Here is a 66,154-nt window from a genome sequence, read left to right as displayed (position 1 = left end):
TGTACTGTACAATATCACGATATGTACTGTACAATATCACGACATGTACTGTACAATATCACGACATGTACTGTACAACATCACGGCATGTACTGTACAACATCACGGCCTGTACTGTACAACATCACGACATGTACTGTGCAATATCACGACATGTACTGTACAGTGTCAGCCAAGTGTGTTGTTAGGGAATGTGTTATTAGAGTATTTACGGTGTCAGTCAAGTGTGTTGTGTAGGGCATGTTATTTGAGGATTTACGGTGTTAGTCAAGTGTGCTGTGTAGGGAATGTTATTAGAGGACTTACGGTGTCGGCCAAGTGTGTTGTGTAGGGAATGTTATTAGAGCATTTACGGTGTCAGTCAAGTGCGTTGTGTAGGGCATGTTATTAGAGGATTTACGGTGTCAGTCAAGTGTGTTGTGTAGGGAATGTTATTAGAGGATTTACGGTGTCGGTCAAGTGTGTTGTGTAGGGCATGTTATCAGATGATTTACAGTGTCAGTCAAGTGTGTTGTTAGGGAATGTGTTATTAAAGTATTTACGGTGTCAGTCATGTGGGTTGTGTAGGGCATGTTATTAGAGGATTTACAGTACCAGTCAACCGTGTTATGTTAGGCGTGTTATTAGAGGACAGTCAGTCAAGTGTGTTGTGTAGGGCATGTTATTAGAGGATTTACGGTGTCGGTCAAGTGTGCTGTGTAGGGCATGTTATTAGAGGATTTACGGTGCCAGTCACATGTGTTGGGTAGGGCATGTTATTAGAGGATTTACGGTGTCAGTCAAGTGTGTTGAGTAGGGAATGTTATTAGAGGATTTATGGTGTCAGTTAAGTGTGCTGTGTAGGGCATGTTATTAGAGGATTTACGGTGTCAGTCAAGTGTGATGTGTAGGGCATGTTATTAGAGGATTTACGGTGTCAGTCGAGTGTGTTGTGTAGGGCGTATTATTAGAGAACTTACGGTGCCAGTCACATGTGTTGTACAGGGCATGTTATTAGAGGATTTATAGTGTCAGTCAAGTGTGCTGTGTAGGGCATATTATTATACGATTTACGGTGTCAGTCAAGTGTTCTGTCTAGGGCATGTTATTAGAGAACTTACGGTGCCAGTCACATGTGTTGTACAGGGCATGTTATTAGAGCACTTACGGTGCCAGTCACGTGTGTTGTGGAGGGCATGTTATTAGAGTATTTACGGTGTCAGTCACGTGTGATTAGAGGATTTACGGTGTCAATCACGGGTGTTGTGTAGTGCATGTTATTAGAGGATTTACGGTGTCAGTTTAGTGTGCTGTGTAGGGCATGTTATTAGAGGATTTACGGTGTCGGTCAAGTGTGTTGTGTAGGGCATGTTATTAGAGTATTTACGGTGTCAGACAAGTGTGTTGCTTTAGGGAATGTGTTATTAGAGGATTTACGGTGCCAGTCACATGTGTTGGGTAGGGCATGTTATTAGGGGATTTACAGTACCAGTCAACCGTGTTATGTTAGGCGTGTTATTAGAGGACAGTCAGTCAGGTGTGTTGTGTAGGGCATGTTATTAGAGGATTTACAGTACCAGTCAACCGTGTTATGTTAGGCGTGTTATTAGAGGACAGTCAGTCAGGTGTGTTGTGAAGGGCATGTTATTAGGGGATTTACAGTACCAGTCAACCGTGTTATGTTAGGCGTGTTATTAGAGGACAGTCAGTCAGGTGTGTTGTGTAGGGCATGTTATTAGGGGATTTACAGTACCAGTCAACCGTGTTATGTTAGGCGTGTTATTAGAGGACAGTCAGTCAGGTGTGTTGTGTAGGGCATGTTATTAGGGGATTTACAGTACCAGTCAACCGTGTTATGTTAGGCGTGTTATTAGAGGACAGTCAGTCAGGTGTGTTGTGTAGGGCATGTTATTAGGGGATTTACAGTACCAGTCAACAGTGTTATGTTAGGCGTGTTATTAGAGGACAGTCAGTCAGGTGTGTTGTGTAGGGCATGCTATTGGGACATTTACGGTACCGTCGGCAGGTACCTGCGTCACAGTGCCTCCATGACGTCAGTACGGATCTTTAGGCAGCCTGTCGTGGCGGCAGTCAAGATATAGACAAATAAACACGAGTGCGTGTAATATATTTGCACATACCTCGGCTATAGGCGGCAGTGCCCGGGGGTCGTCTCAAAAGTACTCAATACATTTCTGTCTGTCTCTATTCACCTCGTGATTGACCTGGGTGACTGTGACTCATTGCAGCTGACAGAAGATCGATACTTGTACTTATCTCGATTAATTAAAAGCCACACAGCTGGATAACTGCCGACACCTGCGTAAAACAACATTCAGTCACACGCCATATAAATAGACGAGTGAGTAAGTATTTTGTTTACGCCGCTTTTAGCAATTTTCCAGCAATATCACGGCGGGGGACCCCAGAAATGGGCTTCACACATTGTACCAATGTCGGGAATCGAACCTGGATCTTCGGCGTGACGAGCGAACGCTTTAACCACTAGGCTACCCGACCGCCCCTATATATATATGGACGAATGATGTTGATTAAGTCTTGCTTACCTGGTGTGAAACCTTACCCCCGCAACGTAAAGAGTCGACTTACACGATGTGAGGCGTCTTTGGTTAAAATAAGTGAGTGAGTATGGTTTTACGCCGCTTTTAGGAATATTTGAGCAATATCACGGCGGGGGATACCAGAAATGGTTAGTTGAAATATGCATGAGAGTATCGGACAGAGGTATCAGCACCATTTATGCTTTAAACAAATCATAGTTCTATAAAACATAGCACTAAATTTTTGATGTATCTAAAAGAAAATTAAAACATTTGCAACCCAGTGGGGCTGAGTGGTGTATGTCTTCTCAGTGGGGTGAATACGAGGCTTCCGTGTGTCCTTCCCGTCAGTATCCTGCACGAGCTTCCTATGACGTCATCAGGGTCAATGGCCCGTATAATATGCATGCACGCGCCCATCAAGGTCACGGCGGTTGACCTGCTCGATAAGCCATGTATATATGTATTAAAATACAGAGAGAGAGAGAGAGAGAGAGAGAGAGAGAGAGAGAGAGAGAGTTCTAACTCTCAAGCGCAATATAGCAAAACAATTACTGAGTGGAGTAAGTTTAATTGGCTACCACGTCCGAGTCTTCTCAGGCCATAACTGATTAACGTGACGTCATATTTATTTATTTATTTACATAGTCCAGTCATGTTAGGGGCATGGGTGGCCCAGTTATCTAAGGCGCCGCAATTCGTTGTAACGCGCCTTCTGATGTAAAATGTATAAATTAAACATGAGTTGAAGAACTATGTTAATGATACCAGCCCAAAACATGTGTATTTAATGACTTCATGCATGATGATGTGTGATGGAGACGGACGGATTTTGACTCCGTGGTCCCGGGTGTGCCTTGAACATGGTGCACAAGACGTCAATAATTGATCAATAATCTTTCACTTGAACAATTCTTTTCTTAGTCTGTTCTATATATTCTCATCTGCGTCTGTGATCCCACTGATGTCTTGTCTTTTTTTGCTTTCAACATCTTCGTCAATAAATTACGAACTTTTAAGTAGATCTAGTTGCTTAAAGCCTATAGATGAAACCCAGGGCGCGTTGCATGCTGGGAGAGATGAATGTGCCTTTGAGAAGAATGGAAGGGAGTGGATAGAGTCTTACGCCGTCTTTAGCAATATGTCATCTATTTCACGGCAAGGCACCAGGAATGTACATATGGTACCAAAGTCGGAGTGGTTTTACGCCGATTTAGAAATATTGCAGCCATATCTTTGCACATTGTACCCTTGAAGGGAATCGAACCCGGGTCTTCTGTGTGACAAGCGAACGCTTCAACTACTAGACCCCCTCCCCCACTCCCCGCTCCCCCCTCCCCTCGCCCCACACAGACACTCCGAACAAGACGATGAAACTGATGAATGAGTGAGTGAGTGAGTGAGTGAGTATGGGTTTACGTCGTATTTTGCAACATTCCTGCAATATCACGGCGGGGGACACCAGAAATGGGCTTCACACATTGTACCAATGTGGGGAATAGAACCATGGTCTTCAGCGTGACGAACGAACGCTTTAACCACCAGGCTACCAGACAGCCCCTCATGATGATGATGATGATGATGATGATGTTGTTGTTGTTGTTGATGATGATGATGATGATTATTATTATTATTGATGATGATGATGATGATTATTATTATTATTATTATTGATGATGATGATGATTGATTATTATTATTATTATTATTATTATTATTATTGATGATGATGATGATGATGATGATGATGATGATGATGATGATGATGATGATGATGATTGCAAGTTAGCGGTGTATTGGATAGCTAAATGTGTCTCAGTTAAAGTTAAATATAACTCCGCCAACTGGAATGTGTACCATATCGTTAATTAGCAAAATCCAACTTCTATATAGTCCTTGCCAATATCAATTTTGGATAAAATTACTATTCAGCATGAGAACGCCATCTATTATTACCATATCAAACAGAAAATACGCATAAATAAAAACAGTCGCGTATCTCGGCCCTCGTACTCCACCCACGTGTGATGAGCGGTAGGTTTGATACATATCCTCAGTAAGGGCTTGTATGCATCTACGCAGGTCCAACATCGAGCTCTGTATCGGCGTAGGATATCATGTGTCAGGAGCGTAGATGATACGACACAGTGACTGCAGGCGGCGAGTCTCGCCTCCCCCGCATTGATGTGAAGTCTTAGTGTGTGCCGGTCCTGTAGACTAGACTCCCGTCTTCTGCAGCTGCAGTAAGAACCTCTTCTGCATATCACGTGCGAAATATTGGACGTGCGTTACTTATAATTGACAATATTAATAGTAATAAGGATAATTATTTGTCATCAACTATTAGGATTCCTTTGTCTATCTGCATCTTCCGCATTTATCGCCGTTATCCTCCTCCTCCTCCTCCTCATCATCATCATCATCATCACGGCGGTCCGTAAATAATCGAGTCTGCACCAGACAATCCAGTGATTGGTATAATGAGCATCGATCTGGGCAATTGGGATATGATGACATGCATCAACCAAGTCAGCGAGTCTGACCATCCGATCCCGTTAGTCGCCTTTTACGGCAAGTATGAGTTGCTGAAGATCTCTTCTAACCCGAATCTTCACGGGTCTTTTTTTGCGACGTGGTGGCACGGTTGGCCCAGTCGTCTAGGTTTGTCAGCACCATACCCGTGCTCGTGGGTTTCACCGAAGTGGTAAACGTCTGAGACCTGCATCGCTTCGGGCTTTCCTCACACATTAAGCTGACACGCCGCGGTATAACTGGAATAGTGTTAAAAGTGACGTTAAACCCAACTCACTCACTCACTCACTCACTAAACATCGACGTGCATCCACGTGTGTGTGTGTGTGTGTGTGTGTGTGTGTGTGTGTGTGTCTCTCTCTCTCTCTCTCTCTGCGTGTATCTGTATGTCTGCTTGTACTAGTCCGGACTAATGCCGATTTATATTGCTAGCCCACTGTGATACCATGCCGCAGTTTAACATACATACTCCACTCAGACACATTAAACTTGAAGAATCAGAGAGGTTGATAATCAAGGGACAGAACGCACACCACGACTAAGTGGTCAATCTTCCTGGTGTAGAGACCCGTTCTGCCACGTACACACAAGCAGGAATTCGGACGACGATTCGTCAATCATCGTCGACGTAGTCGTTTGTGATGCGGTGGCATAGACGACGCCACGACTAGTCCTGTCCATGAACTGGGCCGGTCTCCGTGTCCGGCAGTGGTCAAGCTGTAGAGGCCGGTATTACATAACTCGGGGTTAGGCCAGTGACCCGCTAAACACCAGCGACATCTTGTGGTATTAACTGATGGCCTGGGTTCTGACGGATTAGGAAGAAGAAGAAGAAGAAGAAGAAGAAGATATTTTATTAAAGTGTCACACACATATAAACGTGTCTTGCCAGATTTGGCCCATGGGACACTAAAATTCAATAAATATCTGTTAAAATATAGTTTAAGATATTGGTTTAAAATATATAAAGGTAACAATAAAAATTATGCTGAAAGGGTGTGGACTTATTAATAAAGAAGTTAGTAATGTACATAATTATATGTAAGCAAGTGTCATTAGGCTTTTCATTGGAGCCATACGGCAAATGTTTAGTTACAATTAGTTGCTTTGGACACATGTACATTTATAGAAAACAACGGTGCGGTGTCGACTCTGACATTAGGAACAAATGATTTGTGATCGTTTTGTTCATACCTTAAATTCTGCACATCCCGTGAGCCCGCCCATACCATGGCGTGGCATGTAAGACATTCAGTGAAATAGATACATACCATATTGACCATAGGGCCCCGCAGTGTTTAATGTCCTTCCTGATCAACTTTACCCCGGCTCACTCACTCACTCACTCCGTCCCAACTCACTCATTCAGTCAGTCACTCACTCAAACCCCACTCACTCGCTATAAAACACAAATAAAACCGTGCGGTGTGTCATTTGTTGACAGTGGTAGATAGTGCCAGATAGTGGTTATAAAGTGGTAGATAGTGGTTATACAGTGGTAGATAGGAGTAGATAGTGGTTATACAATGGTAGATAGTGGTTATACAGTGGTAGGTAGTGGTTATACAGTGGTAGATAGTGCCAGATAGTGGTTATACAGTGGAAGATAGTGGTTATACAGTGGTAGATAGTGCCAGGTAGTGGTTATAAAGTGGTAGATAGTGGTTATACAGTGGTAGATAGGAGTTGGTAGTGGGTTATACAGTGGTAGATAGTGGTTATACAGTGGTAGGTAGTGGTTATACAGTGGTAGATAGTGATTATACAGTGGAAGATAGTGGCAGATAGTGGTTATACAGTGGTAGATAGTGATTATACAGTGGAAGATAGTGGCAGATAGTGGTTATACAGTGGTAGATAACAGTTATACAGTGGAAGATAGTGGTAGATAGCGGTTATACAGTGGTAGATAGTTTGTTGTAGACAGCGGTTATATAATGGTAGATAGTTGTCGGTAGTGCTTATATAGTAGATAGGTGTAGATAGGTGTAGATAGTGGTAGATAGATGTAGATAGATGTAGATAGTGGTAGATAGATGCAGATAGTGGTAGATAGGTGTAGATAGTGGTAGATAGGTGTAGATAGTGGTAGATAGGTGTAGATAGGTGTAGTGGTAGTTATGGTAGATAGTAGAAGATAGTGGTATGTATATATGGGAGTTCGGGGTAGATAGGTGTAGATAGTGGTAGATAGTAGTAGATATGGGTAGATAGGTGTAGTGGTAGTTAGTGGTAGATAGTAGAAGATAGTGGTATGTATATATGGGAGTTCGGGGTAGATGAATATAAAGAAGGCGAGATGCAGCAGCAGGTAGACACCTGAATACCAGGAATTGTCCAAAGCAGGACAGGTGTGTGTTGATGAAGCAGCCCGTGAATATCCAGGGGTAGAAAAGGTCTTCAGCAACCCATGCAGCCTTAAAAGGCAACTAACGGGATCGGGTGGTCAGGCTCTCTGACTTAATTGATGCTTGTCATCGATCCCAAATGCGTGGATCGATGTTCATGATATCAATCACTGGATTGTCTGGTCCAGACTCGATTATATACAGACCGCCGTCATATAGCTGGAATATTGCTGAGTGCGGCGTAAAACAACAAACAAACAACCAAAGCATTACAAACGTTATCAAAACGTTATCAGGCTGAAAACAGTTGCTGAACTAACAACGTCTACAGCGTCAATACTGAATCATCCCTACAATAGGTAAAAATATATGATCTGACAATTTTCTATAAAAGAGAATAATTATTTAGTATTGTATATCTATATTTCCCCAAATAAGCCCTCAGTTTTAAACATCACGTATTCCGCCAGTCAGTCAACATCCCAGAACTGACGCAACACAGGTGTCGCAAAATAACCTCAGGAACAAATACCCTTGCACGCCCCCTCCCTCAACAACAGACGCTTCATCGACCTTCCTGAAACACCTAACGACCTCGCCACACACGACAACTATCACTACAACCCTCCTGGTTGCTATACCAACAGATCTTAATTAAAAATATTCCTTTACCTCCAAAAATGGAATACGTCGATAACAGTCGAGGAACAAGTACTCCATGACGTCACATTGAAGCTAACTTTGGCCGATCTTTAAATGCTGAGCCATTGTGACGTCATGCTGACGTGACGTCACAATGGGTCGATATATCGGGACACGCTCTAGTCGCAGGAGCTATTCATAGACAAGTCCAATAACAATATACTCACAACAAACACGCATTTACAAGAAAGGGTAGAATAATGATTATTTCATCACATCCTCCGTTATTCAACCCCTCCCTCCTCAACCCCTCAAAAACCCCACCCCCATCTCCCCAGCCCCAACCTCTACCTTTACCTATACGTATATGCATTCCGTTGACAGATGCTCTGATCGTGCCTTCTCGCTGTAGCTGTAACATCTTGAGTTTATTTTTAACCTGCCACCAAGTCGCACTGATTCAATCGAAGAACTATGCACAGACCCCAAACGAAGTCTGGTCTGGTTAGCGTTCTGTCCAGCGCATGGTGTTTGGTGACGTCACTCTAGTTAATTCTGTTGTCAGTGAGGTGCCGTCTTGCACCCCCGACTATAGGCACGTAACTCGATGTAATAACAAATCTGTTTTCCACTATCAAATTGTCATAGATCGCGTGAAGTATTGAGTCGGAAAGTGAGGGTGATGTGGAGAATAGGGTTTGTAATTTAATTTTTGGGGAAAAGTTCAGAACTGGTATGTGACGTTTTCATGGTGAATTCGATTAAATCTTGAATGAAATTTAGGTGTATGCTGGTTGCTTAATTGATATTTTAAAGTAATGTAAACAATAATGATTTAATTAAAAAGCAATATATTATCCTTCTTTATTGTTATGTGTATAAAAGCAAAAACATGTTATTTATGTAAAAAGATAATTTTATTTATGTAACATTTTAAAAATATATAATAGTTTTTAATCATTAAAACCGAAATTACATTTTTTACATTGACCGATAAATGCATATTCGCATTAGGTGTCTTACAATGTTGAAAAGCCTGCGTGCTTGTTTCACGATGTAATTCGCCTGTGGATAAGTCTAATGTTTATACATATGCGAACTCTGACACATATCTGCCAGTGGCGACAATACTGCACAAAGACGAAATATGCAATTCATGCGCCCCCATTAAGTCCTTATTTTAAAGAATAAACACACGCTCATGTATTGACACACAGTCTTGTTTTGACAGTAAATTTGCGTGGCCTGGAATTACCTCAACATAGCAACCAGCAAATACGAAACTCGGCCTGCGAATTCGATATTGAGTTGTTTTGACGTCACAGCTACGTCACAGAGGATTTAGGCTGCTAGCGCCATGCAAGTTGTGATTGAGTGAAAGATGTCGGCTTGTAAAGGTAGAACAGTTCTTCACACTCGCTTTAAAACTATGTGGAGTAAAGAAATATGCAGCTTTATCCTCTGACACGGAGATATGGTCATGGCCGACAGAGCCAAGGGACAGATCCGGGTAGGATTTTACGATATCGAACGCACGATCGGAAAAGGCAATTTCGCTGTTGTAAAACTAGCGAAACACCGAATCACCAAAACTGAGGTTTGTGCTGTTTTGTTGAAAAAAAGTGAAATTATTAAGTGTTGTGTTGTGTCCAGGGGTATGTGTTACCGAGCAGTGTGGGCAGGTGCTTGTTGAGATTACACTAACCAGATGGCAAACTTCCTTCCTTCGTCTTTATGGATACAAAGAAGAAAAAAGGATAGAAGGAAGGGGAAAATGTAGGGGGGACAGGTTGGTGAATACCGGTGTCAAAACAGGCCTTACCTAACTCAACATTCTAGATGTTTACAACTTCTCATGGTATACTTGAAATGTTTGTTTATGTTTTTGAATACACAGCATTTAGTGTGAGACCAGGTCTTCCTGGTGTCCAGTTATCGTGTGCCACAAGGAGTGACAAGTTTATTCCTTTATGCAAACATTTTTGGCATGTTTGATTTTCCAGTGTCTGTTGAGGAACATGTTTTGGTTGTTTGTTTGACAATTTGGTTTCTTAGACCCAAGGTATTTGTTCTCGGAGTCGGTGTAAATATTAGAATAATTAAGGGTTTGGAGTTTGGAGTTTTCACTGCTTTTTGTGTGTTAATTTTTTACATATAAATAAGTGAATAACACTACCCACCAACACAGTCCGAAACCCCTTTTCTCGTATCCCCCTTACCCCACTGGTGTCATTTGTGTATTTGTGGTGTTTAAAGGGAGTATTCACTGACTATGCAGTATATTAACTGACCCTAACCATCCCCCAGCGACAGTCCTAAACCACTGTCCTCGTATTCCCCATCCCACACTGGTGTCATTTCTTTGTTTGATACTTTTGGTGTATTAAGGCAGTATTCACTGACGATGCAGTATATTAAATAACTCTAACCATCCCCCAGCGAAAGTTCTCAACTACCACCGTCATATCCCCCTTCCGATTACACGAGAGTAATTTGTGTGTATGATACTTGTGTATCAAGGCAGTATTCACTGACTATAGGGCTGGGACGGGTAACTCGGGTACTCGGCTCGGGTAGGTACTGAGTAGACCCGGGTACCCACTGGACTACCCGGACCCGTGGTTAGTCACGTGATTTTATTGTTTAATGACAAAAATTATCTAGAAGTCTATGGTTACACTATAAGCGACAAATGTTCACATTTCTTTCCGACTATGCACACTTTCCTTCTGACTTGATGTGTTTGCATAAAGATAAAACTTCAGTCAACTTCAGTGTATGCATGACCAGATCATTTTATACCTGTATCGTAATACATTTTGACAGAAGTATGGTCAAACGTTTCCCAATCGGACATTTTGTACCTTCCTCTTGAGACCCACAGCGGGTACCCGGGTAGGGTCGGGTAATCAGCTGGTAATAGGGGGGTGGGTACCCGGGTTGTAAATTTGGACTCGTCCCACCTCTAACTGACTATACTGTATAGTAACTAGCACAATCATGTGTGTGTTTGTATCAGAGCTATAGATAAGCAGAGTATTTGCATAAAATACCCCCAAAAATATTCAAACCCAAATGCTTTCAATTAACTTGCGTACAGAAGCGCATGCATTAAATGAAAAACTGAAATCTATAAAAACAACATGCGTAAATACCCGATGAAGATTTTTCAGCATGCGTACAAAGGAACTAACTTCCGAAGCAGAAATATGAGCTAATTTACTCTCTGAGTCACGCCTATGTATTTAGAACATTATCATGGTTATATACATCTAAAACATTATTTCATTTTTTTTAAATCTTAAAATGTTCACTCTTTGGGGGAAAAACCCAAAAGAGTTATGAAAAGATGAGTGAAAAAATATTGGTTACCCAATGAAAAATGTAATAACCCAATTAATAGAAACCTTAGAATGAAAACTCATTTGCTCAAAAAGTTATCTGGAGCTCTGTTGTATGCAGCATTAATTAACTATACAAAACATGGGTAATTATTCAGAATATACAATTTGCCATGCTGATTAAGGTGTGTGTATTGTGTATGGTTGGTTTGTTGTTTAATGCAGCGCTCAGCAATATTCCAGCTATCTGACGGTGTTCTGTAAATAATCGAGTCTGGACCAGACAATACAGTGATTGACATCATGAGCATCGATCGACACGTTGGGATTGATGACATGCATCAACCAAGTCAGCAAGCCTGACCACCCGATCCCGTTAGTCGCCTCTTACGGCAAGCATGGGTTGCTGAAGACCTATTCTACCCCGGGTCTTCACGGGCCGAGTGTATTGGGTAGGGGGGTCCTCTCCTCCCAGCAACCTGTCACTCATCAACTATAGTAGAACATTGACGTGTGTGATAAAGCCCTATCAACTAACCACTTATGCTCTACTGGTTGTGCATACTTTGTTGCCATAACGCAGTGCAAGACTTTCATACTTGTTTAACGCCGCACTCAGCAATATTCCAGCTATAGGACGGCGGTCTGTAACTAATCAAGTCTGGACCAGACAGTCCAGTGATTGACGTCATGAGCATCGATCCACGCAATTGGGATACGATGACATACATGTACCATCTCGGAGAGCCTGACCAGCCGATCCTGTTAGTCGCCTCTTACGACAAGCATTGTCACCATTTATGGCAAGCATGGGTTGCTGAAGACCTATTCTCACCCGGATCTTCACGGGTCTCATCTTTTCTCTTTGGATCTATTGGCAGTATACTGTAACCATGATGTAGATTCATCTATTCTTTGTTTGTTTGTTTGTTGTTTAACACCACAGTCAGCTATATGACGGCGGGCGGTCTGTAAATATGTAAATAATCAAGTCTGGACCAGACAATCCAGTGTGACTGACATCATGAGCATTGATCCACACAATTGGACATGCATCAACCAATTCAGCAAGCCTGACCACCAGATCCCATTATGTATGTGTTACCGTCACCCTGTGTAAGAGATTCATCTATACTGTCTGGATGCATTGGTTGTATATTGTTACCATCACCCCGTGTCAGAGATTCATCTATACTGTCTGGATGTATTGGTTGTATATTGTTACCATCACCCTGAGTAAGAGATTCATCTATACTGTCTGGATCTATTGGTTGTATATTGTTACCATCACCCTGTGCAAGAGATTAATCTATACTGTCTGGATGTATTGGTTGTATATTGTTACCATCACCCTGTGTGAGAGATCCATCTATACTGTCTGGATGTATTGGTTGTATATTGTTACCATCACCCTGTGTAAGAAATCACCTATACTGTCTGGATGTATTGGCTGTATATTGTTACCATCACCCAGTGTAAGAGATTCATCTATACTGTCTGGATGTATTGGTTGTATATTGTTACCATCACCCTGTGTAAGAGATTCATCTATACTTTCTGGATGTATTGGTTGTATATTGTTACCATCACCCTGTGTAAGAGATTCATCTATACTGTCTGGATGTATTGGTCGTATATTGTTACCATCACCCTGTGTAAGAGATTCATCTATACTGTCTGGATGTATTGGTGGTATATTGTTACCATCACCCAGTGTAAGAGATTCATCTATACTGTCTGGATGTATTGGTCGTATATTGTTACCATCACCCTGTGTAAGAGATTCATCTATACTGTCTGGATGTATTGGTTGTATATTGTTACCATCACCCTGTGTAAGAGATTCATCTATACTCTTTGGATGCTTTGGTTGTATATTGTTACCATTACCCTGTGTAAGAGATTCATGTATACTCTCTGGATGTATTGGTGGTATATTGTTACCATCACCCTGTGTAAGAGATTCATCTATACTGTCTGGATGTATTGGTGGTATGTTGTTACCATCACCAAGTGTAAGAGATTCATCTATACTGTCTGGATGTATTGGTCGTATATTGTTACCATCACCCTGTGTAAGAGATTCATCTATACTGTCTGGATGTATTGGTGGTATATTGTTACCATCACCCAGTGTAAGAGATTCATCTATACTGTCTGGATGTATTGTTTGTATATTGTTACCATCACCCTGTGTAAGAGATTCATCTATACTGTCTGGATCTATTGTTTGTATATTGTTACCATCACCCTGTGTAAGAGATTCATCTATACTGTCTGGATGCTTTGGTTGTATATTGTTACCATTACCCTGTGTAAGAGATTCATGTATACTCTCTGGATGTATTGGTTGTATATTGTTACCATCACCCCGTGTAAGAGATTCATCTATACTGTCTGGATGTATTGGTGGTATATTGTTACCATCACCCTGTGTAAGAGATTCATCTATACTCTCTGGATGTATTGGTGGTATATTGTTACCATCACCCTGTGTAAGGGATTCATCTATACTGTCTGGATGTATTGGTGGTATATTGTTACCATCACCAAGTGTAAGAGGTTCATCTATACTGTCTGGATGTATTGGTTGTATACTGTTACCATCACCCTGTGTAAGAGATTCATCTATACTGTCTGGATGTATTAGTGGTATATTGTTACCATCACCCTGTGTAAGAAATCATCTATACTGTCTGGATGTATTGGTTGTATATTGTTACCATCACCCTGTGTAAGAGATTCATCTATACTGTCTGGATGTATTGGTTGCATATTGTCTAAGGGGTCAGTGTATATATGTCAATCCAAGGATTGTCTACATGATTGTCTGAGGGGTCAATGTATATGTCGATGCAAGGATTGTCTTCATGATTGTCTAAGGGGTCAGTGTATATGTCGATGGCATGATTGTCTACATGATTGTCTAAGGGGTCAGTGTATATGTTGATGCCATGATTGTCTACATGATTGTCTAGGGGGTCAGTGTATATGTCATTTGTATGTCGATGGCATGATTGTCTACATGATTGTCTAAAGGGTCAGTGTATATGTCAATGCCATGATTGTCTACATGATTGTCTAGGGGCTCAGTGTATATGTCATTTGTATATAGATGCCATGATTGTCTAACGGGTCAGTGTATATGTCGATACCATGATTGTCTACATGATTGTCTAGGGGGTCAGTGTATATGTCATTTGTATGTCGATGCCATGATTGTCTACATGATTGTCTGAGGGGTCAGTGTATATGTCGATGCCATGATTGTCTACATGATTGTCTGAGGGGTCAGTGTATATGTCGATGGCATGATTGTCTACATGATTGTCTAAGGGTTAAGTGTATATGTCATTTGTATGTCGATGGCATGATTGTCTACATGATTGTCTAAGGGGTCAGTGTATATGTCGATGCCATGATTGTCTACATGATTGTCTGAGGGGTCAGTGTATATGTCGATGCAAGGATTGTCTACATGATTGTCTAAGGGATCTGTGTATATGTCGATGCAAGGATTGTCGGAGGGGTCACAGTATTTGTGTTGATGCAAAGATTGTTTAGGGTGTCAATGTGTATGTCGATGCAAGGATAGTTTTGTAACTAATGTGCATCTGCTGACACAAGATGTTCGGTTCACACTCTCAGCAGGAGCTGATAACAAGGACTATAAATAGCAAAATATGTTGATCCTTATCATATCTGATATTTATAGATGCACTGCATTGTCTGCCTTCGACCTCATATCAACCATGTAGCCTCTTACAACGGAATTACGAGCCATATCACCCTGGAGAATAGATAGCACGGGTATAAATAGCTAGCAGATAACAGGCAGATGTGTTTGTGTTAATAATAATAATAATAATAATAATAATAATAATAATAATAATAATAATAATAACAATAATAATAATAATAACAATATTAATAACATTATTTTTTTTTTTATTAATAATAGATGCACTGCATTGTCACCCTGGAGAATAGATTGCAGGGATATAAATAGCTAGCAGATAACAGGCAGATGTGTTTGTGTTGATGATATGTAGAGGTGTCGTGGCAAATGTAAATATTAAATTCTTTGGAATAGGCCTGTATACAGCCTCAGACCTATCCAGGCCAACAAACCCTGACCTTGTCCTTTTTGATAAATCCAGTGGAATCTGATATATCATTGAATTCTCTGTCCATTTTGACACTAACGTGATTGACAAGATTGATGAAAACAATGGCAAATATGCAGGCCTCGCTTTCGAAATGTCACGCTTGCATCCCAAGTACCATGTTGTCGGACTCCCCATTGTTGTCGGTGCCTTAGGTTTGGTACCTCCCAAATTTGTTGACTGACATTGGGAGAGTACCCGGGTTTGCTGCCAGGAATGCAGCACAATCTGAAAAATCTTTGGTTGGTTCGACTAGACAGCGCTTCCTGGGAGAAGTCCCATTCACTGTCTGGGCTCCGTTTAGAGGGGGCAAGGGCTAGGCTACTTACTCTACATCTCTAATCACTACTACTTATGGTTGCTAGGCTACTAAAATTACTATTTGTGGTTCCTAGGATATTCTACAACACTACTGCTTATGGTTGCTAGGCTACTTAACACTACTACTTGTGGCTGCTAGGCTACTCGACCCTACTACTTATGGTTGCTAGGCTACTCAACACTTCTACTTATGGTTGCTAGGCTATGCACACTACTACTTAAGGTTGCTAGGCTACTCTACACCATGACTACTTATGGTTGCTAGGCTACTCAACACTACTTCTGATGACTGCTCGACTACGCACACTACTACTTGTGGTTGCTAGGCTACTCAACACTACTACTTATGGTTGCTAGGCTACTCAGCACTACTACTTATGGTTGCTAGGCTACTCAACACTACTACTTATGGTTGCCAGGCTACTCAACACTACTACTTATGGTTGCTAGGCTAACAACATTACTACTTGTGGTTGCTAGGCTGAAATGTTCAATCTTTTCCTTTATGTTCAATGTTTTTGGCCTGGGATATATGTATGTTCTTGTCAATTAAATAAAATGTAAATAAAATTATGACCTAGTTGAAATGTTGAAGCATGTTATTCTACATCTTGTTCATCGTAACCTGTCATTTTAAGCCTGAACTGAAAATGTGTTGGTATTAGAAACAAGACAAACAATTGATTGATATTATGGGAACTATCCACGTTTGCCGGGTACGCTGACTCACTTTCAGAGCTCCAGATAAGCTTTTGGTGTTGTGGGTATTTTACCCATGCATTTTAAAATCATTGGGTATCAGTAATTCTATCTGGGTATTCAAATTTCTGTTACCCACTAGTTTTTACACATGTGGGTATTTAAGTTAAATATTTAAAACCACTGTATATCTAGTCCCTGCAAACTGGTGTCGTGTGGGTTCGAAAGCTTTATACCACGATACTTCCACAAGAAAGTGTGATGGCAAATGATCATGATGTAACTGTCATCTTGGAGTTTGGCAAGGTTGACGGAATACCCGTTTATAATTTCAAAATAAGTTGCTGATTTGCTAATCGAATACGCAGGGTTACTTCACAATATTTTGATGATACGCACAAGTTATATTTTTGTAGCGTACCTGTAATGTTCGTTGCGTATTTGATACGCTTGGATTTTATTTTACTGCATATTTCTGCATTTCTGATGCGTATTTTACGCAGATACGCAGCTTATCTGGAGCTCTGACTTTAAACCAAGTAAGCGGGGTTGCAGTGAGGCCTGATACAGGAATCTGTCTGTATTGTGATATGTATTGCGATATGTTGGGAGAAAAAGTGTTTGAGAGGTTTGACACAGAGTGTACATCCTATTTTCTACATACTGAGACCAATCAAATAAAAATGTGGTTCCGATTACAGCAATATCAAAATTAGGGGAGGTAAGTGGGGATTGTTTATTTATCTTTTTACGATGTATACATGGTATAGCTCATTACGACAACAAAGATTGTAGAGCTGAATGCTATGCTCTGTGTCGTCCTAAATCATGCAATATATCATTTCATGACATGTTCTGTATCTTCTGGGAAGTTAAGGTTTATTTGAAAACCCAAACAAAAAAATCATTTTAGGAGTGACAGGTAAATGTCTTCATTTGTATTGTGTCTTAAAGCTTCAACAACTCCTAATAAATTTGCGTTTGAAAAAATGTATTTCAAATTTATATTTTATGATTTTATTTTTGTAAATTTAAAATTATTATGACATTAGTTTATAATAATGCATTTTATTTTGTGCATACACTACTTCTCACCTTTTTTTAAAAATCTTTTGAAATGTAGGCCTCAAACATTAATGTTTAACCAAGTAGCACAAATTCTTTTTTCCAATTATCCCTTGGATTAAGAATTAAATTAATTCAAGCCAATATATAATTTGAAATTTGAAATTGTGTCTAAACCATTTTTTAAGTACTTTTAAGACATTCCTTTAAGGGAGTCCTACATATGTTACTTGGACATCAAGCGCTGGATGATCCAGTCTGCAGTCCTACATTTAGGAGATGAACATACTGTGTTTTCAATGTAGAGCTAGGTTACCTGTAGATTTAACCCCGCTAAACTGAATTTGGAACCGAACGCGCATCGTGAGGTTTCAAATGTGAAATTTAGTGCGGTTAAAACACAGTATGTTTATCTCCATTCTACCATGACAAAATAAGATGCGAAGTCTTTGGTGTTAGCAAATATACTGAGTGAAGCGGCATGGGTTGAGTTCAGTGTTTTGAGTGGGTTATCAATCTGAATTATGGAATCACCGAACAAAATATGGCGCTGTATATACTCAAGCAGTTTGTTTACGCTGTAATACTTCACTCGAACTTGTATATGACAGGCATTGAAAGCATATAAGCACGGCAACTTGGTTACCTAACATGAGGTGGGCATCCCTAAAGAAAACAAAGCAAGCTTTGCAAGGCTTTCGCTCTACATTGCATGTCACCATTATGACGTCATATCGCTCATTGTGAGGCAAAAGATATGACGTCACAGTCGTATATAGAAAAGCGCCAAAATTTCAAGCTGTCTGTTGTCTCCAAAACGTAAATACATTCCCTTTGTTGATTTCTGTCGTGTTTTTCTGCACGAAATGTATTGCCACACATCCTTTGAATATTGTAGTAACCGCATCTGTGCATTTTGTAACCTGTAATTGCAGATATAGTTATTGAAATATGCCTTCCGACAATGACTGAAAAGAGTAATATTCTAGGAATATTAGCTTCCGCGTTGATGCGGCCGTCAAACCAGCTGTTTCAATCAGAGGGGTTTATTGTGATGTAATAGCCTCTGATTGACCAATCAGAATCGAGTAAATTCCAAATTCATGGTAGAATGTATTGTTAAACACTGTTCATGCCCACACAGTAGTTGAATTACCCGTGAAGATCCGTTATCATCATCATCATCAGCATCAGCATCACTTTCATGCACCTTTGTTGTCGACCCGTGAAGATCAGGTGTAGAACTTCAGCAACCCAAGCTTGCCGTAAAAGGCTACTGTGCTTGTTGGGATCAGGTTAGTCTGACTTGGTTGATGCATGTCGTGTATCCCAGTTGCTTGGACCGATGCTCATGATGTCAATCACTGGATTGTCTGGTCCAGACTCGGTTATTTACAGGCCGCCGTCAAACAGCTGGAATATTGCTGAGTGCGGCGTTAAACAACAAACAAAACAAGAAACTGTGGTTGAATAGTGTCCAGGTATTTGCGTGACACCTTGTGGTTATGTAGTTTATTCAAAACCTTGTAGCTGTGTATGTGAATGATGCCATGGTTGACGACACAGTTAACGCGTTTTCTTACAGGGGCCTTGATAATGGAAGATGGTTTATGTTTTGATATGCCCCCTTTATGTTATCATGTGTAGAGTCAACAAAGCTGATAATGTCTTGGGTGGAGTTTTCCCCATCAGTTATACCTATGCCACTGTTATTTTCAGGTGGCCATTAAGATTATTGATAAGACCCAGCTGGATGAGGCGAACTTGAAGAAGGTCTACCGTGAAGTTCAGATCATGAAACTCCTGTCACATCCCCACATCATCAAGCTCTACCAGGTGAGCGCTGTGTGCTGTCACTCTGTCCTACAGCTGTGTGCTGTCACTCTGTCCTACAGCTGTGTGCTGTCACTCTCTCCTACAGCTATGTGCTGTCACTCTGTCCTACAGTTGTGTGCTGTCACTCTCTCCTACAGCTGTGTGCTGTCACTCTGTCCCTCAGCTGTGTGCTGTCACTCTCTCCTACAGCTGTGTGCTGTCACACTGTCCTACAGCTGTGTACTGTCACTCTGTCCCTCAGCTGTGTGCTGTCACTCTGTCCTACAGCTGTGTGCTGTCACTCTGTCCTACAGCTGTGTGCTGTCACTCTGTCCCTCAGCTGTGTGCTGTCACTCTGTCCTACAGCTGTGTGCTGTCACTCTGTCCTACAGCTGTGTGCTGTCACTCTCTCCTACAGCTGTGTGCTGTCACTCTGTCCTACAGCTGTGTGCTGCCACTCTGTCCTACAGCTGTGTGCTGTCACTCTGTCCTACAGCCGTGTGCTGTCACTCTGTCCTACAGCTGTGTGCTGTCACTCTGTCCTACAGCTGTGTGCTGTCACTCTCTCCTACAGCTGTGTGCTGTCACTCTGTCCTACAGCTGTGTTCTGTCACTCTGTCCTACAGCTGTGTGCTGTCACTCTGTCCTACAGCTATGTGCTGTCACTCTGTCCTACAGCTGTGTGCTGTCACTCTGTCCTACAGCTGTGTAGTACAACTGTGTGATACAACTGTTTGATACAACTGTGTGATATAATTGTGTGATACAGCTGTGTGATACAACTGTGTAGTGCCACTGTTATACAACTGTGTGATACAACTGTGTGATACAACTGTGTAGTACAACTGTGCGATGCAACTGTGATAGAACTGTGTGATACAACTGAGTAGTACGACTGTAATGCGACTGTGATACAACTGTGTAATACAACTGTGTGATGCAACTGTGATACAACTGTGTAATACAACTGTGTAGTACAACTATTATACAACTGTTTGATACAACTGTATGATACAACTGTGTAGTACAAATGTGTGATACAACTGTAATACAACTGTGTAGTAGAACTGTGTGATACAACTGTGGAGTACAACTGTTAAACAACTGTGTGATACAACTGTGTAGTACAACTGTTGGATACAACTGTGCAGTAGAACTTTGGGATGCAACTGTAGGATATACATGTGGTATATTCCTCTATGAAACCTCTATCATACCTTTATTTGGTATGCCTTTGTGATACACCTGTGTGATACACCTTTGTGATATGCCTTTGTGATAAATCTCCTGTGATATGCCTCGGTGATATGCCTTAATGATACACCTGCGTGATAAATCTCTGTGATATGACTGTTATACACCTGTGTGACACACCTGTGTGACACACCTGTGTGATATGCCTGTGTGATACACCTGTGTGATATGCCTGTGTGATACACCTGTGTGATACGCGTGTGTGAGATACACCTGTGTGATACGCCTGTGTGTGATACACCTGTGTGAGATACACCTGTGTGATACGCCTGTGTGATACACCTGTGTGATACGCCTGTGTGATACGCCTGTGTGATACACCTGTGTGACATGCTTGTGAGATACACCTGTGTGAGATACGCCTGTGTGATACACCTGTGTGACATGCCTGTGTGATACACCCGTGTGATACGCCTGTGAGATACACCTGTGTGATACACCTGTGTGACATGCCTGTGTGGAATATGTAATACTAAGACAGTATCAGGAGACGTGTAAGGGGCGGGTGGAGTAAGTCCAAGCACCCTGACTCACCAGCTGACTACACTGTCTGAACTACTTTCAGGTGATGGAGACTAAGAACATGCTGTACTTGGTGTCGGAGTACGCACCCAATGGGGAGATTTTTGGTGAGTAGAACTGTAGTAGTGCTCGTACAGAGGAGATGGTGTTGAAATATGGATTGTTTCCACATGGTCTTATTGGATGCAACTAATTTACATTGTGGTCCAATGGGTGCCAAGTCTTTGCTAAAACTAATTTAGTTACTGCCATGGAAAGTAGCATGCATGTTCGCATTGACATTCCGTGTCAGTTTTTCTAACTCTGTCGATGTGTTTCTTGTCAAAGAAGAAAAGTTCCATCTATACTCAGGGCCATCTTCCCGAGGCAAGGGAGTTAACTGACTTTAAAAGTCCAGCTTCCACCCTTGCCAAACTAGGCTGGAATTCCTGGGCTTGATGGTAGCGCCACCAGGGGTTATGACGAGTTACGTCCCTTCTATGTCCCTCCTACTGACCAATCAGATTCCATCTCTCATATCATTTGCATTTGCTGCAAACAAAACGGTGGCGCCCAGTAGAGCATTCTGATCGATAATCAAAATATACATTGTGATTCGCGAAGTGCATCAAATCACGTGAGCACTTTGACTAAAAACATGAAAAGATTTGGAAAGTATCTGTTGCGGTCGAGGTGGCTTAACACATGCTTTGCAAATCCTGTAATCGACCAAAATATGCATGGTAGTTAACGATTTCGTAACACGATTTTGATTGAACTATGCATAGACTCGTAAGTCCAGCCAAATTATAACTAATTATAAATTATAAGGGTGGAAACTGGACTTTCATTGTCAGTTATGTCCCTTGCCTCACGCAGATGACTCAGGGCCTGGTTTCGCAATGTGTGATTGAAAATGAAATTTGAGCGCACACTGATCCTAACACCAGGGTAATATATATAAACTTAGTACCATGAACTATGCTTTGTGATCATTGCTCACGATCTTTGTTTTGGGTATAGGTGAGCTTCATTGATCACAATCTTCATTGATCATGATCTTTGTTTCGGTTATAGGTGAGCTTCATTGATCACGATCTTTGTTTTGGGTATAGGTGAGCTTCATTGATCACAATCTTCATTGATCACGATCTTTGTGTTGGGTATAGGTGAGCTTCATTGATCACAATCTTCATTGATCACGATCTTTGTGTTGGGTATAGGTGAGCTTCATTGATCACAATCTTCATTGATCACGATCGTTGTTGTGGGTATAGGTGAGCTTCAGTGCTCTTTGTTGTATATGCTGCACTCTCTGAAAGATGTTGATGTTAAAGGGAGCCTGTGTAGATGTTTAGGGGTTGAAATTGATGAGAACATCGGACACCATGTTGAAACTTTGACACTGTTGAAACCTTTGACGCCATGAGGGGCGGTCGGATAGCGTTAGTGGTTAAAGCGTTCCCTCGTCACGCCAAAGACCCGGGTTTGATTCCCGACATGGGTACATTGTGTGAAGCCCATTTCAGGTGTACCCCACAATGCTGGAATATTGCTTAAAGCGGCGTGAAACCATACTCACTCACTCACTCACTTTGACGCCATGTTGAAACCTTTGACACTGTGTTTAAAACTTTGACACCATGATTAAACCTTTGACACCATCCGGGTAGAGAATAGATCTTCAGCAACCCATGCTTGTTGTAAGGCGACTAACAGGCTTGCTGTTTGATGCATGTCATCATATCCCATTTGCATGGATGGATGCTCATGATGTCAATCACTGGATTGTCTGTCCAGACTCATATTTACGAACTGCCATATAGCTGGAATATTGCTGAGTGCTGTGTTAAACAACAAACAAACAAGCAATCAAAGAAAGTGGAATGTTGCTGAGTGCAGTGTTAAACAACAAACAAGCCATCAAAGAAGGTGGAATGTTGCTGAGTGCAGTGTTAAACAACAAGCAAGCAATCAAAGAAAGTGAAATGTTGCTGAATGCAGTGTTAAACAACAAACAAGCAATCAAAGAAGGTGGAATGTTGCTGAGTGCAGTGATAAACAACAAACAAGCAATCAAAGAAAGTGGAATGTTGCTGAGTGCAGTGTTAAACAACAAACAAACAAACAATCAAAGAAAGTGGAATGTTGCTGAGTGCAGTGTTAAACAACAAACAAACAAGCAATCAAAGAAAGTGGAATGTTGCTGAGTGCTGTGTTAAACAGCAAACAAGCAATCAAAGAAAGTGGAATGTTGCTGAGTGCTGTGTTAAACAACAAACAAACAAGCAATCAAAGAAGGTGAAATGTTGCTGAGTGCAGTGTTAAACAACAAACAAACAAGCAATCAAAGAAGGTGGAATGTTGCTGAGTGCAGTGTTAAACAACAAACAAGCAATCAAAGAAAGTGGAATGTTGCTGAGTGCTGTGTTAAACAGCAAACAAGCAATCAAAGAAAGTGGAATGTTGCTGAGTGCTGTGTTAAACAACAAACAAACAAGCAATCAAAGAAAGTGAAATGTTGCTGAGTGCAGTGTTAAACAACAAACAAACAAGCAATCAAAGAAGGTGGAATGTTGCTGAGTGCAGTGTTAAACAACAAACAAGCAATCAAAGAAAGTGGAATGTTGCTGAGTGCAGTGTTAAACAACAAACAAACAAGCAATCAAAGAAAGTGGAATGTTGCTGAGTGCAGTGTTAAACAACAAACAAGCCATCAAAGAAAGTGGAATGTTGCTGAGTGCAGTGTTAAACAACAAACAAGCCATCAAAGAAAGTGGAATGTTGCTGAGTGCAGTGTTAAACAACAAACAAGCAATCAAAGAAAGTGGAATGTTGCTGAGTGCTGTGTTAAACAACAAACAAACAAGCAATCAAAGAAGGTGGAATGTTGCTGAGTGCAGTGTTAAACAACAAACAAGCAATCAAAGAAGGTGGAATGTTGCTGAGTGCAGTGTTAAACAACAAACAAGCAATCATAGAAGGTGGAATGTTGCTGAGTGCAGTGTTAAACAAGCAAACAAGCAATCAAAGAAAGTGGAATGTTGCTGAGTGCAGTGTTAAACAAGCAAACAAGCAATCAAAGAAAGTGGAATGTTGCTGAGTGCAGTGTTAAACAACAAACAAACAAGCAATCAAAGAAGGTGGAATGTTGCTGAGTGCTGTGTTAAACAACAAACAAACAAGCAATCAAAGAAAGTGGAATGTTGCTGAGTGCAGTGTTAAACAACAAGCAAACAAGCAATCAGAAAAGGTGGAATGTTGCTGAGAGCAGTGTTAAACAACAAACAAACAAGCAATCAATGAAAGTGAAATGTTGCTGAGTGCAGTGTTAAACAACAAACAAACAAGCAATCAAAGAAAGTGGAATGTTGCTGAGTGCAGTGTTAAACAACAAACAAGCAAGCAATCAGAAAAGGTGGAATGTTGCTGAGAGCAGTGTTAAACAACAAACAAACAAGCAATCAATGAAAGTGAAATGTTGCTGAGTGCAGTGTTAAACAACAAACAAACAAGCAATCAAAGAAAGTGGAATGTTGCTGAGTGCAGTGTTAAACAACAAGCAAACAAGCAATCAGAAAAGGTGGAATGTTGCTGAGAGCAGTTTTAAACAACAAACAAACAAGCAATCAATGAAAGTGAAATGTTGCTGAGTGCAGTGTTAAACAACAAACAAACAAGCCATCAATGAAGGTGAAATGTTGCTGAGTGCAGTGTTAAACAACAACAAGCAATCAAAGAAGGTGGAATGTTGCTGAGTGCAGTGTTAAACAACAAACAAGCAATCAAAGAAGGTGGAATGTTGCTGAGTGCAGTGTTAAACAACAACAAGCAATCAAAGAAGGTGGAATGTTGCTGAGTGCTGTGTTAAACAACAAACAAGCAATCAAAGAAGGTGGAATGTTGCTGGCCTAAAGCTGAACACTGCGTACAAGTCACCCCTGACTCGTGTGTGCAGTGACCGTGACTGTCACGACTACTGTACTACCGGTATGTGACAGACAGTCATGTGAGTCCATGACAAGGGAGGCTCCCACAGTGATTGACAGGTTGTCTATGTGGGCAACTCCTGATGGATGCTGATGTCAGCTTTTACCGCCTACATCTGTCAGATGAGCCCCTACATGAGAGGCAGACACAGCACGTGTAAAATCAATCTTCGTAATTGAGTATCTCAGAACCATCCTTCCTCTCCCTCTTCTTAACATTATGTCAGCCAGAAGTTCGTGGGAATTGCGGGGATTTTGAAAATGGATATAAACATCCTTTTAATAAGAATCAGTTTACTTAGAATAAAAATCATGGTGATAAATCTATTTTCAGGACACTACCCAGATAACTGGCTACGTCTCATTTGAATCAGTTTAACATTTTTTACACAAGGCTTGTTGTATACAGAAGATAACATCTAACACAGGCTACTATCTTGTTGTCTCAGTACGTCTGTACCCCATCACTGGCATCCAGTATAAAGAAAATCTCCTCCGACTATCTTTTGATATCATATATATATATATATATATATATATAGCCCAGGAGTTTTAAACACTTCTCTACAAGTGTTGATATTTTATATATCAAATGACCCAAGAGTGATTCAAAGTCATTCTACCAAATTTTGTTTGTCAAGCATTGTGATGCAATTCCTACGAGATATGACTTGATCTCACCCGAGTGATATTTCCTGTGGAAGGTAGTTCGGATGCTTAGTTACTGTAACATGACCTAGTTAAAGGAAGCTGGGCAGGTAGGGAGGGATTTTATCTTCATCAACACCATGAAATGGTTTCTACAGACTTTCATAGTGGGTGCAGTATTTGCCTTCCTTAGTCCAACTAGAGGAGGCACGGGTGGCCCAGTCGTCTAAGGTGCCGTGCTTCGCTGTGTAAAGTCGCATCCGTTAGGCACACCAGAGTTGCGTTCCTTGGGCACGCCAGAAACCTATGATTGTGGGTTCAAAACCGGTTCGCCCTGATTATGTTTCTAGGTTTGTCAGCACCATACCCGTGCGCGTAGGTTTCACCGAAGAGGTAAACATCTGAGACCTGCATCACTTCGGGCTTTCCTCCCACATCAAGCTGACACGCCATGATATAACTGGAATACTGTTAAAAGCGGCGTTGAAACTTAACTCACTCACTAGTCCAACTAGAGCTATCTTTGTGTATGTTTATTGCAGTCTTTGAAATTAATGTGTTCCAAGCATCCTGTGATCTATGGTATTTGAATCAAGGATCCCTTAAGCTTGTAACATTAGGATTAGGACAAGGATGCCTTGCCTTGGCTTGCTGAATTTTGTACACCTTTGTTGTCATGGCAACTCATCTAACTTGTTTCTATAGTAACCTGTACACGCACTGATCTCTCTTACCCTAGTTCCTCAGGTAGCACAATTCCCTGTTGCCATGGTTGCAGATTTATAAAACTCCATGGACGTATTCTGTATATGAAAAAAAAATCCATGATTTCTGTGACGAATGACACCCCTCCTGGTTATTCAACACCGCCTCTAGTGGTCTAGTGGTAGAGTGTCCGCCCGGAGAGCGGAAGGTCCGGGGTTCGATCCATGGCGGCGTCATACCTAAAGACGTTAAAAGATGGTACTTGTTGTTACCCTGTCTGGCCTTCGGCATTAAGGGGGCAAAAACAAGGACTGGTCAGCTCAGAGTCATGGGGCATGGTATCTCAGTGAGCTAGCACTATAAATCGGCATCAGTCCGGACTAGTACAAGCAGCCACACACACACACATGTGCATGCACGTCGCTATATAAGTGCAATAATCTTGGACACGACGTTAAACCCAATTTCACCTCACCTCACCTCACCTCACCTCACCTCACCTCACCTCACCTGGTTATTCAACAGAACCAGTTGTGCTCCACACAATAAACATTAGGGTGCCGTTGTACAAAACAACCTTAGCGCTACGACTGACGTAAGTCTATGTTAAGGTATGAGGGTTACGATCACCTATGCGCTAAGATCGCTTAGTACATCAGCACCTAGGTTCTTACTCATGACAGCATTGTAATGCTTTATTAGTAATCGGAGGAAAGGTTAAAAAAAAAAAAAAATCAATAAAGCCCCAGTGCGGATGTACTGGCATCTAGTTGACCGAGTTTACTTTGGAGCCAGGTCGGTTTCCTCTCATGGGAAGCCATATTTGGCAAACAAATTGACCTTCGGGGGCTCTCAACGGTAAGTGTTGAGTTGTATCCAATGTGACCTGTGTGTTTGATCTTACGGGAGATGAGATGTCCTCGTCTTGTCTTGCTTGTAGTCTTTTAGTACTGTTGAAGAGAATTCTCTGTGTCCAGGTTGTGATACATCTGTGACTTTAGCCACTTGTCCGGAGCCAGAGTCTAATTCTCTTCGGTCTAGTAAGATCAGTCAATGTGATAACACTGAAGTTGACAAGAAATGATGCTAAGAGCCAAGATGGGGCCACTAGAAGTCTGTTGGTTGTACTGATAGCTGTTGCAGGTACATTCTTTCCACATGTGCAGAACAAGAGAGTGCAATGACATTGATAAAATAAATTCCCAGTGCCTATTGGGAATAATATACTCTCTTGGGATGTATTAGCACATCTTGATGAGTGATGTGGAATACTTCACTGATGATGATGTGACTTAGCTTTGTTTGTCTGTTTGTTTGTTTGTTGAATGCTGCTGTCGGCAATTAAACAGCTATATGACAGAGGCTTGACCAGACAATCCAGTAATTGATATTGAGTTTTAGTGAGTATGGTTTTATGGTGCTTTTAGCAATATTCCAGCAATATCAAGGGAATTGAATGCGGGTCCTTGGCGTGATGAGCAGGCGCTATAACCGCTTGGCTACCCTGTTATCATTATAAGCACTAGTGGTCTAAAACAGTTAACCCTGATTCGATTCCCGACATAGGTACAATGTGTGAATCCAATTTCTGGTGTCCCCTGCTGTGATATTGCTGGAATATTGCTAAAAGCAGCGTAAAACCATACTCACTCTCTCACTCTAATGATAACTTGTAGCAAAACCCTTCAAAAGGGCAAAGTTCTGCTTGTCCTTAGGATACCTTAACTATTGGGGAGTTTGGTAAGGACTGTAAGACTAGTGCCAATTTCTACCACAAGGTTCAGATCTGATTTTCAATGTGGCCGCCATGGTAGCCATATTGGAAAAACTACATTCTCTCAAAATACTTTTCTTTGCTCTTCAACTGAACCAGTGGAGCTGAAGCTTGACATGCTCCTTGGAATGATGACATCAAAGAGGCTCACATCTTATTTTTAATATGGCTGCCATAACAAATACACCTGTGGAGATCCAGGGTAGAATAGGTCTTCAGCGACCCATGCTTGCCGTAAAAGGTGACTCTGCTTGTCGTAAAAGGCGACTAACGGGATCGAGTGGTCAGGCTCGCTGACTTGGTTGATGCATGTCATCGATCCCAATTACGTGGATCGATGCTCATGATATTAATCACTGGATTGTCTGGTCCAGACTCGATTAGTTACAGACCACCGTCATATAGCTGGAATATTGCTGGGTGCAGCGTTCACCAACAAAGCAACCAACCATAGCAAATACAATCCCATGGCACAATGTTGTTTTAAAATATTCAACCGACCGGAGTCAAAAGCCACAATCACTAGATATTATAGAAGTAGTTTAGATTAAGTTTTATTTTCCTCCAACTCCTTCTACGATCAGTTAAAGAGAGGAAATACACACTTACAAAAATCATACAAAATTAAAGTAACTATTGATTTTCCAGAATTTTTGTTTGATAAAATATTCATTATTTATATATAGATGTGATACACAAATGTGTATCTATTTATTTTTAAAATCCAGGGATGTCAAAATCTAAGGAAGAAAAGCAAAGAGGTTGAAATGTTGACATTGTCATATGCAACACATGATTAATGTCATAAGCTTACTTCATAACAATATCAAAAATATATTGCTTTGTGACATTGTTTTCTCACATCGCCAAAGAACATTTCAGCAGGTGATACAGTAATTGTGTATGAACCTTAGAAATTGACAGTTATATTTTGATACGGTCCCCATGGACATATTTCCAGGGTATGTCACAATAATGCCCCTGAAGTGTCAGAAAAACCCATTGTGAGGCCGAGTAATTCATCACGCACAGCATATCAAAAAAATATTTTTAAAAATTGATTTTTTGATACGGCCCCTAGTACATATTTACAATCCCAATATGGTGGACGTCCCCATGGAGCTGCAAGTGAGATTTCCACCTTTAACATCATCTGTTTATTTTCTCCTTATTGATGAAGCTGTGTGACGTCAACACCCTCTGCACTGACACCAGCGACGAGGGTGACAATGGCTGCAGCCCCGCTACATAAACACTTCATTGTAGTGACGTATCTGCTCCAGCAACAATGTAGACCACGGCTTCAGCTCCTTGTGCAATCTGTTACACGTGGGATTTGTAAATATGGATTATCTTGCATGGATATCGTCACGAGGAGAAAATAATGAAAAAAAATAATTAAGCCTCCGGTGCTGTACACAGAAACAGTTGATGAGTTGTGAAAAAAAGGACATTTTTGTCTTGTGGAAACTTTCATGAGTGTATGTAGGGACGCTGCTGTGATATGCAGAAGTATCGTAACAACCTGTCATATGTAGTCTGTCATCGTATCTGATGGGACTTTTTCCGGTGTTATCTAACTCTCCCCGAGGATATTAACAGTGTTAGAACAGGTCCCAAACCTCTTTTGCTTACAGACAGCCTCTGTGGTCTAGTGGTCGACCGTCTGCCCGGAGAGCGGAAGGTCTGGGGTTCGATCCCTGGCCGTGTTGTGTCGTACCAAAAGACGTCAAAAGACAGCCTGGTTTCCTGGGTATGCTGTGCTGGCACTGCACTGACCCAGGCAATGACTGCACAATCAGACACTGCATACTGACTCCAAGCCGACCACTCCTTGTTTTAGCCCCTTAATGCCGAGCACAAGACAGGGTAACAACAAGTACCATCTTTTGACCAGCCTGGTTCCCTGAGTATGCTGCGCTGCCGCTACACTGACCCAGGCAATGACTGCACAATGGCCGCCTCCACTAGAATGACAAACATGGCAGACACGCCATGTATTTACTATAGAAAAACTCTAGAACAGGTGGTTAAATTTTTTTCTTAGCATTTTCATGAATGCTCTTGCAATTTATATGTCACGAGAATAACATCCGTTGTTACTTTTAGGGAAGGAAAACATTATTTAAGCTGTTTTGAGACTCGAAAGTGGTCGTCACATCAATGAAATGTAAACAATGACACACACCCCATTTTCAGCAGTGATATTTGCGTTATGATTTCATGTCAGTTCACTGTTATCACAAAATCGTACATGGAATTAAACTACCACGTCAATGAAATACAGTTAAAATCTTTATTTTAGAAAATCTGATAACGCAAATGTCGCCGATTATGCCCCGTTTTCTCCTACTGTAAAGTGGTGGGTTAAGCGGAGTTAGCGCCCAGTATAATAACTAGAAAAAACAAACACTTTTGAGCCGTAGTGGTATTTAATGATAGGGTCTGTCATTGATTCTGACTTTTGGCTTCTGGATTTTATTCACATGAAAAGCCATTTATTTGGCATTTGTTTTCTTATTACACAACAAAATTAATCATAAATATATCTAATAATTTGGGAATTGATTAATTCCAATCTAATGTTTTTTAGCTATGTGTGTGCTTGTAAAAATGTTGGTTGTGAATGGCATAATATTTAAGAATAGGTTAATTATTTTGAATTAATTTGGTACAGTGGCATACACACCCATGTGTATTCTCTTTTTCACAGAATGCAATTAATCAACTGAAGACACTTAAGAATGAGGCTTTAAAAAACCTTTATTATGAATTACACCACTGGCAGGTTGTCTAGTTGATACGGAAAATTACTATGCCATGAAATTCTACTAGATACCAATGCCATGTTTGAGATCCAGGCACCAAAACAGTTTGTCCTGAAAGTGGCCACTGATTTTGTCAAGAAAACCAGAGGAAACAATGTGTCAAGGGCTGTAGTTTATCAAAGACATATTCGGGAAAAAGCTAAGTAGTTGTTACAATTTAACAATGTTCCCATCTGTCTATTGTCATAAACATGATATTTGGGGTGGGGGAGGTGGGGATGTCACCATGTTATGATCATACATATTATTTATTATCAAAATTCAAATAATGCTTTCTGAGGAACACACGTGCAAGTAACTTATGACCATAACTTTCAAGCAAATTAAAAATAATTGTAATTTAATATGTTTCCACTGACCAAACTACATGAACTCCAAAGTGTTTTCAACAATCAGACATCTGAGAAAATTCCATCTTGTTTGTTTTTGTTTTTTTATTACAAATTAAACAATCTAAAAGCTGATGAATGTGATATCCTGACGAAAAGCAAAAGCAAAAATTAACATGATCTGTTTTGTTAGTATGTAATTTACAATGCAAAATTGGTCATCAAGTTCATTATGAATTCTCCTGAATTCAAAGCAAAATCAATGATAGTGTGTTGATCCAGGGATGGAAGCAGTACTGTTGAAGCAGAAGAGTGTGAAGCAATGCATCTTTTTATCCACTGGATGAATAAATGATGACATCATATTACATGTATGTGATTGATTACTTCTGTCAGATCTAAATGTATATCATGCTCTGAATGATGCCAGTATGTGTTTTGATTCTGGCTTTAAGCCCCCAAAACTATGGTACTCATAGTCAAGACAGGTTTCACTGGTACTGGTGATCATCACCCCTAGTTAAACTGTTCACAAATGAATAGTGGAATGTACACATGTCAAATATTACAATTTCTGTGCACTTTTAATGTTATGTATTACCCTCATGATCATACTGGGGGGCAGTCGTCTAAGGCGCCGCGATTCGCTGTGCAGAGTTGCGTCCCTTGGGCACGTCAGAAACCTATGATTGTGGGTTCGAATCCCGGTTCGGCTCGATTATGTGTCTAGGTTTGTCAGCACCATACCCGTGCTTGTGAGTTTCACTGAAGTGGTAAACGTCTGAGACCTGCATCACTTCGAGCTTTCCTCCCACATTAAGCTGACACGCCGTGATATGACTGGAATACTGTTAAAAGCAGCATTAATAAGCCCAACTCACTCACTCACTCACTCAGTCAGTCAGTCACTCACTCACTCACTCACTCACTCACTCACTCACTCATGACCACACTGGTTTGGTTTTTTTCCTTTGCTTGAACAATAATGTAACTTAACTTATTTTATTGAGTAGTTTATTTGTAGATAATTTCGTACATAGATATTTCATCTAACATGATGATTATAATCATAACTATTTTTCAATAATAATGGTATGCACAGTTCTTTATGTTGTTCTGTACTGGATTCCCCAGTGGCTATATTGCATCATGTAGAATACTCATGGATGTGTATGCCACTGTACCAAATTAATTATGATCATATTCTTTATTATTATCTCATTCAGACCCAACATTTAACAAGCACACACAAAGATCTAGTTCAGAAACACTGGATTGAAATTAATCCAATATGTTTCCAAAATTATTAGATATATTTATGATTAATTTCATTGTGTAATAAGAAAACAAGTGCCAAATATATGGCTTTTCATGTGACTAAAATCCAGAGGCCAAATATGGGAACTAATGACAGACCCTATCATTAAATACCATTATTAAGGATACTGGGCGTTTGATAATTCCGCTAAACCGCCATTCACAATGGGAAAAATGGGGTATAATCGGCAACATTTAATTGATCAAAATAAAGATGCTAACAGTATTTCTTTTACGTGGTCGTTTAATTCCATGTATTATGTATACAATTTCGTGATAACAGTGAGCTGACACGAAATATTAACGCAAATATCACTGTTGAAAATGGGGTGCGTGTCATTTTGGGGCATAATCGGCGACATTTGCATTATCAGATTTTCTAAAATAAAGATGCTAACAGTATTTCATTGACGTGGTAGTTTAATTCCATGTATTATGTATACGATTTTGTGATAACAGTGAGCTGACACGAAATATTAACGCAAATATCACTGTTGAAAATGGGGTGTGTGTCATTGTTTACATTTCACCGATGTGACGACCACTTTTGAGTCTCAAAACAGCTTAAATAATGTTTTCCTTCACTAAAAGTAACAACGGACGTTATTGCAAGAGCATTCATGAAAATGCTAAGAAAAAAATTTAACCACCCGTTCTAGAGTTTTTCTATAGTAAATACATGGCGTGTCTGCCATGTTTGTCATTCTAGTGGAGGCGGCCATTGTGCAGTCATTGCCTGGGTCAGTGTAGCGGCAGCGCAGCATACTCAGGGAACCAGGCTGGTCAAAAGATGGTACTTGTTGTTACCCTGTCTTGTGCTCGGCATTAAGGGGCTAAAACTAGGAGTGGTCGGCTTGGAGTCAGTATGCAGTGTCTTAGTGGTATGTTGACGTTAAACTGCAGCATGGTATCTCAGTGGGCTAGCACTATAAATCGGACTTGTACAAGCGCACGCACGCACCTTGGACGCGACGTTAAACCCTATTTCACCTCACCTTGGTCTTACAGTGTGGAAGTAAGTCATTCGTTTAACTGATTTATGTGGCCCACACAGTGCAGCCAAACTGACCCTGTGTCTGACATGGCATCTTGTCCAGCATCTTATATCTGGTACAGCCTTGATCACTTACTGGGAACCTGTGTTGATCCAGATTAGAGCTGGTGTACAGCAACCCATGCTTGTCGTGAGAGGCAACTAACGGGATCGGGTGGTCAGACTCGCTGACTTGGTTGATGCATGTCATCGATCCCAAATGTGTGGATTGATGCTCATGATGTCAATCACCGGATTGTCTGGTCCAGACTCGATTAGTTAAAGACCGCCATCATACAGCTGGAATATTGCTGAGTGTGGCGTTAGACAACAAACAAACCAACAAAAACTGTTGATGAATCACCGGCCACACCTTCAGGTGTATTGCTTGTGTTCCCCTCTGCTCTATTGTCCTGGCTGCTCTACAGTGCCGGCTGCTCTATAGTGCCGGCTGCTCTATAGTGCCGGCTGCTCTATAGTGCCAGCTGCTCTATTGTGCCGGCTGCTCTATTTAGCCGGCTGCTCTATTGTGCCAGCTGCTCTATAGTGCCAGCTGTTCTATAGTGCCAGCTGCTCTATTGTGCCAGCTGCTCTATAGTGCCGGCTGCTCTATTGTGCCAGCTGCTCTATAGTGCCGGCTGTTCTATTGTGCGGGCTGCCCTATAGTGCCGGCTGCTCTATTGTGCCAGCTGCTCTATAGTGCGGGCTGACATTACAAGGGCTAACTGAAGCGGCTGTGGCACAAATAGATGTTCATGCCACCTCTTGCTGATTGGGAGAGACCTTGATATTTGGGGGAGAATCCCGGAACCTTGGAGCTGTTGATGGCGAAGTGACCCATACAATCATGCGATGTAATGCCAGGAAAGGTGTGCAGCTGGACTGGGAATGTGGCGGCTTGGTTGTGAAGAGTGGATGGGGATGGCAGATTAAAAGAAGACCAGGGTTGTCTTGTACATGTATATTTGTCTTGATACCTCTCTCTAAATGTTTGTTAGCCTGTCCTGCTGTCATTTGGGAATACAGGACTTCGGGTAACACACCCTGCCACTTGTTTCAAACACCTTACATGTTGGTCCATCAAATCAGCGTTAGAAATTGGCACTAGTCCTGTAGTCCTTACTAAACTGCCCAATAGTAAAGGTATCCTAAGGACTAGTAGAACTTGGCCCATTTTAAGGGTTTTTGCTATATGTTATCATTATAAGGATTAGTGGACAAAAACTGTTAGTTTCACTTTGCGACTATGATTGGTGCACCTATTTTTTTCCAAAATTCTATAGCTTTGCCCACCCCCATCCACCCCCACAGTTCCTCTGATGTATACATGAGCTGGATACTGCACAGATGCCCTCCCCTTCCACCCCCCACACCCCCCCTCCAGCCACCCACTACCCCCTGCTGTCTTCCATCTGCAGCCACCCTCGCCTTCCATCTCCTCCACATCAACCCCCCTCCCCAGCCCCCCCACTACTCCCTGCTGTCTTCCATCTGCATCCACCCTCGCCTTCCATCTCCTCCACATCACCCCCCCCTCCCCAGGCCCCCACTACCCCCTGCTGTCTTCCATCTGCATCCACCCTTGACTTCCATCTCCTCCACATCAACCCCCCTCCCCAGCCCCCCCACTACTCCCTGCTGTCTTCCATCTGCATCCACCCTCGCCTTCCATCTCCTCCACATCAACCCCCCTCCCCAGCCCCTCACTACCCCCTGCTGTCTTCCATCTGCAGCCACCCTCGCCTTCCATCTCCTCCACATCAACCCCCCTCCCCAGCCCCCCACTACCCCCTGCTGTCTTCCATCTGCAGCCACCCTCGCCTTCCATCTCCTCCACATCAACCCCCCTCCCCAGCCCCCCACTACCCCCTGCTGTCTTCCATCTGCAGCCACCCTCGCCTTCCATCTCCTCCACATCAACCCCCCTCCCCAGCCCCCCACTACCCCCTGCTGTCTTCCATCTGCATCCACCCTCGCCTTCCATCTCCTCCACATCAACCCCCCTCCCCAGCCACCCACTACCCCCTGCTGTCTTCCATCTGCATCCACCCTCGCCTTCCATCTTCTCCTCATCAACCCCCCTCCCCAGCCACCCGCTACCCCCCTTACCCCCTTACCCCCTTGCCCCCTTACCTCTTCCATCTCCTCCCCAGCATCTCTCACCACCCTCCCCAGCCCCCCACTACCCCCCTGCTGTGTGAAGGCATCTTCCCCTCCTACCCTCAACTGGTGTTTAATGGAGCTGGACACAACAGCTATCTTGCCCCCTTACCTCAGCTATCTCTCACCACCCTCCCCAGCATCTCTCACCCCCCCTCCCCCCCACCCCAGCCCCCACCACCCCCTGCTGTGTGAAGGCATCCCCCCCTCCTACCCCCAACTGGTGTTTAATGGAGCTGGACACACAGCTATCTTCCTCCCTTACCTCAGCTATCTCTCACCACCCTCCCACCCCCCCCCACTACCCCCTGCCGTGTGAAGGCATCCTCCCTTCCTACCCCCAACTGGTGTTTAATGGAGCTGGACACAACAGCTATCTTGCCCCCTTACCTCAGCCATCTCTCACCACCCTCCCACCCCCCCACTACCCCCTGCCGTGTGAAGGCATCCTCCCCTCCTACCCCCAACTGGTGTTTAATGGAGCTGGACACAACAGCTATCTTGCCCCCTTACCTCAGCTATCTCTCAACACCCTCCCACCCCCCCCACTACCCCCTGCCGTGTGAAGGCATCCTCCCCTCCTACCCCCAACTGGTGTTTAATGGAGCTGGACACAACAGCTATCTTGCCCCCTTACCTCAGCTATCTCTCAACACCCTCCCACCCCCCCCACTACCCCCTGCCGTGTGAAGGCATCCTCCCCTCCTACCCCCAACTGGTGTTTAATGGAGCTGGACACAACAGCTATCTTGCCCCCTTACCTCAGCTATCTCTCAACACCCTCCCACCCCCCCCCACTACCCCCTGCCGTGTGAAGGCATCCTCCCCTCCTACCCCCAACTGGTGTTTAATGGAGCTGGACACAACAGCTATCTTGCCCCCTTACCTCAGCTATCTCTCAACACCCTCACCCCCCCCCCCCCCCCCCCCCCCCCCCCTCACACACTTCCCTCTGGTGTGTAACAGAGCTGGACACAGCCTCCCCAGTAAGAGTCTATGCAAACAAAACCCTCTCCCATACAACAGACAGGCTTACAACATCACCAACTTGCGTCAGCACCTGGGCGGTACTTGTCTGTTGCCATAGCAACAAGAAACAAGCATCTTGGGCCAATGTGGAAAATTCTAAAGACATATTAAGGATGAGATTTGTGATCAATTCCTGACTCATGCCGAGAGTATGACGAAGGTAGGGGGTAGTGCTGGGATCAATGGTAGCCTGACAACATTCCTCTGTTGGGGTTTCATGTCAGTGGCACACTTCCAGGAATGGTACACACCAGGAGTCACATCAAAATGTTGCAAATCATCTGATGGAATTTTACATGAAACTGATAATTCCATTGTTGGTCTGTGTTTGTGCATGGAGAAGTTGGTCAGAGTCTCATCTGTATTCCCTCTTGTTATCAATGATCCGGGGTTATCTATATTCCCTGGTGTTATCAATATTCCCTGGTGTTACTTTATTCCCTTGTGTTATCTATATTCCCTGGTGTTACTATATTCCCTGGTGTTATCTATATTCCCAGGTGTTATCTATATTCCCTGGTGTTATCTATATTCCCAGGTGTTATCTATATTCCCAGGTGTCATCTATATTCCCAGGTGTTATCTATATTACCATGGTGTTATCTATATTCCATAGTGTTATCTATATTCCCTGGTGTCATCCATATTCCCAGGTGTTATCTATATTCCCAGGTGTTATCTATATTCCCTGGTGTTACTTTATTCCCTGATGTTATCTATATTCCCAAGGTGTTATCTATATTCCCTGGTGTTATCTATATTCCCTGGTGTTACTTTATTCCCTGGTGTTATCTATATTCCATGGTGTCATCTATATTCCCAGGTGTTATCTATATTCCCATGGTGGTATCTATATTCCATAGTGTTATCTATATTCCCTGGTGTCATCCATATTCCCAGGTGTTATCTATATTCCCTGGTGTTATCTATATCCCATGGTGTTATCTATATTCCATGGTGTCATCTATATTCCCAGGTGTTATCTATATTACCATGGTGTTATCTATATTCCATAGTGTTATCTATATTCCCTGGTGTCATCCATATTCCCAGGTGTTATCTATATTCCCAGGTGTTATCTATATTCCCAGGTGTCAATGATATTCCCCGGTGGTTTCTATATTCCCAGGTGTAATCTATATTCCCATGGTGTTATCTATATTCCCAGGTGTAATCTATATTCCCATGGTGTTATCTATATTCCCAGGTGTTATCTATATTCCCTGGTGTTATCTTTATTCCCATGGTGTAGTCTATATTCCCATGGTGTTAGCTATATTTCCATGGTGTTATCTATCTTCCCATGGTGTTATCTATATTCCCAGGTGTTATCTATCTTCCCATGGTGTTATCCATATTCCCATGGTGTTATCTATATTCACATGGTGTCATCTATATTCCATGTTGTCATCTATATTTCCAGGTGTTATCTATATTCCCATGGTGTTATCCATATTCCCATGGTGTTATCTATAATCGCATGGTGTCATCTATATTCCATTTTGTCATCTATATTTCCAGGTGTTATCTATATTCCTAGGTGTTATCTATATTCCCAGGTGTTATCCATATTCCATGGTGTTATCTATATTCCCATGGTGTTATGTATATTCCCAGGTGTTATCTATATTCCCTGGTGTTATCTATATTCCCATGGTGTTATCTATATTCCCATGGTGTTATCTATATTCCTAGGTGTTATCTATATTCCCATGGTGTTATCTATATTCCTAGGTGTTATCTATATTCCCAGGTGTTATCCATATTCCATGGTGTTATCTATATTCCCATGGTGTTATCTATATTCCCATGGTGTTATCTGTATTCCCTGGTGTTATCTATATTCCCATGGTGTTATCTATATTCCCATGGTGTTATCTATATTCCTAGGTGTTATCTATATTACCAGGTGTTATCCATATTCCCAGGTGTTATCCACATTGCATGGTGTTATCTATATTCCCATGGTGTTATCTATATTCCCAGGTGTTATCTATATTCCATATTGTTACCTAAATGCCATGTTAAATCTATATTCCATGGTGTCATTTATTTTCCCTGGTGTTTGTTGATGTTGCCATATCTTTTCTATTTGTGGTGTTATCTATAATGCTTTATATGACTTGTATTCAATGTTGTTGTTGATTACTTGGACAATGAGGTTTCTGTTGTTTTCCCCAGATTACATCGCCCAACATGGTAGAATGGCCGAACCTGAAGCACGGACCAAATTTTGGCAAATCATCTCGGCTGTGGAGTACTGTCATAATAGGAGGATTGTACACAGAGACCTGAAGGTGAGTTGACTGTGGAGTACTGTCATATTAGAAGGATTGTACACAGACCACACGTTGAGTTGATTGGAGTACTGTCATAATAGGAGGATTGTACACAGACCACAGGTTGAGTTGATTGGAGTACTGTCATAATAGGAGAGTACTGTCATAATAGGAGGATTGTACACAGACCATGCGTTGAGTTGACTGGAGTACTGTCATAATAGGAGGATTGTACACAGACCACAGGTTGAGTTGATTGGAGTACTGTCATAATAGGAGAGTACTGTCATAATAGGAGGATTGTACACAGACCACAGGTTGAGTTGACTGGAGTACTGTCATAATAGGAGGATTGTACACAGACCACAGGTTTAGTTGACTGGAGTACTGTCATAATAGGAGGATTGTACACAGACCATGCGTTAAGTTGACTGGAGTACTGTCATAATAGGAGGATTGTACACAGACCACAGGTTGAGTTGACTGGAATACTGTCATAACAGTTAGTCGCTTGTTACGGCAAGCATGGGTTGCTGAAGACCTATTCTACACCGGATCTTCACAGGTCTCAGCAAACCACAGGGTTATAATGACATTGTTACTGAAATGTGTCTATAAGGTGTTCAGTAATCAGGCCGAAAGCCGGATTTGATTGCCCGCACAAGCCCATTTCTAGTGTCCCCTGCCATGATATGAACCACTTGAATGCCTCTTGCAGACTTTTGTAGCCGGAACTTTGCTACTGTGACGTAAGGGGGCACTGGTGGCCCAGTCGTCTAAGGTGCCGCGATTCGCTGTGCAGAGTTGCGTCTCTTGGGCACGCCAGAAACCTATGATTGTGGGTTCGAATACCGGTTCGCCCCGCTTATGTTTCTAGGTTTGTCAGCACCATACCCTTGCTTGTGGGTTTCACTGAAGTGGTAAACGTCTGAGACCTGCATCACTTCGGGCTTTCCTCCCACATTAAGCTGACACGCCGCGACATAACTGGAATACTGTTCAAAGCGGCGTTAAACAAACTCACTCACTCACTTACTCACTGTGACATAAAATAACACTCACTCTCTCACTCACTCACTCACTCACTCACTCTCAGCAGCCTATGGTGAGCAAGCAACATCCAGGTGTTGTGAAGGGCAAGAAGTGTATCATCGCAAGCTGTGTGGATGTGTCCTCAGTCTCAGTGTTATTGCCACTCACAAGTGGGCCATGCTTGCTTTGTGAGGGGTTGTTACGGGGCTATTAGAAGCTCAGGTAACAGGTGATTACCTGTAATGTGCTTGTATACAGCCATAGCTGGGGCGACCGTTCATATTCAGGTTGGGAAGAAATGATGTTACTTTGAACTTGTCAGGAAGTCAGTTCGGACATTTGTAGAAAATGAACTTTGAAGCTTCTATTCTGAAAATGAATGTTAAAGAGCAAATTGGGCGGTCGGGTAGCCTAGTGGTTAAAGCATTGGTTCGTCATACTAAGGAAACCCTGGTTTGATTCCCAGGATAGTTGCCTGAAGCCCATTTCTGGTGTGATTGTGGTGGAATATTGCTTAAAGCATGCGCACACACGCACGCACGCACGCACGCACGCACCACACACACATGCACCCACGCACGCATGCACGCACCACACACACACACACACACCACACACCACACACACACACACACACACACACACCACACACCTCAGCCTGACATTCCTACCTGTCTCTTATCACCATAACCGTGATAACCTTGCCATGGTCGTAATCTTTGCTGAACACAACGTATATCTGCTGACACAATGCATGCTCCAAAGAATGTTCTTGATTTTGAAAATGATTGGCAAAGTGTTCCTTTATGTCCTTGTAGAAATGTTGAACAATGTGTACGACTTGTGATGAGACTCAAGCTCTTCCAGACCTGCTGATTACCATGTAAGAGAGGCCTCCGTGTCTGGCGGCAGTCTAAGGTGTAATTATAGGGAAGTTATAGACCTCTGTAAGGATTAAGATCGGACCCTGATAGTTAGCACATGCATTCTCACATTGGACTTTTGCTTTGTTGTTTAACGTCGCACTCAGTAATACTCCAGCTATATGACCGGCAGGCAATCCAGTGATTGATATCATGAACATCGATCCACAGAGTTGGGATATGATGATCAGCGAAAGAGCCTGACCCCCCGATCCTGTTAGTCGCCTCTTACGACAAGCATAGTCGCCTATTATAGCAAGAATGGGTTGTGGAAGACCTCTTCTACCCCAGATCTTCACGGGTCTTAAGTTTTAGAAGAGATACCACCAGGCTGCTCATTGTGTGATTCACTCAGTGAACCCTGTGTGATACAGTAATTGTATACCATGACATGCACTCATTGTACCCTTTGTGATACACTCTTTGTACCCTGTGTGATACACTGATTGTACCCTGTGTGATACACTGATTGTACCCTGTGTGATACACTGATTGTACCCTGAGTGATACACTCATTGTACCCTGTGTGATACACTCATTGTACCCTGTGTGATACACTCATTGTACCCTGTGTGATACACTCATTGTACCCTGTGTGATACACTGATTGTACCCTGTGTGATACACTCATTGTACCCTGAGTGATACACTCATTGTACCCTGTGTGATACACTCATTGTACCCTGTGTGATACACTCATTGTACCCTGTGTGATACGGTTATTGTAACCAGTGTGATACACTCATTGTACCCTGTGTGATACACTCATTGTATACCGTGACATACACTAATTGTACCCTGTGTGATACGGTTATTGTAACCAGTGTGATTCACTCAGTGAACCCTGTGTGATACAGTAATTGTATACCATGACATGCACTCATTGTACCCTTTGTGATACACTCTTTGTACCCTGTGTGATACACTGATTGTACCCTGTGTGATACACTGATTGTACCCTGTGTGATACACTGATTGTACCCTGAGTGATACACTCATTGTACCCTGTGTGATACACTCATTGTACCCTGTGTGATACACTCATTGTACCCTGTGTGATACACTCATTGTACCCTGTGTGATACACTGATTGTACCCTGTGTGATACACTCATTGTACCCTGAGTGATACACTCATTGTACCCTGTGTGATACACTCATTGTACCCTGTGTGATACACTCATTGTACCCTGTGTGATACGGTTATTGTAACCAGTGTGATACACTCATTGTACCCTGTGTGATACACTCATTGTATACCGTGACATACACTAATTGTACCCTGTGTGATACGGTTATTGTAACCAGTGTGATACACTCATTGTACCCTGTGTGATACACTCATTGTAACCTGTGTGATACGGTTATTGTATACCGTGACATACACTCATTGTACCCTGTGTGATACACTAATTGTAACCTGTGTGATACACTCATTGTACCCTGTGTGATACACTCATTGTACCCTATGTGATACGCTCATTGTACCCTGAGTGATACACTCTTTGTACCCTGTGATACACTCATTGTACCCTGTGTGATACACTCATTGTAACCTGTGTGATACACTCATTGTACCCTGTGTGATACGGTTATTGTATACCGTGACATACACTCATTGTACCCTGTGTGATACACTCATTGTATCCTGTGTGATACGGTAATTGTATACCGTGACATACACTCATTGTACCCTGTGTGATACACTTATTGTAACCTGTGTGATACACTTATTGTACCCTGTGTGATACACTCATTGTACCCTGTGTGATACACTCATTGTACCCTGAGTGATACACTCTTTGTAACCTGTTTGATACACTTATTGTAACCAGTGTGATACACTCATTGTACCCTATGTGATACGCTCATTGTACCCTGTGTGGTACACTCATTGTGATACACTCATTGTGATACACTCATTGACCAAGATCACAAAGCTGGAATTTTGCTGAATGTAACGTAAAACAACCAACCAACCCTGTGTGATATGCAGCTTTATGTATAATTATTTATGAAACTTTGCGGACCATTGTTCATCATGTTCATGAAACATTGTTCCTCATTGTTCATGAAACATTGTGTATCATTGTTCATGAAACATTGTGTGTCATTGTTCATGAAACATTGTGTATCATTGTTCATCATGTTCATGAAACATTGTGTATCATTGTTCATGAAACATTGTGTATCATTGTTCATGAAACATTGTGTATCATTGTTCAGGAAACATTGTGTATCACTGGTCAGGAAACATTGTGTATCATTGTTCATGAAACATTGTGTATCATTGTTCATGAAACATTGTGTACCATTGTTCATGAAACATTGTGTATCATTGTTCAGGAAACATTGTGTATCATTGTTCAGGAAACATTGTGTACCATTGTTCATGAAACATTGTGTATCATTGTTCATGAAACATTGTGTACCATTGTTCAGGAAACGTGTACCATTGTTCAGGAAACATTGTGTATCATTGTTCAGGAAACATTGTGTATCATTGTTCAGGAAACATTGTGTACCATTGTTCATGAAACATTGTGTATCATTGTTCATGAAACATTGTGTACCATTGTTCATGAAACATTGTGTACCATTGTTCATGAAACATTGTGTATCATTGTTCATGAAACATTGTGTACCATTGTTCAGGAAACGTGTACCATTGTTCATGAAACATTGTGTATCATTGTTCATGAAACATTGTGTATCATTGTTCAGAAAACATTGTGTATCATTGTTCATGAAACATTGTGTACCATTGTTCATGAAACATTGTGTACCATTGTTCATGAAACATTGTGTATCATTGTTCATGAAACATTGTGTACCATTGTTCATGAAACATTGTGTACCATTGTTCATGAAACATTGTGTATCATTGTTCATGAAACTTTGTGTATCACTGGTCAGGAAACATTGTGTATCACTGGTCAGGAAACATTGTATGTATTCAGTCCCCATGATCCACAGACAGTATTCACTCTCTCAAACATTAAAATGGTCATCCAGCTTTTCTTGCTGTGCTGAGCTTGTGTGTCATCAGTTTGTTTACACAGTGTCAGTTTCATGCACTCAAGTGGCTAAATGTTGAGGATGGGTGACACAATTCAATATCACACACATTGTTTGGTTGTACCGGCCATCAGCTGAACAAAGCACTGGCCATCAGCTGAACAAAACACCATCCATCAGCTGAACAAAGCACCAGCCATCAGCTGGACAAAGCACCAGCCATCAGCTGAACAAAACACCAACCATCAGCTGAACAAAGCACTGGCCATCAGCTGAACAAAACACCAGCCATCAGCTGAACACAGCACTGGCCATCAGCTGAACAAAGCACCTGCCATCAGCTGAACAAAGCACCAGCCATCAGCTGAACAAAGCACCAGCCATCAGCTGAACAAAGCACCAGCCATCAGCTGAACAAAGCACCTGCCATCAGCTGAACAAAACACCAACCATCAGCTGAACAAAGCACCAGCCATCAGCTGAACAAAGCACCTGCAATCAGCTGAACAAAGCACCAGCCATCAGCTAAACAACAACTACAAATACTGTCGCAACTACTGCTACTACTACTACTACTACTCATACTGCTACTACTACTACTACTACAAATAGTGCCACCACTACTACTGCTATTACTACTACTACCACTACTACCAATACTGCCACCACCACTACTACTATTTCTACTACCACCACTTCCACCACTACTGCTACTACAACTACAATTACTACTGCTGCTACTGGGGCGGTCGGGTAGCCTAGTGGTTAAAGCGTTCGCTCGTCACGCCGAAGACCCGGGGTCGATTCCCGACATAGGTGCAAGCCCATTTCTGGTGTCCCCCGCTGTGATATTGCTGGAAAGTTGCTAAAAGCGGCGTAAAACCATACTCACTCACTCACTCACTGTTGCTACTACTTGTACAAGCACAGCTACTACTACTTCTATTCTTACACCTGCCACTGTCGTGGTTCTGTTCCTTCCAGAGCTGTATTGTTTATACTCATGGCCTGACATGCACGTGATTATCATTCCTCACAAGCTCATTACTGGACAGAGACACTGGAAGTGAGACAGCTTGATGGCAAGGTGCAACATTGCGTGAATGTTGACAAGGCAATGGCCATGCATGTGAGGCACTCCTGCCTTGATGGTCTGTGTTGACACTCTGCTCACTAAACAATCCTTCAACTGTTGGATTGTTTGATTCTGTCTGCTTGAATCTTGATACAAAAATCTCTTTGTGGACTTGACGCTTTGTCAAATAAAACCGCTCCGACGTCGTAGCTGTAAGTGGGACTTGGGAAGCTTGGGAATGTTCATATAAGAAAACCTAGCACCTGCTGGCGGAGAGCAGAACAGCGGCTTTGGTGGTGTTTGTTTCATTGATTTGATAAGTGTATTTACAAATTATGAATGTTTGTGATGTTAAATATTGAAAGATGTTGCCCTTGCTTAGGGACCAACCACATGGGTCTGGGATTTTTGTTTAAGACAGAGTTCTTCTTTTCAATTGAGCAAGAGATTACTGTTAGGTGTTCACCCATTACCCTGCCGGGCTCATTTTGATTGAGAAATTGATCTCTGTAATTAGTTTGTGTGTTTGTTTCTGTCCGTCCGTCTGTCTGTCTGTCTCAGGGGAGGGGGAACCTGAGGATCTCCATCATTTTCATGAAGAGATAAATGTTTTTTTGTCACATCCAAATCAAATTGTCAACCCCTTATGAAATGCTTATTTTGAAATGACTGTTCCATGCACAGTTTTTGTTCACGATTGTGATGGACACACCTCATTCAAGGTAGTTTTTGTATATGAAATTGAATGTTATTCTGAATGGTTATTTGAATGAAGCCTTGTATTTCAGCTTGTGAGTGAGAGATTTTGCATCAAGCTGCGGCAATGTCACCTATCACAAACAACACTGAATGATATGGATTATAGTTAGGCTGTGGCTGTGTGCCCTGTGTGTGTCCTGTGTCCCTGCCCTGTGTTTGTGCCCTGTGTGTGTGCCCTGTGTCTATGCCCTGTGTCTATGCCCTGTGTGTGTGCCCTGTGTGTGTCCTGTGTCCATGCCCTGTGCATGTGCCCTGTGTCTATGCCCTGTGTGTGTGCCCTGTGTGTGTCCTGTGTCCATGCCCTGTGTGTGTGCCCTGTGCGTGTGCCCTGTGTCTATGCCCTGTGTGTGTGCCGTGTCCATGCCCTGTGTCCATGCCCTGTGCGTGTGCCCTGTGTGTGTGCCCTGTGTCTATGCCCTGTGTGTGTGCCCTGTGTCTATGCCCTGTGTCCATGCCCTGTGTGTGTGCCCTGTGTGTGTGCCCTGTGTCTATGCCCTGTGTGTGCCCTGTGTCTATGCCCTGTGTGTGTGCCCTGCCTGTGTGCCCTGTGCCCCTGCCCTGTGTCTATGCTGTGTGTGTCCTGTGTCCCTGCCCTGTGTCAATGCCCTGTGTCTGTGCCTTGTGTCCATGCCCTGTGTCCATTCCCTGTGTGCCCTGTGTCCCTGCCCTGTGTCTGTCCTGTGTCCCTGCCCTGTGTCTGTCCTGTGTCCCTGCCCTGTGTCTGTCCTGTGTCCCTGCCCTGTGTCTGTCCTGTGTCCATGCCCTGTGTCTGTCCTGTGTCCCTGCCCTGTGTCTGTCCTGTGTCCATGCCCTGTGTCTGTCCTGTGTCCATGCCCTGTGTCTGTCCTGTGTCTGTGCCTTGTGTCCATGCCCTGTGTCTGTCCTGTGTCTGTGCCTTGTGTCCATGCCCTGTGTTCATGCCCTGTGTCCATTCCCTGTGTGCCCTGTGTCCCTGCCCTGTGTCTGTCCTGTGTCCATGCCCTGTGTCTGTCCTGTGTCCCTGCCCTGAGTCTGTCCTGTGTCCATGCCCTGTGTCTGTTCTGTGTCTGTCCTGTGTCCATGCCCTGAGTCTGTTCTGTATCCATGCCCTGTGTCCATGCCCTGTGTCAGCTCCAAGGCTCTCTGTACAACCACTGATAAGGTGTCATTGAATATGCTAATGTGAACAAATATTTCACGTTTTGATTAGAGGCTCCTTGGACCCTTATTATCTCCCTTTATGTGGCTCTTCAGTGTTCCCTGTCTCAGACACGGTAATGTCCCTTTCCTTCAGAATCACTGATAGTTGATTTTTGGATTTCCCTTGTTGTGTAGACCATTTGGCTTAATTCCATACACTAGCAGATCGTCGTGGTTACGGGGAATGACGTAAAACGTGACCTTAATGTATCAACTCCGAGGTCGTTGGTTGGTCAGGTCCTTGAGGCAACTTTGGGATCAATACCAGAGTCCGTAGTCTGTGCCCCTCTCATCACAGTTGGTTGTGTGAGTGACACTGACTGCTCTGTTATTCACAGGGTCATTGACATGAAATCAGTGTTGTTGTAATTAACAGGGTCATTGACATGAAATCAGTGTTATTTGTAATTAACAGGGTCATTGACCGGAAATCAGTTTTGTTGTAATCAACACGGAAATTGACATGAACATGCTTCATGTACAGTATTGTTCAAAATATAATTTGGGGAAAAATCAAGAATGTTATGCATCTTAATGAAAAGAAAGAAAGACATTTTTATATGTTGTGACTGTTTATAATGTGGATTATGGTGAAAGGACACACACCGAGTTTGAAGATGGATCAAAAGTATTCTTCTTGTTGGCTCACTTAAATTCCACAGTGCACCCCCGAAATCTTTGTGATGGCACACTTGAATAAACGAAATATCTCCTTGCCCTTATTGCAAGTTAAATGCATACATAGCAAGGCTTGAGATACTGGAATAGTGCTGAGCTGTATCTAAACATGATCGTTGTCTTGGTAATAACAGGTCATTGATAGTGGAAGGCAAGTGTTTCTGGCCAGGTCTGTTGTTGGCTGCGGTGTCGTTGGCTGTGGTGAGGTTGTGGTGAGAATTGCTGTGGAGGTTGGTTGTGGTGAGGGCTGTGGTGAGGTTGGCCGTTGTGTGTTTGGCTGTGGTGGGGTTGGCTGTGGTGAGGTTGGTCGTGGTGAGGTTGTGAGGTTGGTTGTTGTGAGATTCGATGTGGTGATGTTGGCTGTGGTGAGGTTGGTTGTAGTGAGGTTAGTCGTGTTGAGGTTGTTGTGAGGTTGATTGTTGTGATGTTGGCTGTGGTGATGTTGGCTGTGGTGAGGTTGGCTGTGGTGAGGTTGGTCGTGGTGAGGTTGTGAGGTTGGTTGTTGTGAGATTCGATGTGGTGAGGTTGGTCGTGGTGAGGTTCTTGTGGTGAGGTTGTTGTGAGATTCGATGTGGTGAGGTTGATTGTAGTGAGGTTGGTTGTGGTGAGGTTGTGGCGAGGTTGTGGTGAGGTTGGCTATGGTGTATGAAGATGATACAGGATAATTGAAATGTCATATGACGAAGGTCAAGGGGTATAGGAGAATGATAGTGCTGTCATGTCAGTCATATTAGATCTACCTCTGAAGATGAAGGTGATGAAAGATTGATATTAGTTGCAGATTCTTTCCATGCTTATCATGGGTTGAATGAAAACATCACAGGCTTTTTGTTGTTTGTTGTTTTGTTGTTTGTTGTTTGTTGTTAACACAATGTACCTTTTGTTGCAGGCAGAAAACCTACTGTTAGATGGCAACATGAACATCAAGATTGCAGGTGAGCTAACAAAGCACAAAAGTTTGTCCTATGTAGAAAACAGATAGCCCCATTCATGATTGTAGAGACGCCTTTGTGAACTATCATTATATGAAAGAATGGAAAACAGATAGCTCATTCATGATTGTAGAGACACCTTTGTGAACTATCATTATGTGAAAGAATGGAAAACAGATAGCCCCATTCATGATTGTAGAGACGCCTTTGTGAACTATCATTATATGAAAGAATGGAAAACAGATAGCCCCATTCATGATTGTAGAGACGCCTTTGTGAACTATCATTATATGAAAGAATGGAAAACAGATAGCCCCATTCATGATTGTAGAGACGCCTTTGTGAACTATCATTATATGAAAGAATGGAAAACAGATAGCCCCATTCATGATTTTAGAGAAGCCATTGTGAACTATCATTATATGAAAGAATGGAAAACAGATAGCCCCATTCATGATTGTAGAGACGCCTTTGTGAACTATCATTATATGAAAGAATGGAAAACAGATAGCCCCATTCGTGATTGTAGAGACGCCTTTGTGAACTATCATTATATGAAAGAATGGAAAACAGATAGCCCCATTCATGATTTTAGAGAAGCCTTTGTGAACTATCATTATATGAAAGAATGGAAAACAGATAGCCCCATTCATGATTGTAGAGACGCCTTTGTGAACTATCATTATATGAAAGAATGGAAAACAGATAGCCCCATTCAAGATTGTAGAGACGCCTTTGTGAACTCTCATTATATGAAAGAATGGAAAACAGAAAGGTGTAACCATGATCTGAATTTTCAAACTGGTGTCACAATAAATTTTGTAATGTTTTTTGTAAATATTACCTAAAAGGTCGGGGGTATATAGTTATACCCAGGTTCTGTCCGTCCGTCTGAAAACTTTGTCTGCACGATTTCTCTTAAACTATTCAGTGGATTTATCTCAAACTTAGTACATATAATCTGTGTCATATGGAGGGGTGCGGTCAAAAGAAAAAAATTGTTTAAATTATTAATTTTCCATTTTTTTAATGAATTTTTCAAACCCTAACCCTATCCATTTTCTAATGAAACAGAGTGACTTCCATCACGCATGGCACACTAGGCGGGTTGGGGGGATTAGTGAGGGATTAGCCAGGCTCACTTTTGCCGTTGTTGTTGATATTTTTACAGACTGTAACCTGTCAAATTTAACAAGCATGATAGCCATTTTCATTTTGTTTTTGTGGAGAAGAGGTAGGTAGGCTTACAGAATTACTGACAACAGGTGCTTGATTCAGTCAGTACCAGGTGTAAACGGGTCACGGGTTCGATTCCCGACATGGGTACAATGTGTGAACCCCGTTTCTGGTGTCCCCTGCCGTGATGTTGCTGGAATATTGCTAAAAGAGGTGTAAAACCGTACTCACTCACTCACTCACTGTGTTGGGGGTTTTAGAATGAGAGGCATATGAGTCATTTTCTAAAGATGTTACTTTTTGAGTTTCCAAAATTACAAAATCCAATGGTTGATATTGTATCTTTTTTTGGTTTAAATGGAGTAACAAATATCTGAAGCTGTCAGTAACATCAAATGGAAGTCTTAATGATGCTTTTAAGAAAGAGGAATAACCAGTTACCATGGCAACTGAAACTTGGCTTGTCTTTCCCATAACAATGTTTATGTGAATTATTTTGGTTTGAAGTTCATGAAAATGCAAAAAGCACATTCGAAACATATTTATTTCTTCATATTTTTGTACAACAGGTGCTTGATTCAGTCAGTACCAGGTGGCAATAATTTACAGGATTATCTCTCGACACCGTCCACCTTATTCCTTTCAGACTTTGGTTTTGGCAACTTTTTCAAGGCGGGTGAGCAGTTGGCGACCTGGTGTGGGAGTCCTCCTTATGCAGCCCCGGAGGTGTTCGAGGGCAAGAAGTACCTCGGACCTCAAATAGACATCTGGGTAGGTGTACCCCCACCCTGCTTCCTGGACGTTACCAAACAAAACAAGCCCTGTTAGCCTTGCTTTACATGAGATATATCCTGTGGTAGCCTAGTGGTCAAAGCGTTCGCTCGTCACGCCGAAGACCCGGGTTCGATTCCCGACATGGGTACAATGTGTGAACCCCATTTCTGGTGTCCCCTGCTGTGATATTGCTGGAATATTGCTAAAAGAGGCGTAAAACCATACTCACTCACTCACTGTGTTGGGGGATTTTACAACGAGAGGCATATAAGCCTGATCAAGTGTCCAATTTCTAAAACCCTATGTCTGTGTGGGACATGGGAGAATTGACAATATGCATGCCTTATTAGATAATTATCTTTGAAAATATTATAATTTTTCATAGACTGAAATATTATATTAATGACTTAAATTACACTAAACTGATATATCTAACTTGGATATTGTTCTTTAAAGACTGTTTCATTTTAATAAAAAGTCTATGTTCAGACCACCTGTTGTGCCCCTAGTTATATGATCTTCTGTTTCTGTGTTTCAGAGTCTGGGAGTCGTGCTATATGTTCTGGTCTGTGGAGCTCTCCCTTTTGATGGGCCAAACCTGCAAACATTGCGTGATCGTGTGTTGTCTGGTCGGTTCCGAATCCCTTTCTTCATGTCAACAGGTTGGCATTTTATTAAAGTGTTCCGTCAGTTTTAACATACTATCTTGTCAATATCCTAGTATTTAATTTGTATTTAATTTGTATTTTATCTGTCAATATTCCATTGGTAATCTGGGTGGCCCAGTCATCTAAGGCGCCGTGATTCACCTCACTCACTCACTCACTCACTCACTCACTCACTCACTCACTCACTCACTCACTCACTCACTCACTCACTCACTCACTCACTCACTCACTCACTCACTCACTCACTCACTCACTCACTCACTCACTCACTCACTCACTCACTCACCCACTCACTCACTCACTCACTCAAAAGTAATCTGTCAAAGATGAGTATTTAATATGTTTGTGTTCTGTCAATAGGTACTACAGTAGGGTGCCACAATTACCTGTGCAGAATTACTTCCCTTTGTTGTAGCATGATTTGCTGATCCTTGGGTTGTATCCCAGATTGACCTGATAATGATACAGTGGTGGATATCCCTCATTCACCATGGTTGTTAACACTAGGTGTTAAAATGTCCTGTTGCATTCTTTCAGAATGTGAGCATTTAATCCGACGGATGTTGGTGCTTGACCCGAGCAAACGCTTCACAATGGAACATATCAAGAACCACAGATGGATGCAGCTAGACGGCGGTCAGCCCAAGCAACCGCCTCCAAGTCCTATCATCGGCTACAACGCCAAGGTCGGGGAGTTCAATGAGCAGATCCTCCGTATCATGCAAAGTCTCGGCATCGACCAGAAGAAGACGATGGAGGTAGGGAGGAGGGGGCAGGGTGACGGGGAGAGGGTGACGGGGGCAGTGTGACGGGGAGAGGGTGACGGGGGCAGGGTGATGGGGGCAGGGTGATGGGGACAGGGTGATGGGGGCAGGGTGATTGGGAGAAGGTGACGGGGGCAGGGTGACAGGGGCAGGGTGATGGAGGTAGGGTGATGGAGACAGGGTGATGGAGGTAGGGTGATGGGGGCAGGGTGATGGGGACAGGGTGATGGGGGTAGGGAGATGGGGGCAGGGTGATGGGGACAGGGTGACGGGGCAGGGTGATGGGGACAGGGTGATGGAGGTAGGGAGGAGGGGGCAGGGTGACGGGGGCAGGGTGACGAGGACAGGGTAACGGGGGCAGGGTGACGGGGGCAGGGTGATGGAGGTAGGGTGATGGGGACAGGGTGATGGGGACAGGGTGATGGGGGTAGGGTGATGGGGGCAGGGTGATGGAGGTAGGGAGGAGGGGGCAGGGTGACGGGGGCAGGGTGACGGGGGGAGGGTGACGGGGACAGGGTGATGGGGACAGGGTGATGGGGGCAGGGTGATGGAGACAGGGTGATGGGGACAGGGTGACGGGGGCAGGGTGATGGAGACAGGGTGATGGGGGTAGGGTGATGGGGACAGGGTGATGGAGGTAGGGTGATGAGGACAGGGTGATGGGGGTAGGGTGATGGGGGTAGGGTGATGGGGACAGGGTGATGGAGGTAGGGTGACGGGGGCAGGGTGATGGAGACAGGGTGATGGGGGCAGGGTGATGGGTGCAGGGTGATGGGGACAGGGTGATGGGGGCAGGGTGATGGAGGTAGGGTGATGAGGACAGGGTGATGGGGGCAGGGTGATGGGGGCAGGGTGATGGGGGAAGGGTGATGGGGGCAGGGTGATGGTGGCAGGGTGACGGGGACAGGGTGACGGGGACAGGGTGACGGGGACAGGGTGATGGGGACAGGGTGACGGGGGCAGGGTGACGGGGACAGGGTGATGGGGACAGGGTGATGGGGACAGGGTGATGGGGGCAGGGTGATGGGGGCAGGGTGATGGGGACAGGGTGATGGGGACAGGGTGATGGAGGCAGGGAGGAGGGGGCAGGGAGGAGGGGGCAGGGTGATGGGACAGGGTGATGGAGGCAGGGTGATGGGGACAGGGTGATGGGGACAGGGTGATGGGGACAGGGTGATGGGGGCAGGGTGATGGGGGCAGGGTGATGGGGAGAGGCAGCGATACAAAAAAACAGTTTCAGCCCACTTGTCGTTATGATGATAACATGTAACAAAACCCTTATAGAAGGGTGATTTGTTGGGTTAGTGGGAGTTGTGTGATTTTATAGAAGAGTGATTTGTTGGGTTAGTGGGAGTTTGTGTGATTTTATAGAAGAGTGATTTGTTGGGTTAGTGGGAGTTTGTGTGATTTTACAGAAGAGTGATTTGTTGGGTTAGTGGAAGTTTGTGTGATTTTATAGAAAAGTGATTTGTTGGGTTAGTGGGGGTTGTGTGATTTTTTAGAAGAGTGATTTGTTGGGTTAGTGGAGGGTTGTTTGATTTTTTAGAAGAGTGATTTGTTGGGTTAGTGGAGGGTTGTGCGATTTTGTAGAAGAGTAAATCTGTGATAGGTCCTACGTTTGGAATCCATGTGTCCAGTGTAAGGGAGATAACTCTGCAGGTGTCATCTGTTTTACAGTAGTAGAATATGACTCTACCACCGTACAACAGCCAGTGAATGTTTATATCCACAGCATCTGTGGCAGATACAGTATTCTCTCTCTCCTCCCCAGGCTCTGCGCAGTGATTCGTATGATCACTACACGGCAATCTACTATCTTCTACTCGATCGACTGAGACACCATCGCAGCAGTTACCCAACCGAGAACCGAGTCGATGCCCGTCGCCGACGCCCAAGCACGATAGCAGAACAAGCCATGATGAGGAGTAAGCCGCCCCCAGGGAGCATGCATCGTCCGTCACTAGGCAGTGTGAAGCAAGGAGTGTTCAGTAGGACCACCGACTGTGCCAGTCCGCCGGTTCAACCCCCTCAGTTATTGGCTGTTGTAAAACATCCGACCTTAGACTTTGACCTTGTGCCGCCTACTGTCATCCCTCACTGTTTACACGATATCCTTCCTCCGCCCTTCTTGAAAACAATGCAATCCGTGGCGGGTCATGTGATCACAACGTCTATTGACGAAGGCGTTGAGGTGGATATTTTAGATAGAGACTCCCAGAGTGACTTACATCATCGACAATCTGTGGACGGGAACGTGATGGCCCCGGCGCTCGTGCCCAGCTGCATGTATGGAGATATAAGCAATTTACTCAGCAATAACAGTAGCACGTCTCTCAACGCGGCAGGATCGCTACAGTCTCCCTTCGCAAGTTTTGATTCCTCCTTAGAGGCAGATGTCAATTCTAGTCTCACTTCCTGTGTTCAGAATAGTTTCAGTTCATGTGCGTACAATGCATCCATCCCTGTGTATTCTAGTGGAAGTAACTGTAGTAACGGTGGCCATGGTAACCCGAGTCTGCTGCAGGTGGGCACTCGGTGTAACAGTCCGTCGTCCACGAGCGTGGCGTCGAATCCCGGTGATACAAACATAAACACGCAAGGGGCTGATGAGCCTACTCAAGATCGGAGTCAGACACGATCACCTGTGAATTTCAGAGAAGGGAGGCGAGCGTCTGATGGACTCGTAGCGCAGGGAATAATAGCATTCCGACAGCGTTTGCGAGAAAGTATGCGAGCGAAAGGTATGGTTGAGCTGCGGCAGGAACATCAGCAGCTCCAGAACATGTTTCAGCAACAAATCCCGGTGCCTCCCCATCCCCACTCCCTGCCCCACCGCAAGCTGTCGGCTCCCCACCACCCGTCCTTCAGACAATGGTCGCTTGATGAGCAGCCTGTGCATCCTCCAAGAAGACGTCCCCTGATGAAGCGGATGAGTTTGCCGTCGGAGAGCTTCGACATCCAGCCTCATCGCCTCCTGGCACTCAAGCAGTCCATGCAGGTGGAACAGCAGATGGACCGTGTAGGCAGCCAGGACAACGTCCTCCGTCAGGGAGGGGCAGGGGCAGGGGCAGGGGCAGGAGCAGGGGCAGGAGGAGGCTACGGGGGAATGGAGTTCCACATGACCAATAAGCCTCTTCAGCATCAGCTGATGCAACATCGACTGCAGCAGAAAAGACAGACGTTTCAGAAACATGGTCAGCTAAGCAGTCAGTTTCAGCAGCTTCACATCGACCCACAGAACATGCCGGTCATCGACTTTGGGCAAAGCGGACCGGGTCAGTCGGGGTTACAGAGCTATCAGTACCCCGAGAATCTCATCTCCCAGCCTCATGAAGACCTTGTCACCTCGACTGGCTTCTCCTCCCCCCTCCCTCTCACACCACTCGACGTCGCTACCCCCATGCCACAGGAAATTCTCAACCCCATGATTTCCCAGCCAAACGCTTCACAAGGATACTCCTCTCCCGAGGCTCAGTACCTGCCATGGACTCCCCTCAAGCGAGCAGACGCGGCCATTTTGGCTCAGCTGGAACAAGGAACGGCGCTGAAATCGAAGGAGTCCAAGTCACCTTGGATGAGATACCAGGAGACCTCAGAACAGGGGTCACAGTTGAGTCACGACAACAGCATGACCTCCATTTCAACGGATCCTCCTGTTTCCAAAGCAGACTTTGACCATCTGTTCAAGGCAATGCCTGTCCCTGCTATTCACGAATCGTCAAAAATGTCCTCCTTTCACACGCATCGGAATGTGAATGATAGCCCGGTCTACGCAAGTCCTTCTCTAATTGGTGCAGGCACAGTTGTCGGGGAACGTGTTAACGATGGAATGGAACATGCAACCCAAGCCTACTTCGGACCACTGATTGAAGAACACATGGACTTGACCTGATCCTCCTCTCTCAACGAATGGTGTCTTAGTGCTATTATGTATCGTCAAAGCAAGCATGTTACGGCGTGTTTAGTCAGATTGCAAATCATATCATAATGTGTTGTGCTACACCCTCTACAGCATGGCAGTTGAACATGGTGGACGTCAAAGTGTGTTACTAGCCATATACGTCACCTGGATTTTTCAGTGAAAATATTTCAATAGTGGGACAATTTGAAGCTTCTGTTCAGAAAGACAGCAAGGGAGGTAATTCAGGACAATTATCATCGACACAATCACTGTTGCCTTTAGTGGTACCTAGCATCTGAGCGGATGCGGAGACTGGTACTGTTGATGCGTCACCATGGTTACCACTGTTGAGAGATACTAAGTCAATGGGATAAAGGTTCATAACGAATTTCTTAGAATGGGGGATTAATTTCAATGTAAATTTGACATGCCAAGTTCAAAATTATTATTGAGTGGTTGTCAGACATTTTGACATTGAGAAAAGGGCTGTTGTTGTTAAGTGTTTTTTTGTTATAATGAGGTTGTTTGTTTTAAAGAGGTGAATTGTCTCTGGATGATAACCACATCATGTGTTTCTAGTAAGTGGTCTGAGACCAGGTTGTTGGTTAAACAGCAACACTCTTTCCACAGACCACACAGACTGCTGGTGGATACCAGGGATTATTTAAGCTGACAGGTCCATATTCTGCCCCCAAGGCTCCAACAAATAGCAGTCAAAATTCCTAAATTGAATTACAAATTTTCGGATTCATACCATTATGGATACAACCTTTTATGAGGCTTTGTGGAGGAAACTTGCATTTCACTGATACAACAGGAGGATTTGGTTATACATTATCGCCTAATGCAATGATAAATGCAATGTTTAATCTCTCAATGTAGGAAAATAAGTTTAAAAAGTCCCTATTTCGAACAAAATATTTTTGTTCTCCAAATTTGTCTGCCATGGCCACTTTTTGAGTTGGGGGCACGGGTGGCCCAGTCATCTAAGGCGCCGGGATTCGCTGTGCAGAGTTGCGTTCCTTGGGCACGCCAGAAACCTATGATTGTGGGTTCAAATCCCGGTTCGCCCCGATTATGTTTCTAGGTTTGTCAGCACCATATCCGTGCTCGTGGGTTTCACCGAAGTGGTAAACGTCTGAGACCTGCATCACGTCTGGCTTTCCTCCCACATTAAGCTGACACGCCGTGATATAACTGGAATAATGTTAAAAGCGGCGTTAAACCCAACTCACTCACTTTTTGAGTCCAAGATAAATTCCTGTATCTGGTAATGAAGACGTTTCACTTGAAGACAAATCACCTTATAGTTGTAGAACAGCATTTCACGTACATATTGGCGTGCGATAGATATGGGAGGCAACTCTGAATAGCCCACTGTGCAAGCCTCTCATCAGATGAGGGGAAAGATGAAGAGGACCAGGTGGTGTTGAGATCGGGCAATGAAACTAGTCGGGGATGCCTTGCACTTCTGCCTTCCACAGCTGGGGGAGTACAAATACAAGTAGGAGTAAAGCTACTGTGTCATTTATTTGTCATTGACATTATTGTCGTATCTTTGTGATAATTGTTGCCAAGTTGTAAATTACAATGTGAACACTTCAGCTTGGCTGTGGACCAGGGGAGATAACTCCTGGGCCACTGATTTGTTGATGTCCTACTTATTCGAGTCGTTGATATTTAACTGAAGTGTATATTTAATTAAGAAGCTAAAAAAACTCTGGCCAAAATAAAATTCTATGTGTTCGTTAGAAAATTTGATCAAACGTTGCTGTGGACATTTTTGGACTGACCTTGACCTTGTGTGAGCTGGTTGGTTGGTTGATGGAGACTCATCGTAAAGGGCTGAATCCTGCAGGTTCGGGATGGCATTGCTAGCTCATTCTCTCATCAATATTCTTTCTTCATTTTCACAGTCGATTTTCACTCTACCTGGTCATATACGCTTGGTCACGGAAAAGTTGAGAATATTTTCACCTTGGAGTTTCTGTATCTGGTCACGGTAGGGTCGGGGACGTGATCACCTGATATTTTCTACATCTGGTCACGGTGGGGTCAGGGGACGTGTTCACCTGAGAATTTCTATATCTGGTCACGGTAGGGTCGGGGGACGTGTTCACCTGACATTTTCTGTATATGGTCACGGTAGGGCCGGGGATGTGTTTACCTGAGAATTTCTATATCTGGTCACGGTAGGGTCGGGGATGTGTTCACCTGAGATTTTCTGTACCTGGTCATGTTCAGATGGAATATTTTCATCCCGGGAATCGGTTTATCGTGTTAGGGAAAAGTTTCTATTTTCCTATTACATATAATGCCCCATTGTAGATAGTGTCCACCAGAAAGACCTGCGTACCCGGGACAATCTTCTGTGAACGTGAATAAAGAAGTTCAAGTGCTCAGTCACTAGTCCGTGTTAACAGCAAGCTGCACTTGGTTGTTGGAAGTGACCAACATAACACTCCTGTCAAGTAATCAGTTGTCCGAGGAGTGTGTTCAAGTCAAATATTGTAACTACTTATGACCTAGTGGTGTTTCCTAATCAAATAACTGCATTTTTACAGATTGTGTCAGAAATATCTTCGTTAACATCCTAATCTCATGATGCTGAGGTAGCTGGTCTCTGATCACAATGTCACAGGACCTGAGAAATCTGTTCATGCCTAAGACAAGCCTAGAAATGTAACCATCATACCATTCAATTTTAAGGACTGCATCTTCCCAAGGCAAGAGAGTCCACTAGCCTTTTTATCAAGGTCTTGTTTACACCCTTGCCACATCAAGCCCTGGACCCGTGAGGAACCGGGATAGAATAGGTCTTCAGCAAGCCATGCTTGCCGTAAAAGGCGACTATACCACAGGATCGGGTGGTCAGGCTGGCTGAATTGGTTGATGCATGTCATCGTGTCCCAATTGCATGGATCGATACTCATGATGTCAATCACTGGATTGTTTATTATTATTTACTGGACTCGATTATTTACAGACTACCATCATATAGCTGGAATATTGCTAAGTGCGGCGTTAAACAAAAAAAAAAACCCCAAAACCCAAGACATCAAGCCCACTTTCCTTTGCTAAATATGATTGGACTATCGCACATATGGATAGTCCAAATAGAGAATGTTTCACAAAATCAACATCCACGACTGGTACACCTTCGTATGAAAGTGATTTGCCACTGCCTGTCTGTGTTCACACAAACTGGTCTTTTCATCTTTTAACCCCCATCGATTGCCTATTTTTAAAAAAAAAAATTTTGTGTCCCGGGATGAAATCGCGAATGTTTTCGTTATCTGACGGACTAGGTGGTCGTATATGGTATCGCTATACAAGATAAAAACAGCAATCTGATTTGATATCGCCTTTTTATTACAAGGGCACAACTTGTGATCTACATGAGTGGCGCCAGGGTCGAGCCAAGAAAAGTGGCCTTGATGTGGCAAGGGTAGAAACTAGGCTTTGATGCAGGCTAGAAACTCTTCCCCCGGGAAGATGATGTTACAGAGGATGGATGGATTGTTCTGTGCTTCAGTACGAGGTTGACATAGTTTTGTTTGTTAGTGCTGATTGAATGTAATGTGTACATCATATGTGTTGACACTATATTTTTGTTATTGGATTTTTCCAATGCTATGACAGCCAAAAGAAGCAGGCAGTATACCCGTGTAGTCACTTCCTGACAGTTTACAGGTGTTCATACAGGAAGCATGCTACGTTATGCAACAGTCGGTAATTTGTGTGTCTTTTGTCATGAAATCTAAAACAAGCATATGGTCTGTGTAGCGTGTTGATTCTTAGGCTAACGATTGTTTCTCAGGCAACGATTTCCTAAACAGTAGATGGTCTAAATAGCAAAAATGGTGTTCTTTCCTGCCGAGTTGTGTTACCATGGTTACCAAAGCAGGTCAGCCTGAGAACTAAGCGCATTTTAGCCTTCACTGAACCAGTGTTAATCAAAACCTACGAGCACCTTGCAGAGAATGTCCACTACCATATCAAAAGTCATGATATATGACAGCTGTACAATCAAACAGGGTTTACAAAGTAAAGCAGAGGTGATATATTTATGAATACAGCAGTATTTATAATTGTATGTGTAGATTGTATATTTATGTCTAGGTTGCCATGACGATGGCCATTGTATATTATTGCCCGGAACCTTTGGGGGTTGTCTCATAAATTGTCATGTCATTTTACGTGAAGTTTTACGGTTACAAGCTTACAATGGCAATGGTGTGCAAGTTCTAGTGTGTTCATTTGTACATGGACGGCTCCACAGCTTGTCTTGTTGTAGGATACGTGGCTGTTTCGCGTCCAGGTGAGAAAGCCAGACCTGTTGGTTTGGGTCCTAGAACCGAAAACTTCATTTCATATTTGAGATAGCCCCTGAACAATTGAGACGATTAAACACACTAATTGTGCCCAATTCATATGTACATGCTGCAATTAGATCAAACTATATTTTTTGAATTAGCTGCGTCAGCTTGTATGATCAGTGTATAGTGTTCTGTGTATTTGTGTGAAGTTTTCAGAAATGTATGCAAAACATAATCACTAGTTCACATGGTGATAAATGTGCCTCAATCTGTCCATGTCTGTTTCTTAGAACAAGGGACCGTATTCAACGGTACCTTACACCGTGGTACAATATTTGTATCATGATACAGTCTTACAATATGTGTACCATGGTACAATATGTGTATCATGATATAGTCTTACAATGTGTGTACCATGGTACACTATGTGTATCATGATACAGTGGTACAATACATGTATCACGATAGTGTTGCAATGCTTGTACCATGGTACAATAAGTGTACAATGCAGGTACCATGGTACAATAAGCATGTACCATGGTATAATATGTGTATTATGATACAGTGGTGCAAAACATGTATCACAATATGTGTACAGTACATGTACCATGGTACACTATATGCATCATGATATAGTGGTACAATGCATTTATCACAATATGGGTACAATACATGTATGATGTACCATGGTACAATATATGAATCATGATACAGTGGTGCAGAACATGTATCACAATATGTGTACAATACATGTACCATGGTACAATGTATATTGTGACAGTGTTACAATACATGTACCATGGTACACTGTTTTAATACAGTGTTGCGTATCATGGTACAAAGTGTATTGTTGCAATGTATTTGTTACAAGTGCCAAGTTAAACCAGAAGTCTAAAGTTTATTATCAACAAAACTTCTTGAAAATCCAACCAAGGTATAAAGGAAACCTTTTAAATTTTCATCCAATCTATATTTAAGTTAAGAAGGTGGATGATTCTAAGATATCATGTATAAGATAGGTTGTATTGTATACACATCGCCAAAACTTAAGCATAGTTGGATTTTCATTCACCACAAGTACATCAACATTTCTACAGTCATCAGAGACAAATGCAGTGCAAAGAAAAGTTAATAATGAAAAATTAACCAATATTTAGTGTTTGTTTGTTTGTTTGTTTATTTGTTTGTTGTTTAACGCCACACTCAGCAATAGTTCAGCTATATGATGGCAGTCTGTAAATAATCGAGCCTGGACCAGACACTCCAGTGATTAACATCCTGAGCATCGTTCCATGATCCAATGTTCAATCATACCAGAACACCTTGTACCAGAAAAGTGTCAATTCACAGGGCCTGTGTGGACACCCTTAAAACTGCTACACTTGTCTAGTCTTGTCATGACCAAGACTTGCATGCCACATCAAGAAAACACAAAGGTTTTGTTTTTGTTAAATACCTGTAAATCGCCATTGCATGCAATGTGCAATTGTTTCTGTTGAATTGTCAAAAAAACATCCACCTATGCTTACGTTTGGTTGTGAGTATTATACAGTGAAGTTGTGTTTTGGATAATTTTAGAGAAATTTCACATTGAATGTTTGGTGCGATATATACGATGGACGCCACTTTCAAGAAAACACTCAGAAATTACTGTTGATTTGATTGCTGCCAGTTTTAAGAAACAATATGCTGACCTGATGGTATTGATACAGGCCACACTTACTGACAAGGTGGAGAATGTTCGACAGTGAGTCTGACTTTCACTTGAGGTCAAACTCTTAACAGTGGTCTTGCAGCATAATATCGAAATCATTCTAATGTGGATAAAGATCTAGTAACTACAGGCTGATGTCATAATATGAACAAGTTGAGATGGTTTTGATAAGTACATGATGTACATAGTTGGATGGTTGACTGATGAGGACTTCAACCATCGCCTTGCATTCAACATGGTCATCTAGACCTTGCTCCATCTTGACCATGAATAGGTAAATCTAGGCACCTCTCTTTGGAATTCAAAAAACAGTTATAACAACTTGACTGTCTCTTGGGGAAAATACGATCAAAACAACTTGCTGTCTCTTACGATAAGTAATTATAACGGAAAGGCAGATTTGCCAATTTTCCATGCAAGATGGCACCCATCTGTTTTCAGGATTGCCACCAGTTTTGAAATTACCCATGAGTCCTTAGTGTCTTTTAGAGGGAGATCACTCTCGTGTGTGTTAGGAACCAGTCACAGCTTGATGGTATGAAATAGGCTGTACTCCATGTTACTTTGGCACATGTTAAAAGCATCATTTTGTTGTTACGTTTCTAGTGATATTTTCACAAATTTGTGGTCTTTATATATTTATTAAGCAAAGATACGAAGTTGCTATTATGGATGCATTTTGTCTGTGGTCTTGTCTACTTACTGAGTTGGTATAAGGGTATGTTCAGGTTCTTCAGTTTTAAGCAGTATATTAGCGGGGATCTGCTACCTGAAAGACTTGCTAACTACGTCCAACATTTGATCAGATCTTAAAGGACTGTGGACGTGTTTGTCCAATGATATCAGAACAATATTTCAAGGAAAGTATGAGTTACGAGAAGTATACACTTCACTTCAATAAATATCCCAAGATAGACACAATTTTGTGGATAACAACTTCTTTAATACTGTAAAATGCCTATCAAAAAAAAAAAAAATATCCCTTGTTGAGTGCAGGTCACAGGAAACAGTCCTGAAATATGTGACTTTGTTGCAAAACTGACATAGCTGCTGGGATTACAACACAAACATTTATTATGTGTTCATGCTTGTAATCTCCCAAGAGACCATCACATTCTGCAAGATTCACAGGGAAATGACTTTTCAGGTAGCTAGTTCATAGTCAGAAAGAGGACCAGTTTGGTCATATTCAGAAAGCGGACCACTGTTTGGTCATATTCAGAAAGCGGACCGCTGTTTGGTCATATTCAGAAAGCGGACCACTGTTTGGTCATATTCAGAAAGTGGACCACTGTTTGGTCATATTCAGAAAGTGGACCACTGTTTGGTCATATTCAGAAAGCGGACCACTGTTTGGTCATATTCAGAAAGCGGACCACTGTTTGGTCATAGTCAGAAAGAGAAAACTGTGAGGTTATGTTCAGAAAGAGAAAAATAGTTTGTTCTTGTTCAAGGACAGGAACACAACAGGGTCGTGTTCAGGAAAAGTATCACTGTTTGGTCACGCTGAGTGACTACCATCCATGATAGCAACTTCTGTTAGTCAGACCACAGACATGCTGTATTGTTGATCCAGCTTGTATGGTGTACAGAGTGCCCTTCAGGCGTGTGTATAGTGTACATACAATAGGAGTAGAATGTTATGCACAGTCACAACGGTGTGAAGTTGTATTCAGTTGTTGGCATGAATGAATGCATAGATGTTTATGTGGTTGTATACCTCACAGGAATAAAACAGCTGCATTGAAATCGGTTGGGTTTGTTTACTTTTTCAACAAAAGATTCATGTTTCAGAAGAGACATGAAAGCAGTTTTTTTTTCTACATTTAAGAGACGAATCAATAATCTAATTTGTTAATCACAAATTTGTGCTATTCCTGATCACATTGACAGCCTCCGTGGTCTAGTGGTAGAGCGTCCGCCCGGAGAGCGGAAGGTTCGGGTTCGATCCCCGGCCGCGTCACACCAAAAGACTTTGAAAGATGGTACTTGTTGTTACCCTGCCTGGCGCTCGGCATCAAGGGGCTAAAACAAGGACTCGTCGGCTTGGAGTCAGTGTACTGTGTCTGAGTGGAGTATTCATTTAAACTGCGGTATTGTATTCCGGTGTGCTAGCTCTATTAATCGGCATCAGTCCGGACTAGTACAAGCAGCCAAACAAACACACACGCGTGCATGCACGTCGCTATATAAGTGCAATAATCTTGGACGCGACGTTAAACCCCATTTCACCTCACCTCACCTCCTGATCACACTGTAGCTTCTCAGATAATTCTACACCACATAGAATCGGCTCTGTGTTGGATTGAAATCGAGTGCGCCGTTGTTCAAAGACCTGTACCACTTTGTGTCTATGTTGACACGAAAAACAAGGCTCATAATCGCGGGACATGGATTCGAACCCGTTTTCATCAGATCCTTGTAGTCGGCTGCTACAGGACATATTATTTGTGTCTGACGATGTTGGTTGGTTGGTTGGTTTGTTTAACGCCGCACTCAGCAATATTCCAAGTATATGACGGCGGTCTGTAAATAATCGAGTCTGGCCCAGACAATCCAGTGATTAATATCATGAGCATCGATCCACGCAATTGGGATCGATGACGTGCATCAACCAAGTCAGCGAGCCTGACCACCCGATCCCGTTAGTCACCTCTTACGACAAGCATAGTCGACTTTTACGGTAAGCATGGGTGCTGAAGACCTATTCTACCCCGGATCTTCACGCGTCCGATCAATTTGAAATGAAGATTAGAAATAAACGAATTGACACGGAACATTCATAAAGAAGTAGAGAAAGGAAACACAAAAGAACGCACATAGACTAAGATAATGATACAGTGAATTCCCATGTATCCAGACAGTGAAATAATCCGAATTAACACATTTTTGGTTTCCAGCGGGTCGAGGTTCTTATGATCACTACATTTTTAAGAGATCTTTCCGGCAGTCGTCGTCCCGATGTCATGGATCAGGACTCTATGGGGCGATTAACGATCATATTCAAAGAGTGAGTGAGTGGGTTGGATTTAACGCCGCTTTTAACAGTATTCCAGTTATAACGCGGCGTGTCAGCTTAATGTGGGAGAAAAACCCACAAGCACGGGTATGGTGCCGACAAACCTAGAAACATAATCGGGGCGAACCGGGATTCGAACCCACAATCATAGGTTTCTGGGGTGCCCAAGGGACGCAACTCTGCACAGCGAATCGCGGCGCCTTAGACGACTGGGCCACCCGTGCCCCCGATAGCAATCTCATTAAAATCAGATCTAAGTTCTCGCTACCGCTAAACAAAGATCTGAGGACATCCCATTACGGGTCAGTCAGAACGACCTTTCTCGAATTTTGACCAACCAATGAAATGACTGACAAGAAATCGACATTAGCCAATCAGAAGACAGCTTTCTCGTACTTTACGACACTAGTTTCAAACTGGCGACTACGCTTCGAAACATATTTTGACTTATTCTCGTTTAAAAAAATTAAAACTGATAAGAAGAACATTCTGGAATGGCTTATAGATGGCCTAGATAGTATGGGTAAAATAATAAAACCCGTAACTGTCGTTCGGAATACCCCGTGTCAAATATTTCGTGGTTGCATGATTAGAAAACACGTTCCGACTGTCACTTTCATGATCTGGTAAGCGACGCTCTGATTGGTCGGATGAAAGGTCGTTCTGACCCCTAATGGGATGTCCTCAGATCTTTGTTTGGCGGTAGCGAGTACAAAGATTTGATTTTAATGAGATTGCCCCGAGGGACACCAGAAATGGGTTTCACGCATTGCACCCATATGGGGAATCGAACCCGGGCCTTCGGCGAATAAACACACAAGTGCCTCGCTGTATTCCAAATAATCTTTGGGGACAGTATTTCGTCTACTCCTGCTACAAATTTAGTTTCAAGCCAAGAAACGGAGACAG

At 42.8% G+C, this 66,154-nt stretch overlaps 1 protein-coding gene across 1 annotated transcript; it reads left to right on the top strand.

The window, feature by feature from the left end:
* The first annotated feature begins 9,402 nt into the window (after nucleotides 1–9,402).
* LOC139472874 (serine/threonine-protein kinase SIK1-like) lies at nucleotides 9,403–63,951 on the top strand. Its single transcript, XM_071255342.1, has 9 exons — nucleotides 9,403–9,659; nucleotides 19,374–19,490; nucleotides 21,289–21,352; nucleotides 39,218–39,333; nucleotides 48,868–48,913; nucleotides 50,733–50,857; nucleotides 51,399–51,522; nucleotides 52,066–52,286; nucleotides 54,064–63,951. Exons 1-9 carry the CDS (start codon nucleotides 9,537–9,539, stop codon nucleotides 56,182–56,184), a joined length of 3,057 nt encoding a protein of 1,018 aa, XP_071111443.1. The 5' UTR covers nucleotides 9,403–9,536; the 3' UTR covers nucleotides 56,185–63,951.
* The last annotated feature ends 2,203 nt before the right edge of the window (nucleotides 63,952–66,154 follow it).

The sequence above is a fragment of the Haliotis cracherodii genome, unplaced genomic scaffold, assembly GCF_022045235.1.
Source record: "Haliotis cracherodii isolate W230 unplaced genomic scaffold, xgHalCrac1.p SCAF_25, whole genome shotgun sequence".
Lineage (NCBI taxonomy): Eukaryota > Metazoa > Mollusca > Gastropoda > Lepetellida > Haliotidae > Haliotis > Haliotis cracherodii.
The sequence above is the reverse complement of the archived record's forward strand: the minus strand, read 5'-3'. Positions and strand labels throughout refer to the sequence as shown.

What these genes read in the sequence shown, in the direction of transcription:
- LOC139472874 (XM_071255342.1), top strand. Translation starts at nt 9,537, where the DNA reads ATGGTCATGGCCGACAGAGCCAAGGGACAGATCCGGGTAGGATTTTAC. An exon ending in ACATCATCAAGCTCTACCAG is followed by an intron (nt 19,491 to 21,288) that starts GTGAGCGCTGTG and finishes AACTACTTTCAG; the next exon opens with GTGATGGAGACTAAGAACAT. An exon ending in ACCCAATGGGGAGATTTTTG is followed by an intron (nt 21,353 to 39,217) that starts GTGAGTAGAACT and finishes TGTTTTCCCCAG; the next exon opens with ATTACATCGCCCAACATGGT.